At 60.8% G+C, this 68,409-nt stretch overlaps 3 protein-coding genes across 4 annotated transcripts; all 3 read right to left on the reverse strand.

Annotated features, from left to right (window-relative positions):
• Positions 1 to 22,258: 22,258 nt before the first annotated feature.
• SMIM41 (small integral membrane protein 41) lies at positions 22,259 to 22,534 on the reverse strand. Its single transcript, XM_062202486.1, has one exon. The coding sequence runs from the start codon at positions 22,532 to 22,534 to the stop codon at positions 22,259 to 22,261; it is 276 nt and encodes a 91-aa protein (XP_062058470.1).
• A 1,436-nt stretch (positions 22,535 to 23,970) lies between these two features.
• Positions 23,971 to 27,188, reverse strand: ATG101 (autophagy related 101). Its single transcript, XM_062202195.1, has 3 exons — positions 27,042 to 27,188; positions 25,302 to 25,589; positions 23,971 to 24,543 (listed from the first exon to the last, which is right to left on the reverse strand). The coding sequence occupies exons 2-3, from the start codon at positions 25,551 to 25,553 to the stop codon at positions 24,139 to 24,141; spliced, it is 657 nt and encodes a 218-aa protein (XP_062058179.1). The 5' UTR covers positions 25,554 to 25,589; positions 27,042 to 27,188; the 3' UTR covers positions 23,971 to 24,138.
• A 7,039-nt stretch (positions 27,189 to 34,227) lies between these two features.
• Positions 34,228 to 50,185, reverse strand: NR4A1 (nuclear receptor subfamily 4 group A member 1). Of its 2 annotated transcripts, XM_062202197.1 has the most exons (8): positions 50,103 to 50,185; positions 48,509 to 48,718; positions 38,580 to 39,457; positions 37,721 to 37,850; positions 37,345 to 37,496; positions 36,921 to 37,123; positions 36,642 to 36,820; positions 34,228 to 34,963 (listed from the first exon to the last, which is right to left on the reverse strand). In XM_062202197.1, the coding sequence occupies exons 3-8, from the start codon at positions 39,453 to 39,455 to the stop codon at positions 34,731 to 34,733; spliced, it is 1,773 nt and encodes a 590-aa protein (XP_062058181.1). In that variant the 5' UTR covers positions 39,456 to 39,457; positions 48,509 to 48,718; positions 50,103 to 50,185; the 3' UTR covers positions 34,228 to 34,730. The 2 variants fall into 2 exon arrangements, with proteins under 2 accessions (XP_062058181.1, XP_062058180.1); XM_062202196.1 differs by lacking the exons at positions 48,509 to 48,718; positions 50,103 to 50,185 and adding an exon at positions 42,452 to 42,578.
• Positions 50,186 to 68,409: the final 18,224 nt, after the last annotated feature.

Raw genomic sequence — 68,409 nt, forward strand, 5'->3', positions numbered from 1 at the left:
GCCCCCAACTGGCGAGGATGTGACAGGCAGGGGATGGGGGATGGGGAGCCAGGTCCAGCTCAGGCCCAAAAAAGGAAGTCCTCGGTGCCCCCAGGACCTCACTGGGCACCTAGAGCCGAATCAGAGGAGGTGAGCCTAAAGAAGAAGGGAGGAAGGGCAGGCCTGGGGACCACAGGAGGGAACAGCAGAGAGGCAGAGGCAGGCGCCAGGGTTCCGACCTTGGACTTGGCCATGGGCTGGGGCAGGAGGTGAAGGGGCACCTGCTATGGCTCCCAGACCTGGCACGGGGCACGTGGGGAGCCCGGGGTCTGTGAAGGTGGCTGAGGAGCTCACCCTGGCTGGGCCAGGTCCAAGGGGGCTCGCAGCCGCCCTAGCAGAGACCAGCAGGACAGGGCCACTCGTGTCTGAAGCTCTGGGACTCAAGACCTGAGGCGGGGAGCAGGGAGATTCCCTGTGGCCCCGGCTTCCTTGTCTCTGCAGACGGCCTTGGCAGGGGACAGTGCATCTGAGGTTCCCTGCCTCCCTGCCCCAGGCATCGTCCTCCCCGGCCTGGCTTCCTGATCACGCTTCCTGGGGACACAGATGACCCCTCCAACTCCTGTCCACCAAGCCCGGGAGGCCGCCAGCCTCTAACTGAGCATGGGTATCAATGACCACATCAGACTGGCCCTCCCAGGGCCCCTCCTACGTGCTGTGCCCAGAAAGGCCCCTCCCTGTCCCAGGGGTACCCAGGGGGTACAGCCTTGCTCTGCTCTGGGGACCCCATGGGGGTGCCTCTGTCCCCAGGGCCAATGTCTTCTGCAAAAACTCTGCTCAGAGAACCGCCAGCCTCTGCGGCAGGCTGAGGGTTCAGGAGGAGGAACGGGGGCGACCCCTCCCCTCTCTAAGCACAGACCCCAGCTCTGAGACCACGCAGTCAAGCTCCAGGGTCTCACAGCCGCCAGAAACAAGGCTGCCTCATCCGCTCCCGCCGTGGGCCCCACGGCAGCCCCTTCCAGCCAGTGGGGCTGACACTGAGCCGGTTCCATCCGCTGCCCCCTCAACACCCTCTCCCCCCACTACCAACACCTGGCACACAGAGCCCCACCCCCTTCCACCAGCCCAGACCCCAAAATGGTGCTGAATGTGTGCATTTTCTCACTGCCATATCCCACACTCTGCTGTGTGCTCCCTGCTGTACCCCACGCTGCACCCCCACAGGAGAGAGGAGGAGACTGAGGGTCAGAGAGGTGACTAACCCCTGGGGTAGAGGGCACGGCCCTTTGTAAGGTGGTACCTGCCTCGTGCCCGCCCCCACCTGCCTACTGGGGTCCACAACGGCTGGAGCTGAGCCGATCCAAAACCAGGAGCCAGGAGCTTCTTCCGGGTCTCCCACATGGGTGCAGGGGCCCAAGGACGTGGGCCATCTTCTACTGCTTTCCCAGGCCATAGCAGAGAGCTGGATCGGAGTGGAGCAGCCAGGTCTCTAACCAGCGCCCACATGGGATGCCGGCACTGCAGGAGGCGGCTTTACCCGCTCCACCACAGCGCGGCCCTGGGTCCACTCTCTCTTGCAGGTGTGCCCGCCTCCCCATGTCTGACAGGGCGGGGTGAAGGAACGGCGGGGGAAGCACCTGCCCTGAGCCGGTCTCTGGGATGCAAAAACAGGAAGCCCACCTGGGTCTCTGCTCCCAAAGGACGAGAGCAGTTGTCCTGGACGTGGAAATTGACAGGGGAAAAGATCAAATTGTATTGAGCACTTAATATGCACCAGACGGCCGGCGCCACGGCTCACTAGGCTAATCCTCCGCCTTGCGGCGCCGGCACACCGGGTTCTAGTCCCGGTCGGGGCACCGATCCTGTCCCGGTTGCCCCTCTTCCAGGCCAGCTCTCTGCTGTGGCCAGGGAGTGCAGTGGAGGATGGCCCAAGTCGTTGGGCCCTGCACCCCATGGGAGACCAGGAGAAGCACCTGGCTCCTGCCATCGGAACAGCGCGGTGTGCTGGCCGCAGCGCGCCTACCGCAGCGGTCATTGGCGGGTGAACCAACGGCAAAAGGAAGACCTTTCTCTCTGTCTCTCTCTCTCACTGTCCACTCTGCCTGTAAAAAAATAAAAAATAAATAAAAAAACAAAAAAATAAAAAAAAAAAATAAAAAAAATATGCACCAGACATGCTCTAGGCACCTTCTATGAAACAAATCACTTACCTAGCCCCAAACCCTCTGAGGGGGGCGCTGTTACTCTCCCCGCCCCCACCCCACTCCGTGTGCGACCCGCCCAGTCACCTGACGTTAAACAGCAGCTGAAATTAGCAGCCTGCTCTGGCCAGTTTAAGCTGGGCCAGAGTTTCCTTGCTCGGATGAAACCATCTCTCTCGGCGGTCCCCTCCTCCCCCAGGTCTTGAGAAGGGGATGGTGCAGTGGTGCCATCTAGGGGCAGAAATGTGTAGTAGGGGAGCAGGGGCATTGGGTAGGGGCCGGAGGGAACTCAGTGGGGCAAAGATCTTATCAGAACCCTCAGCACGCAGGGGCCGATCAATGGGGCAGTGACTCCAGCACACATCAGTGTTGGTGAGCTGCAACAGGTGGATCCTCACAGCCCCGCCCCGGGCCCCTGGAGCTCACCTTGCAAGAGCTACCATGAATGTTTGGCTCACTGGGAAAATACTTAGTCAGCATTTTACATGCTGAGCACTGGTCAGGGCACTGGGAACCCCAAAGTGGGGTGGATGTGGCCCCTGCCGAACCGGGTGGCTCTGTGTTGAAAGTGAGTTCCAACCACAAAACAGCCCTGGGGCCAGCAGAGAAGCCAGGAAGCTGTCAGGAGAAAGTGAGCACTTCCACCCCCGGGAAATCTGGAAGGCTGCTTGGAGGAAGAGGCATAGAGCTGGGCCTACACAGATAGCTAGGGTTAGGAGGAAGAAACTCGCTCCAGAGAAGAGAAGTGCCAGGAAGCTCCCCAAGAGGGAGAGGCCCCCCACCCCGGAAAAGTGTGGGGAACAGCCTGGAGGGGAGGAGTCTAGGAAAGGGAGGGGTGGAGCCAGGTTGCCCAGGGATGGCAGACGCAGGAGGAGTTTAGACCAACTCTGCAGAAGTAGGGAGCCATGGCAGGAGTTTGAGCTGCAGAGTGCCCCCCCCCCCCGTCGGGGTTGCAGCTGGGTGGTCAGAGCAGAGAACACTTGGGACAGTGAGACCCTCAAGCTGGCCAGTGAGCCACCAATATGGGCCAGGCTGGAAAGAGTGTGAGCTAAAGGCCAAAGAAGCCCCCCCATGAGTCTGTCTCGGGGGTCTGAGCAGCCTAGGGAGGCGGGGGCCGACCAGCCCCACCCCACGGTTGCCCCTCTCCCACCCAGCCCCGTCAGCCCCAGCCCCCAACCCCGGCCCCCTCTCTCCCAACACCTTTCTCCATCCCTCAATCTCAGGCCTGCTGCGTGCAGCCCAGCAAACATCCTCAGAGGAAGGCGGGCATTTCAGCATGCATTAGGCACCTGCTGTGTACACAGCCCTGCGGTGAGCTGAGCGGTGCTCCCACTTCCCCGGACCTTGGCTGTGACCTTAGCTAGCAAAAGGGTTCTTTGAGGATGTGATGAGCCTGGCGGTGAGCCGGGTGGGGCCTGAAGCGAAGCACAGGGCTCCCACGGGATGCGGCGTGAGGAGACAGAACACAGACACACAGTGAGGCTTCCCTTCAAAGAGGAGACGGGCAAGATGGGGAGGGGTGCAGAGACTGGAGCCAGGGGCCAGGGCAAAACAGCAGGTGCATGTGGAACAAGGGATTATCTTCCGGACAATCTCTCTCTCTCCCTCTCCCTCTCTCCCTCTCTCCCTCTCTCCCTCTCTCCCTCTCTCCCTCTCTCCCTCTCTCCCTCTCTCTCTCTGCCTTTCAAAAAAAAAGTTTTTATTTTGCAAGATTCAGTCATGTGGACCCCCACCCAGCAACCGAATCCAGTCCGGTCACTCCCCGAAGGCTCTCCCTCGGACACCGGGGTTGCACTGAGTTCCCAGCCTCTCGGCACTGTAACATCGGGTCTTGGGCTTTAGACATGTGTGCGCGTGCATGTGAGTGGTGGAGCGGATCCTGTTCCGCTACAGCCGTCAGGAAGGGGAGGTGGGCCCAGAACCCAGGGTGCGGCAGAGGAGGAGGAGCTGCCAGCAGGGGGCAGCAGTAGGCAGCAAGGGGCCAAAGATGGTGATGCCCGGCTAGAGCCCCTCTTCCCCGCTTTCCCTTAGCCAGTGTAGACAAGGCTGCCATCTTGCCCCTCCTCCCCAGAGCAGGGTCTCAGGAAAGGCACAGCACACGTGCTCCAGCTCGACTCGGCAACGTGCAACAGGACGCAGAATTTCAGAAAGCAGGAAGAAGAGAGAGGGGCCGACGGCCTCCAGCTAGAAGGCACGGCAGAGCGGAGAGAGCAGCGCAGTGAGTAGTGGGTATTCTCACGGCCATAGCCTGGCAGAGCCGGGGCTCCCCTAAGTGCCCGGCTCTCCAAATCTCCACCGGAATGCCTCTGCAGTCTCCGCGGAGCTGGCCTCCCCGGCAGGGAGCACACGTGTCCCACCAATCTTGCACCACTTGTGTGCCAAGCACCTGGGCACGTGCCCACAGCCTTGGCCAAGTGCATGGTCATCCGCTTCATCCACCGAGGTGTGACGGAGACCCCTGCGCCTGTGCCCTTTGCATGCTCACAACAGGCACGCGCGCTCCCCAGGGTGAAATGGGGGGCGCTGCTCCCATGTGGGGCTTACCCCGAGAGCATGAACCCCAATTATGCCCTTAAGGAACAAGGAAGTGACACTACAATGGATTTTAAGCCAGATCTTGGCTGGGAAATGCATTCCCTGGCCTCCACTGGCCCCTATGTGTTACCTACTGCTCTGTCACCCATCACCCCAAGTATTTATTCTGTGGCCTGCGCGGGGGTGAGATAGTTGGGAACAGCTCAGCAGGTGGTTCTCTCTTAGGTCTCCCAGCCAGGGCACCGTTCTCGAAAAGGCTCACAGCTCCAGCACGGGGCTGCTGGCAGGAGACCTACCCCACGTGTGCAGCTGGCCCCCGGCTGCTTGTGTGTCCTCACAGAGGGACAGCTGGCTCCCCCCCACCCCCACCGCTTCGGGTGATGCAAGGCAAGAAGTCACAATGCCTCTCGTGAGCTAGCGCCGGAGTCAGCCAAGGACAGCTCACTGGCCTGCTTCCACCCTGCTCGGGCCAAGTCCGGTCACACCCTTCCCCTTACGTACTGTCCACGGCTGCTTTCACACGCAACGGCACGGCTGGCTGATGGCACCGGAGGAGACCCTACGCCCTGCAAAAGCTAGATTTTTTTTGAGAGGTGGATAGACAGACAGACAGACAGAGATCCTTTCCACTGGTTCATTTCCCAAATGCTAGAAATGGCCAGGGCTGGGCTGAGCCTGAAGCTGGGAGCCAGGAACTCAATCCAGGGCTCCCATGTGGGTACCAGGGCCTGGCTGATTACCTGACCAGCACCACTTCCCCCAAGGTATGCGTCAGCAAAAAGCTGGAGTCAGAGGCCAGAGTAGAGAACAGACCCAGGCGTGCCAGCATGGGATGTGAGCGCCGTAGCCTCCCGGTTACGCAACCCCTGTCCCTAACCCAAGGCCGTTTACTGTGACCTGTGCCAACTTCTCATCCAGCCTTGGAGTGACCCCCTGCCCTTCCGCTGTCACCCACTAATGAGGAGCAGGTCACTAGTCCAGCCCCACACAAATACACACAGAGACAGACACAGGCGGAGACAGATACACACACACACAGAGACAGACACAGGCGGAGACAGATACACACACAGAGACACACACAGAAACATACACAGAGACATACACAGAGAAACACACACAGAGACATACACACAGACACACACACAGAGACATACACACACAGACACACAGAGACAGATACACACAGACACACAGACATATACACACAGAGAGACACACACACACAGAGACACAGAGACAGATACACACAGACACACAGACATATACACACACAGACACACACACAGAGATGGAGACACACACAGAGACATACACAGAGCCATAGATGCAAACACACACAGAGACACAGACACATACAGGCACACACACACAGAGACGCACACAAACACACACACAGACACACACCACACAGAGACATACACAGATACACAAACACACACACAGACACATAGATACACACAGAGACACAGATGCACACACAGACACAGAAACACACAGACACACACACATGTAACGGAGATAGCTGAGCGCCGTGTGCTGAGGGAGTGGCTTCAGGGGACCATGAGCAATGGCTCCAGCTGCCAGAAAACATGGGGGCCCTGTCACATGCAGGCGGCCGACAGCTGGGGTCCCGGTCCCCACTCCCCAGCTCTGCAAGCCAGGGGCCCCCAGGCCAGGGGAATCACGATTGAGTTCCATTTGCTGTTCTGGGCTTGGTTTTCTCAAATCTCTCCCCGCCTGTCCGATTCTTCACTGCAGTGTCTGCACACTCACGGGGTCCCCCACGACGGAGGCACGGCTGTCCAGGCCAGGGGGCGTGGCGGGGTCCTCTGTCCCAGAGACCCCGCCTCCACTGTTCCCAGGCCCAAGCGCGCGGTCACCTTCCTGGCTGCGTCGTCTCCGGGTCGCTGCTGTCTGTCTGGCCCTGGGGGACACGCCCTATCCGTGAACCGTGTTCCCTCCCAGCGTGGTGTGGCAGCGACAGGTGCTCACTCCTCCTCAAGAACACGGTTCTCCAGGCGGCCTTTTGTCTGTCGGCTCTGTCCCTCCTGGAGCCAGCCCCCCACCCACCTCACAGCACAGCCTCTCTCCTGGGAGCTGTCTCTCCTGTGTGCCTAGGGTCCCTCCCAGGAGCAAGGAGGCACCCATGCCCAGAGCCCATGCTGCTAGAGTCTGCTGGCCACATAGCTGCCACTGTCGCTGGTCCCCAGCGCCCTGACCATCCCCACCAGACGCACCCTGCACATGCTGTTCCCTCTGGCTAGAATGCTTCTCCACCAACTCTCCCGTCAGCTCTAAGGCCACACCTCACTCCTGCTCAGAGGCGTGCCCTATCCCCTGTGCCCATGGCCAGACCCAGCCTCTCCTTCAGCTCTTGAGGGTTGATACCGGCCAGGCCGGAGGCTCCGTGGGGGCAGGGAGGGATCATCGCTGCCCCCCAGTGCCTTGCAGAGCCTGGGGTGCATTAAAAATGGGCTCAAGGGGCCAGGGTTGGGCCGCAGCAGGTTAAGCCACCACCTGCAACACCAGCATCCTATATCAGAGTGCCGGTTCGAGTCCCAGCTGCTCCAATTCTGATCTGGCTCCCTGCCGATGCACTGGGGAAGCAGTGGAGGATGGCTCAAGTGCTTAGCTCCCTGCCACTCACGTGGGAGACCCAGGTGGAGTTCCTGGCTCCTGGCTTTGGAACTCTTTACAAAGTAGACAGCTTCTGTCTCGCCCTCTTTCTCTGTCAATCTGCCTTTCAAATAATTAGATCTTTTTTTTTTTTTTAATGCACTTGAAAAAGCTTTGTGAAAAGCATGAATGAACAAATGAACAGCTTCATAGATATGCCGGCCGGAAGTTGGGGGCCACAGCTGGAAGCAAGACAGCACAGCAGAAGCTGAGCCTGCCTGCTTTCAAACAACAGAGGTCGACTTTGCTCTCGCGAGCTTGAGGGGTCCCTTGGTTCTGCTTCTGGCCAGGGCGCAGCAGCGAATAGCATCACAGAAGGTGCACACGCAACATGAGGGCACCCGTGGCCAGACAGGAAGCCGGAGGGACTAGGCTCAGGCTGCTTTTTACAGCTGCTGGCTCTGCTCCCCAGGAACTAACTCCGGGTCCCAGGAGAGCTGGCTTTATCCATGACCACCACCCCCAGGAGGCTCCACCTCTTAAAGGGCCCACAGCCATATACAGTCAGACCCAAACCTCAGACCTCTGAGGAGAAAACTACATCCACACCCTAGCAAGGCCTTGTGCAGCTCGGGGAGGGGGGTTCTGCAGGTTTGTCTGCAGAGAGGCTGCAGGGGTGAGGCATCATGTGCGCACCTGGAACCTACAGCAGTGCCAGGGAGGTGTGGGAGGGACCCCTGAGGGCTGGGGGCTGAGTCCACCAGGACCCCTAGGGAGATGCCAGAGTGCCAAGACCCCTCCTCCCCAGGAGGAAGGCCAGACAAATCCTCTTAGGACAAATCTCTCTGCTAGAGATATGATATAAATACGATTTATTTTTAACTTTTTTGTTAAGACATATAAGGCCCACAGAGAAATATTTAAATTTAGAAATTATAACAAAGCAAATATCTGTATAAGCCCACCAAGGTGAAGAAAGAGGGCGTTGGCACCACCCCCAAAAATCATGCCCGCCCCGCCCCTCTGCCCCCACGTCATTATTTGACTTCCAATGCTGTCACTTAGTTTTGCCAGGGTTCGCACTTTATCTGAGTGGAGCCACGCCATAGTTCTTCTTCCATATCTCATTTCTGTCCCTCATTCACCTTGTTCAATGCCCTGTGGGTCTCAACTTTTCACTGCTGTGGAGTGCTCCGCTGTCTGCACCCCAGACGGAGTCACCGTAGCCCTTGGCTACTGGGTTGTGTCCCTTTGGGGCACCGTACGGAAGGGTGCGGGAATCCTGGTGACCCCGTGCCTCAGTGCTCACACAGGTGCATGCCTGGGGTCTAAAACCTGGGGATCTTCCTCTAATACTCTGCACCAGATGACTTCCCAGCCGGGCTGCACCAGTGCCAAAGAAACGCCGTTGCTCCACAGCTTTGTCCAGACCAACTATTTTTACATTGTTTCATTTCAGCCTTGCTGGTGGGAATGGAGAACCAGCCACCTGCTGGTGCTTTAACCCCGTGTTTCCTCGATAAGCAGGGCCGGTGGGCCACTTCTCATACTTGCCAGGCTACTATTTTTTGTAAAGTGCCTTCTCAGATCATTCCATTGTCCCATCGGCTGCCATTTTCTTACTGATTTATGGGCATTCTTTTTGCTTTGGCAGCCTTATTGAGCTGTGGTTGACATACAAATAAAACCAGAAAAATGCATATTTAATGTAAAGTTTAGTGAGTTTGAATCACAATCAAGAAAAAAACACAGGGTTGGTGCTGTGGCATAGCAGGTGAAGCCGCCGCCTGCAGTGCCAGCATCCCATATGGGTGCCGGCTCGAGTCCCAGCTGCTCCTCTTCTGATCCAGCTCTCTGCTGTGGCCTGGGAAAGCAGTAGAAGATGGCCCAAGTCCTTGGGCCCCGGCACCTGCATGGGAGACCCAGAAGAAGCTCTCGGCAGCCACCGTGGTGGGAAGTCCTGGCGTTTGCCAGTGCCTGCCCCCACACACTCAGGGTTTCAGAAGGAGCTCCCCTCTGCCCAGCTGCCTGCCCCTCGGAAGGACCAGGCTACCTTCCTTGAGACCTGCCCGCCCACCCCCTCCACCAGGGAGCCAGCGTGCATCCAGCTCCTGCTGCTGGGAACTCCAGAAGGTCCCTGGGGCTGCACCTCTGCCCACAGCGAGTCCACCACGCAAAGCCACTAAGCTCCCACTCCATCCCCAGGGAGCCCCCGAGTGTCCACTTCCAGGGAGACAGGTGCGGCAGGCAGCTCTCTGCCAGGGCTCACGACCCCCATGTTCTTCCAGCAAGGTCTGTCGGGTCCGCCCTGCACTGCGGGCCCCCCTGACGCTCTCTCCTATACCCCCTGTTTCCATCACCCGATCCTTGCTCTGTCCAATGAGCCCTGGGCATGCAGACACTGCCCGAGCACTAAGTGTATGGATTTCAACATCTAACCCTCCCAACCACCACTATGCTGATGCCCAGAGAGGCTGAGCCACTCACCCAGGGTCACGCAGCTGCAGGAGTGGGGGAACCAGCACCAGAGCCCCGGGCTCCCCATCTACCTGCACCCTAAACCGCTTGAGTCTACACTGGCTCAGATGTAGCAACTTTGTTTTCTTCATGAGGGGCTTTGCTTTCTGGCACACAAACACACGCCGACAGGCGCCAGCTCTGTGTCACCGCCCATGGGGAACGCTCTGGGACGTCCAGCTCTGTGGCAGTAGAGGGTCACCCCCAGCGACGGAGACAGCCGGGGAAAGGACTGGAGGCCCTCTCCCCTGCTGTGGGCCCAGGCACCTGCTCCCAGCTTCTGCAGCAGTAAAGATGGGAGACCCGGATGTGGGGGGTAGTCCTCGGTGTTCCCAGCACCCCTTGCAGCCGGGGAGTCCCGTGACTGAGTGCTGGCCAGTGGGATGTGAGTGGAAGCCAGGAGGTTGCAGGTGCTCCTCTGGCTCTGGCTGGACACAGAGGTGGCCGGGGACGGCCCGCTGACCTGCCAGCCTGTAGAGCCAGGTAGGAAAAAGCCAAGACCCTGACCTTGTGAAGTTGCTGTCCCCATGCCAGAAAGATCCTGTGAAACTCACGTGCGAAAGAAGGGTACCATTTTCTTCTTCTTTTTTTTAAGGTTTATTTTATTGGACCGGTGCTGTGGCATTGCAGTGTTGCAAGTAGTCACCACCTGCAGTGCCGGCATCCCCTATGGGCGTGGGCTCGAGTCCCGGCTGCTCCACCTCCCATCCAGCTCCCTGCCGATGCGCCTGGGCCCCTGCACTTGGCCATTTCCTGGCTCCTGACTTTGGCCTGACCCAGCCCTGGCCTTTGTGGTCATTTGGGATGTGAACCAGTGGATAGACGATCCCTCTCTGTAACACTGCCTTTCAAATAAATAAATAAATCTTTTTTTAATTTTTACCAAAAAATATTTTATTTATTTGAAAGGCAGAGAGAGGTCTTCCATCCGCTGGTTCACTCCCCAAATGGCCACAATGGCCAGGGCTGGGCCAGGTTAAAGCCAGGGGCCAGGAGCTTCTTCCAGGTCTCCCATGTGGATGCAGGGACCCAAGCACCTGGGCCATCTTCTGCAGCTTTCCCAGGCTCATTAGCAGGGAGCTGGATCAGAAGTGGAGCAGCCAGAACTTGAACTGGAACCCACATGGGATGCCGGCACTGCACCTAGCAGCTTATCCTGCTATATCACAACACCAGACCCCAAAGTAATTATTTTTTAAAATAATAATTGAGGCAGATGCTGTGGTACGGCAAGTTGGGCCCTTGCCTGTAGGCCTGCATCCCCCTTCGAAGGCTTGGTTTCAGCCCCAGCTGCTTCACTTCCAGTCCAGCTCCCTGCTAATGTGCCTGGGAAGGTAGAGGATGATGGCCCAAGTCCTTGGGTTCCCACAACCCACATGGGAGACCCAGATGGAGTTTCTGGCTCCTGGCTTCTGTCTGGCCTGGCCCCAGGTTTTGCAGGCATTTGGGTGATGAACCAGTGGGTGGAAGGTCTCTCTCTCTCTGCCTTTCAAATAAAACACCTTACAAAGAAGAAGCAGTGATAATAACTGCCCTTCCCACAGCCAACGCCTGCACTTCCAGGGAGAGCTGTGGTCTCAGAGCAGTCAAGGGGACTTCTAGTCTCAAACAGCAACCACCTCCACCCCTCTGTGCCCCCAAGTCTGTGGGCTCACCAGGAGCACCAGGCCACTGTGCCACAGCAAAGGCCCACCCCGGCCAGATGCCTTGGATGGGGGAAGCAAGGAGGATCCTGAGAGTCAGCTTAGCCAATGTCCCCTGGCCATAGACTGCGCCCTTCCCGGCGCTTCTGCCCCCACACACACTCCTGTAAATCAGGCATCCATTCCCACCCCCAATCTAGCATGATTCTCAAGATCTGTCCAGCAGCAGGGGCACCCACACCCGCCGTGCGGGGAGCAGACCACTGTGGGTTTTAGAATCTGGTGCTCATAGGCCGGTGCCGTGGCTTAACAGGCTAATCCTCTGCTTTGCGGCGCCGGCACACCGGGTTCCAGTCCCGGTTGTGGCGCCGGATTCTATCCCGGTTGCCCCTCTTCCAGGCCAGCTCTCTGCTGTGGCCCAGGAGTGCAGTGGAGGATGGCTCAATTGCTTGGGCCCTGCACCCGCATGGGAGACCAGGAGAAGCACCTGGCTCCTGGCTTCGGATCAGCGAGATGCGCCGGCCGCAGCAGCCATTGGAGGGTGAACCATCGGTAAAGGAAGACCTTTCTCTCTGTCTCACTATCCACTCTGCCTGTCAAAAAAAAAAAAAAAAAAAAAGGCAGAATCTGGTGCTCAGGAGATCCTGGGAGGGGCCGGCTGTGCTCTCCATGTGTGCAGTCCCCAAAGGGAGCAAATCCCACCTGGCTGGGACTCTTGGGCGTTCACAGGAGACTTCGGAATCCTGAAGCCCGGACCTCAGCGGAGGAGAGGCCGCACCCAGGACGCCCACGAGAGGGCGCTCCAGGCCCGCCGGTGCCTAACCAGGCGGCTCCGACTCAGAGCCCAGCACGCCCAGGGGTGGGACGAACGAGATGCAGGAAAAGGGCGTGCCCACGTTCGCAGCGCGCTGTCTCACTGCTGTATTTCTTCCTCGTCGCCCAGGATCTGCTGCCATTGGAGGTGAGAAGCGCCCTGGGCGGGGTGGCCTCGTGCCGACCCTGCCCCCAGTCCCTGAGCACTCCCACAACAGCGGCCATCTGGGGATAGCATCCATGTCCTTGTGAACTCAGGCGCTACAACCCGGGAAACGGGCGTCCCGAGCGGCTGTGCGCCCAACGCCCTCCCGCACAGGTGCACACACCTGGCCAAACAGCCCGCGTGCTTTGTCGCGGGAGCTGACACCAGCGCGGGTCCAGGCTGGGAATACACGATCATCCCCGTCCCCAACACAGCTACGCCGAAGGGATGGCCCCACGATCCCGCCTGGGCTCCAGAGAGAGGTTTGCTGCGGCTTCCTGGAGAGTCGTGGCCCCCACTCTCCTAGGAGAGGCCCCTGCCCGCCCGCCCCCGGCTCGCCCTCCTTCCCAGCCACCTCCGCTGAATCCTTTGGGCCGCAAGGGGGCGCCAGCCTCACGCGGCCGCGGCCCCTCCCTTGCCTGGAGGAGGAACCCACAGAACCCCAGGCTGCCGTCCGCCGGACCCTGACACCCGGCCTTCCCTGCCCTGCTGCTCTGTGGAGCTGACACACCGCGCTGCCCGAGGCATGCCCCCATCCCTGGGGTGACTGCGGGCCTTGGCCTGCAGGATGCAGACTGGAACACGTGTGGCCCTGGCTGAGCGTGCGTGCTTAGTCAGCGCGGGCTAGGTGCCAGGGTAACGGCCAGCCTGCAGGTGTGCGGGCCTGGGCCCTGAGCAGGGTTCAGGGGGAGCCGGCAGTGGTGCAGCCAGCAAGCGGGGCGGGGGTCCTGGCATCAGATGGGGAGACGACGGAGCTGTGGCCAGCAGGAAGGGAGGGTGCCTGCTGGCACAAGACCAGAGGGCCAGGGGCAGGGGTGGGAGAGGGGTGGACATAGGGTGTTGATCCAGAGGAAAAGACAACCAAACCGGAGCTTGGCTGGGGCCAGCATTGCGGCATGGTCGATTAACTTGCCGCGTGGTTCCCAATCTGAGCCCGAGGTTCGAGTCCCGGCTGCTCCACTTCCAATCCAGCTCCCTGCTGATGCACCTGAGAAAGCAACAGAAGATGGCCCAAGTGCTTGGGAGACCCGGATAGAGTTCCAGGCTCCTGGCTTCAATCTGGCCCAGCTCTCTCATGGGATGCCAGCACCACGGGCCACAGGTGACGGTCCACCTGCTACGCCACGGTTTTTAAGTATACTACCTTAAAAGATTCTGATTAGCCAGAGGACACAAAGGCACGGGTGGGGTGCCCCTTGGAGTGGACCTGAACTCAACCAGGAGAGAGCTTTGGGAGAAATTCTCAAGGTAGCTTTTTCCCAGAAGGATTGCTTATTTTCTGTTCATCAAATAGCTTCATAAAGAATCCATTCCTTCCCACGGTGAGTCCAGCGACAGAGCCACACGGTGACCGCTAGCTGTCACCAGAGGCCAGTGTGAGTGACAGGGCCGAGGACATGGGCTCAGAACATGCTGCAAGGAACCTGGGTGAGCTCAGTTCCCTGCAGGATGGAAGCATCACCAGTGTCCCGGCCAACTGCCCCCAGGAGCCAACAGCAGGTCAGGCCTTTGGGTTCCCTCGGCCTGACCCCTGGTGCCTGCTGCCCAGCCAACAGCCCAGGTCACTGACCCCAGTCCTTGAATCAGTTCGTTCCGAGCCACAAGGCAGCTGGGCTGTGCCAGACCCAAGCAGTCGAGAAAGCTCCAAGATGGCTCCTTTGTGACAGCCGGGCTCAGGGAAACCAGCCAAAACCTCGCACGTGACTGGAAGCGCGCGGCGTGGCAAACTTGGGGCGCAATAGTCATGGCAGAAGTGAAGTTCCGGGACCACATGTGCATCCTGTATAAGAAACTTGAACAGATTTAGCCATGGCTCCGTGTGTAGAACTTTGTTTCCCACCAGTTGTAGTTCCGAAATGTGTTTTTTAACATCACTCTTTGGAAGAGGGGGGAGAAAAAGTGAATTAAATTTAGTAATGTGACATTACAGTCTTTGGAAATGAAATCAATTTTATGCTGCCGTTCTGACAAAGCAAGCGAAATGAGCTCTCTGAGATGACATTCATCGCATTGTTTCCTGAAACGTTCTCGTCTCCCAGAGGGCAGAGACAGCCTTCCCAGAGCGTGTTGATTGCAATGGAAGCTCTGGAAGATGCTCCTTCCAAAACTGCAGGGGAGGGGGCAGTTAGCCGCGTGGTTAGGGTGCCCGCCTCCCATATCCAAGTGCCTAGATGTGAGTCCCAGCTCCACGCCAGTGTGCACCCTTGGAGGCAGCAGCGATAGGTCAAGTGCTTGGATCCCTGCCACCCCCCATGGGAGACCTGGATGGAGCCCCCAGCCCCCCAGCTCCAGCCTGGCCCAGTCCTGGCCTTTGTGGGCACTTTAAGGAGTAAACCAATAGATGAGCTCTCTTTGTCTGCCTGTCTCTTATCTCTTCTTCCTCTCAAGTAATTTAAAAAAAAAAAAAAAAAACTGCCATAAAGAATCCTGCTCAAGAGCCGGTATCTTAGTGCAGCAGATAAAGCCGCAACCTGTGATGCCAGCATCCCACAGGGGCACCAGTTCGAGTCCTGGCTGCTCCACTTCCAATCCAGCTCTCTGCTAATGTGACTGGGAAAGCAGCGGAGGATGACCCAAGTCCTTGGGCCCCTGCACGCACATAGGAGACCCAGATGGAGTTCCAGGCTCCTGGGTTCAGCCTGGCCCAGCCCTGGCTGCTGCAGCCATTTGGAGAATGAACCAGCAGGTGGAACATCCATCTCTCTCTCTCTCTCTCTCTCTCTCTCTCTCTCTCTCTTTCAAATAAATAACTCTTAAAAAAGAAAAAGAATCCTGGCTGGCGCCGTGGCTTAACAGGCTAATCCTCTGCCTTGCGGCGCCGGCACACCGGGTTCTAATCCCGGTTGGGGCGCCGGATTCTGTCCCCGTTGCCCCTCTTCCAGGCCAGCTCTCTGCTATGGCCCGGGAAGGCAGTGGAGGATGGCTCAAGTCCTTGGGCCCTGCACCCGCATGGGAGACCAGGAGAAGCACCTGGCTCCCAGCTTCGGATCAGCGCGGTACGCCAGCCGCAGTGGCCATTGGAGGGTGAACCAACGGCAAAAAGGAAGACCTTTCTCTCTGCTTAACCTGAGACTTATTCCCAGAGACCCGGGATGCTTTTTTTCCAGTAACACTCATGAGCGTCCCTGGGGCCAAAGGACCTAGGTCCCCACTTGAGCACCGCCTTACTCCCTGGGGGAGAGGGGTGCAGCCCACTGCTCCCTGCAGAGCGATTCTGAAATACCCATTTCTCCCAAATGACAAAGGATGAAACATCATTCCTCCTTTTACTCATCCCCCCTTCCATCCCTGGAACATTTGGTACGTGACAGTCGGGCCCAACAGGCGGCACATTGCTCCCTCCGCCCGCCACCTGTGCGTCTGAAGTGGCTGCTTGGGCTCCTGGTGTCTCCACACCCCGCCCCATCCTGGGCAGGGTCTCTGGGAGGTCCTCTCGGCCCAGCTCGCACCCTTGGGGACAACATGCTGAAGCCGGGAGGAGGGGCAGTGTCTGGAGAACCCACTGGAAACGCATTGGCACGGATTGATTTCCCCACAAAGTGTGCCAGCAACTATGCACCCCCCACCCCCAGCCCCAGCCCCGGCCCCTGCTGCGTGCATGCCAGCAGTTCGCCGGGCCCGTGGCTGCCAGGGCGCCCCCCCCAACAAGGTTCTAGCCCATTCCTACAAGTTCTCGTGGCTGAGGAAGCCGAGGGTGCCCAGTGCTGGGCGTTCCCTTCCTCTTCCCCACTCAGAGCTCCCAGGCACGAGGCTAGCCGGGGCCCTCCGTGCTCTGAGAGAGCCAGGCTGGCAAGGAGGAGGTGGCTTTTGCAAAGAATGGGCTCTGTGTCATGGAAACAGGAGGTTATGGGGATGGTCAATGTCACACAGGGACCCAGGGGGCCAGGGGCTCAGTAGGGAGTCGGAGCAGGAGTCCGAGCCCACAGCACCCAGCGGAAAGACACCCCCCCTACAGGGGACTCCACTACAGAGGGAGGGGACTCCACTATAGAGGGAGGTGGCTCCTCGGGGTGTCCCTGCCTCAGAGACGGCTCTGGCCATAGTGTGAAGCATGGGGGCTGAGACACCAGCAGACATGGTAGAGATGGTGGCCGGGAGACAAAATGCAGCCTGGACCAGGCAGAAAAGGGACACAGTGGGGACTGGCTGTGGAGCGGGGGTTGGGAGGGGAATTGAGGGAGGCAGCTGTGGGGTGGGGGTGGGGCGGTGGCAGAAGAAGCAAAGCCTGCTCAGGACAGAAGCCCAGCTCCCCTGACCCCTGCCCAGCCGGCCGCCCCCTCGCCAGGAAGCCCCAGCACGCAGGCCTCTCTTCCATCCCCCAAGACACGAGAGTTCATGGCCAAGATGGGACATTTTCACCCGCTGTGCCTCTGGCAGGAACATCGTGCCCCAGCACTTCCTTGGCCCCGAAGCACCTCACGGGTCAGCTCTCGACTCAGATGTCACCCCCCCCCGCCCGCCACCTGCCCCGCGCCCCACAGCTCCCCTGGATGCTGACCGACAGCTCCCGCGGGCATCACCCCCCCCCCGCAGGGTCCACAGGCTCCCACCCATCTTTGTAGGATGGAGGGAGCACTTGGGTGCCAGCCCCGCCTGCTGGCTGCAGGGCCAGGGCCATAGGTGCGGGAGAAGGGAGAGGGCAGGAGCCCAGGCTGAGCCCCCAGAACTGGGTCTGCAAAAACGGCAGACCACCTCAACACCAGGGGTGACAAGCAAGGGTGACAGAGCCCACCCCCATGGGCGCAGAGGTGGGGCAGGGGCTCCCGGAGTGAGAGCCAGGTGGTGGCCGGATCCGGGGTTGGAGGGGGGTCCCGATGCCAACGCTTGCCACCTGGGGTCTGAGTTTCCCCACTCTGCCGAAGGGGAGAGAAGCCGGTCTGAGCTGCTCTGGAGCCCGTGGTCTCAGGCCCCCTTGGTCCTGGCACCGAGCAGCTGGTCGCAGGGGAAGCGGCCAGGACAGCGGCGGCCGCCCCAGGGCTCCGTGGTTGGACCTTCAGGGGGGCGGAGGCCAGGCTGGGCGAGACGAGAAAGGAGGGAGGCTGCAGCCAGGAGGCGGCCGCCGGGGCAGAAGAGGCCTATTTTAAGGTGGAAGAAACCCGAGCGTGCCTTGGAGTCGCGGCCAGCAGAGAAGCAATTACAGAAGGCCGGGCCGCAGATGACACGGGGACAGGGAGGGCGCGGAGCGGGCAGCGCGGGCTCCTCTCTCCCCTAGGGAAAGAGGTGAGGGCATCAGAGCAGAGTTGGGGGGGGAGCGGGGCTTGAAGGGAGGCGGCCGGAGGAGGAGAGAGTTGGCCAGAGTTGAGTCATGGCCAGGCCGGGGCCATGCTCCGTCACCCACCCCCAGGACGTCCCTGGTGGACCTCAGCTTCCCCATAGCCGGGAGGGTCTCTGCGGGCACCCAGCGGCCCCGGGTGCAAGTTCAGACAGCTCTACAGTCATCTGGGGCTGTGCAGGGAGTGAGGTTGGGGTCAGACTCAACGGGAGAGATGGAGAGACCGGGAGAAGACAGAGGCCCTCGGAGCCAGGGAGTCTGGTGACGATGCTGAAAGCCCCTCTGGCCTCCCCCACATCACCCCTCTCCACCACCCAGGTCCCAGGCTGCAGGGCCCTTCCCAGCACCCCAGACCTGCTTGGGTCACAGATGCTCCCAGCCAGCGCCTCCGTTTCCCAAACCCTCCCTTCGCTGGCCTCCCCCTCTCCTCTCCTGCCCCGGGGATCACCAGCCTCATTCACCTCCTACTGCCTTCTCACCTCCACCCACTGCGTCCCTAGCCACACCCTGGTCCAGGGCTCTCCCTGCTGAGCCTGAGCCCTACACACCCCCGGGAGGTCGTGGCGCCCCAGCAGCCGCCCCCTGCCTGTGGCTTCCCCACCCGTGGCACCCTGCATCTGTGCACCCCAGAACTGAGCGGACTCCGGGGTGGGCAGAGACAGCCCCTGCTGTGAGCTCTGTGGCTTGGGGTGGCCCCCTACACCCAGCCCAAGTACAGCCTGGGACCAAGATCTAGAACATTCCACGCCCTCGGCATGGGGGCTGCTTCAAGGTTAACAGGTGCAATCACAGTGCATCCAGGCTTTGGCCCAACTGCCCATCTCCATGGAGCCGAGACATCAGCACCTCCTGGCTGGTGGGGGTGGTGGGGGTGAGACCATCCTCTTCCCCGTTCTGACAGCCTCCATGGTCCCGGGATGCAGGACACCGGGGCTGCGTGGCAGGCACGGTGCTGAGCTCCGACCCGGGTCAGGACGACGGAATCAGGCCATAGAGAGGTGACTCAGTGTGATTCTGGAGTCCCAGCTCTTGACCAGGCTGAGGAGGGAGGAGAAACTTAGGCCTGCCTCGTTGTCCAGGTCCTGAGCAACGTGGGGCCCGAGGCAGGGCCACCCCCAGGCTCGCCGGGAGACCCTCCTCCCCTTCTGCCCCGTTATCCCTCACAGCCTTGCCCGTGGCCTGTGTCGGTCCCCTCGCGGCTCCCCAGCCAGCACAGGTGACTTTGTTTCCACTGGCTGCCTCTTTGCAGCCAATCTTCTCCCCGTCGCAGATTAACCACCCCACCCCACCCCAATTCCTTGAGATCCGGGCCTGCAGTATCACTTCCTCCAGCCCCCTGGCTGCTCCCAGCATGAGCTCCAGCCCCCGCTCCCACCACCCCTGCTTGTAAAGCACCCACCCTGTGCGCTGCCCTGACTGCTCTCAGCCCCCCGCCTGCCCGCCACGGGCGCCCCCTCTTTGCTCCCGGGTCCTTCCTGTTTGAACTCCAGTGTCGTGGGGCTGTTACCTTGCACAGCAGTCACTTCACAGAGAGAGGAGGAGCACGTAAAGTATTCTGGGAAGAGATCGGTGGCCTGGCACCTCCTCCCTCCCTCCCTCTTCTCTTGCAGACGGGTTGTGTTTGGGGAAAATAACAATGTCACAGGAAAGAGACTGGGGGCCAGGAAGATTTGCAACCTGGAATCCAGTGCCCAGGATCACAAAATCCACTCTGCTCTCAGAGCCTGGGGTCAGGCTGGGCTCTCAGACCCCGCGGTAAACAGAATGAACTGGTGCTCTTGCACACGCTAGCCACAGGGGGGCAGCAGCGTGCTAGCATGCAAGTCACTCTGGGAAATTCTCTTACAGGACAGCCACCACTGTGGAGACCTCCGGGGAGAGGGGCGTGGTGGGCCCACCTATTTCAGTATCTACCAGAAACAGGTCATACTGCAGGGGAACAAGCCGCTGATTCCAAGGTAACGGGCTGGAAATAGACTGCTCTCCCACACATTTAATAACAAGCGGTAGGAAGCAATGGGGCACGGCCAGGTGCTGGGGGCACCCCAGGCCTCCCTGTGAGACACGGACCCGCAGCCCTCCACAGGACAGGCCACGGGCCCCTCAGACCACTGCCGCCCCGCACCGGAGCGGGGGCTGGGCCCGTGTCCCCAGAGGCCTGGCAGAGGGGGCACGGCCAGCACCCAGTCCCCGGGCTGGTGGGTTCATGCAGTCCAGGTGCATCTCAGGAGGTGCAGCAGAGCATGGGGGTCCCGGGTGCAGGTCTCTCCACATCCAGCTGGCCCCTAGCCTGTCATCCGCACCACACACCGGGTCAGGGTGTCAGCGTTTCGGCAGCAGGAGGCAGGCTGTGCGTGTGGTGCTCGAGAATCTGCAAAGACAGCCGTGCCCTCCACCCCCCACCCCGTGTCGCTGGTCAAAGGGCTACCCTGCGTGGAGGCCAGGGAGTGGACAGGATAAACCCTCAGCCCTTCCCAGCTCAGGGTGCGACCAGCCGATCCCAAGCTCCCAAGCACAGCCTAAGGGAGATTGCTTGCAGAGAGCCCAGGTGCCCAGCTTCCCCAGGTGGTACTGAGACTGGTACCCACCCACCCACACCCACATCCCGCCTCACCCCGGCTGAGCACCCACTTCCCAGTATTCCCACGGCCCTACCCAGGCCCACGGCCCCACAGCAAGCATCTCAGGACCTCCCCCAGGGGACGCGGAGGTCCCCTAGCGCTGAGGTGAAGGGACAGCAAGGACAGGAAGTGGGATTATCGCCCCAGGTGGGAGCAGACGCCACAGTGCTGCAGCCCAGCCCTGCTCTCCACTGGCCCCCGCTATTACCCTACCACCACCTGAACCTGAACCCAAAAGGCCAAGGCACTGGTCTCCCTGCTCAACCCCGACCCCTCCACTCCGACCACGTGGATCTTTTCTCCATAGAGGTTTATTCCAGCTGACCCTTGGAGCCCCTCCCCATGACTCAGGGCAAAGCTGAATCCAGCAGCCGAGGCAGCTGTGACTGTTCCCAGCAGCAAGAGGGGACAGGAGGGGGCCGTGACACAGAGGTCCTCTCTGCAGAGGCCACCCATGGCAGCAGTCTGAGAGCGCTGGGGCAGCAGGCAGGCTGTCCAGGTCGGGAAATGAGGGGGCTCCGGGGGCCAGCACCAGTTCTGCTGCTCCCCGAGCCTCAGAGCTGCTCTGCGAAGTCCTCGAAGCCCCCACTTGTAAGACGTGAAGGCTCCCGAGACCCTCTCTCCCTGTTGGGGAAGCGTGGCTGGGGGAAGAAGGCTGGGCAAGTGACAAGATGCATGGGGCCAGACGGCAGGGAGACCCCAGCCATGCCAGAGCCCCAGGACCCAGCCGGGAGCAGGCTGTGTCCCCTGAGCACAGACAGGGCCCCCGGGCCAGGCCCCACAGGGCACACACTCGTCGTCACCGAGGTGCCGAGGTGAGAAGTGGCCGATGAGCAAGGGCACGGTGGCGGCTGGGATTAGCGCCAGGTCCTGGGCTGCCCGGCGGGCTGGCAGGTTCTTGGCCGCTTCACAGCTGCTGAGCTGCACCTGTCCAGCCGCCCCTGCCCCGCCCCTCCCAGCCCCTCTCACAGGCACCCAGTGGGTTCCCTTCTCTGGGAGAGAAACTGGGGACCCCGCCCAAGCCCTGGGCAAGGAGGGCAGAACTCGAGCATGGGAAGGGCAAGAGAGGCCAGAATCACCCCCACCCACCCACAGGAGCCCCCGAGTTCCCAGTAACACTGCTGAGCAGAGCAGGCTTCCCGGCTCAGCCCCTGTGGCTCTGCCGGGAGGTGGCCTTGGCCCGGAGTTACCTTCTCCTTTGGACCACCCAGGCCCTTTCCTCCATATGGTTCCTGTCCTTGGCGAGACGCAGGCAGGAGACCCAGATGGAGCCCCCGCAGCTGGGAACCCTCAGCCCCACTTCCTGGGGCTACGTGCTCCTGAGGCCCCCCAGCTGCTGGGAGCCAGGCCATCCGCATAACCCACCCACCCACCCCCACCCCAACACGCACAACACACCAAGTCCTGGCCCCGAGGGGGCCTGGTGCACCTCCCCCCACCCATGGCCATCCAGCCACACTCCCGGCCAGAGCAGGCAGAAAGGAGCCTTACCCAGAGCCCGCCTGGGAAGAGGCAGAGGGGCAGGGGTCCCCTAAAACCTGGACGCGGCCGGGGGCAGGCTCACTGACCCTCTTCCGCCTCTGTTCCCAGGAAAAGAACAAGAGGGTGGGGAGGGGACACTCAGGAGGGGGGAGGGGCGCTCCTTGGTGGATCCCAGCATGGCCCCCTCCCTCCCGGGCTCAGCTGGGACCAAAGCCACCCAGGAGCTGACTCCCCAAGGGGCCTCTTCAATGAGTGCTCAATGGCGTGGCTGCCACTCGCCCTGTGCCCAGCCCTCTCACCTGTGTGGGGCACCCCGGAGCCTCTGGGCTGAGTCCAGGCTGCCCCGAGGCCGCCGCCCAGGGCAGGCCGGGCACCTAGGAGGAGTCGTCGCTGCCCCCGCTGTTGCCGCTGGGCTCGGAGTCGCAGGACGCCCGGCGCTCGTGGGCCAGCAGCGCCGCTAGGCCCTGCGCGCGGAGGAGCAGCCCGCCGGCCAGGAACAAGACCCCGCAGAGCACCAGCAGTGACAGCACGCCCAGCACCGCTGCCTGCACCGTGCGCCGGCCCCCAGGGAGCTCCAGCGACGCCCCTGACTGGTTGCAGCAGGTCAACCAGGCGGCCGGGGCCAAAGCGCCCACCTGCGAGCCGTTCATGCTCCGGCACTGGCGGCTGCCCAGACGTGTGTGAGGCTGCCAGATGTGCCGAGGGCCTGGCCGCAGCAGCGGGGAGGGGCCAGAGGGGCGGGTCCCCGAGGCCCCCACCCCTCGGGCAGACAGAGGGCTCCTCCAGCGTGGACTCCGGCCCCTTCTCCACAGGCCAGGCGTGTTTCTTCCCGTCCCCAAGGCCCACACCCCTACTCATGCAAACACAGCGAGCCGGCCCCAGGCGCCCCTGCCCCAAGGAATCTCCCCAGCCAGGAAGGCAAACAGGAGGCAGCACCTCCCTGCAGCCCCATCCTAGCTGCTAGCTGGGGCGCATCCCCTCTGAGCAGGACACAGGACAAGGGCGCCGCCCTTCTGGGACTTTCCTGGCCCAAAGCGCTCCACTCTACCCTGCCCCATCAGCCCCTGAGGGGCCTCCGGCAGCCTGGGGGAACAGTTCAGACCGGGGCCACCAGGCCTCCCACCCCAACCCTTGTATAAACCGGTCCCCTAACTCAGGGGAATCCCAGTGCCAGGAGGGAGGGCCAGGACTGTCCTGTCCACCAGGCAGCCTGCCGCCAGCTGCTTGTCCCCCAGCCAGGCCACTCCGGGAAAGCTGGGACAGACGCTCGCCCCTCGGGCCAGGTCTAAGGAATCCCGCAGCTGGCCTCTGCTCCCCTTCTGCTCACACGCACCTGGGCCAGCCGAGTCCTCGGAACGATCAGATCAGCCAAAGGCCGCGTGGAAGGTCACGCGCGGGCGGGGACTTGCTGGGGGCCGTCCCCAGCTCCTGGCCCCCCAACCCCCTGAGGCCTCACACAGGACCAGCAACACCCATGGAACCTCAGGCACAAACGCCCCATGGCCAAGAGCAGCTTCACAGGAGAAAACCACATCCACGCCTCCCAGCCTCCCAGCCTCCGAGCCTGCGCCACACCAGCTCCCCACCCCAAGCTCCCTTAGCGGCCCTCACACACAACTCCATCTGCTCAGAACTGCCCCAGGGAGCCAAAAGCCATCGTAACATCCGGACCCAGTCAGCACATGCACAGCACCCACTGGAGATTCTGCCTGTGCCCGTGGAACTCGCCAAGGGCAAGGCCCCGGTCAGCACGAGGCCAGCCTGCCTGGAGGAAGCCCAGGCCCCAGCTGGCCAACCGGAGACATCCACACGGAGCTGCCACCCCAGGCACTCGGGGACCTGCGCATGTGCTGTGGCCACAGGGCCTTCCCCGGCCAGGGAAGAGAAAAGCCACGCATCCGGACCCCACGGCTTCAGTCCGGGGCTGCAGGGTCGCGTCTGGCTGGGCGACCCCTGCCTGTGTGGCTCTCCAGCCACCGAGGGCACCCCCGGTGTGTAAGCCCGTCACACTCACGCCCTCGCAGGAACACTGGAAGGGCTGACGTCTGGGGCCAAACACCGCCGGGGAGGACGGCTCAACCCAAACTCGCACTCTCAACTTTATTCCCCGACCCAGTGGCGTGCTTCCACGCGGGGACGGCAGAGAGCCCCGCAGGGGGTGTGTAGGACGCGGCCTCTGGCAGCAGCCCCCTCGGCGGCGCCCCGAGTTTGCCGGTGCGGGTCCCAGCGGGAGCTCCCTGGGCTCCGGCCAGGGCTACAGAGCCAGGGTGTCCTTGATGAGCCTGCGCATGGTGGTGGTGACGGAAGTGCCCAGGGCGTCGGTGATCTGGAAGGAGATCTTGTACAGGTAGGGCTGCACGTCCCGCAGGCCCGTGTCGAACACGTTGTCCACCTCGGACTGCGTGGGCATCTTGGGCAGGTACTCGTGCCGGTTCATCACCTCCACCACGTTGGTCACCTTCTCGCACAGCCTCTCGCCCACCTTCTCCCGGCAGATCTGCCGCTCCTGCTCCGTGGCCAGGGCCACCACGTGCACCTTCACCGTCCACACCTCCCACGGGATGCACTCGTCCGAGAAGGGCCAGCGGGACTTCTTCTTCTGGTAGAACTCCAGGGACATCTGCCCCAGCCCGTCCCCACCGGAGCTGCGCAGGGCCTCCTGGGGGGAGAGGGGGCACACGATGAGCAGGAACACAGCCGGCCCCCCGGGGAAGTGCTCTCCCAGCCCCCGCCCGAGGGAACAGGATTTGTGTGAAGTGACGGAGCAAACTGAGCAGACCTATCTCCTAGCCCAGCAGGGATTGGTGCTACGGGGGGCCGGCTTCCTGTATCTGAGCGCCAGTCTGAGTGCCAGCTGCTCCATTTCCGATGCAGCTTCCTGCTAACGCGCGCCCTGGGAGGCAGCGGACGCAGGCTCATGTCGTTGGAGCCCGGCCACCCACACGGGACAGGGTTCCTGGCTCCCAGTTCTGGCCTGGCCCAGCCCGGGCCACTACAGGAGTCTAAGGAGTAAACCAGGTGGACAGGCTTGTAAAAATATCAAAATATCTACCCATGGAAACAGGGAAACACTGCACATCTGAATGGAGGTGGAGTTAACAAGCACACACCCACTCCCTCTTCCCGAGTGAGGCACGGTTAGCACTGTGGCCTGGCCGTTCCACACAGGCCCGCGCCCCCACAGCCACACTGCCACAGGGACCCCCTCCCCACCACGGAGCCACCCGGGGAGACAAAGGCAGAAGCCCGCAGAGACAGCCAAGAGCCGGGGCTTCCCCTGGACACAGCCGTTCCCTCCCTAAGCCCCTGGGGCCCCAAGAGCAGCTCCAAAGGCACCAGCTCTGCAGATCAAAAGAACCCAGCGCACGCGCACCCATGCACAGAACAAGGGGCACTCAGGGACCCCTGCGCCCCTACCTTGAACTCCCCGACAACCTTGCGCAGGGCGCGGTCCAGCTCATCAGAGGACACGCGCACGTAGGTGAAGTCGATGAAGTCGCAGTCGACGTCCTGGGTGCCCACGGTGCCAATGGAGTAGGTGCCCTCCTTCTTGTAGTGGAACTTGCCCGTGCTGCGGTGCAGCAGCACCGTGTGCAGCACAGCCAGCATGGCCTCCTCCACCTGCCGGCCCTCCACCGTCACCTCCAGCACCTCCGAGCGACAGTTCATCCTGCGGCGGCGGCGGCCCCACCAGGGTGGGCCAACCTGCCAGAGGCGCCCGGGTCAGCACAGCCCTGCTCTGCACCCAGCTGCGCGTTACCAGACCACGCTCAGCAGGGGTTTGCAATCCCACAGGCCGCCCAAGCTTGGCGCCCGCTCCCGGGACAGCAGCTAAGAGGCACTGGCCGTGCACAGGCAGGCACAGCCCTGCCCTGGGGAAGCTGGCCGGGTGGAAGGCAGGAGGCAAACGTCGTGGGGCCGGGAAAGACTGGAGGATGGTCTTGGGGACCCCGAATGGGCTCTGAGGAGAACGTAGTGACCAGCCAGGTGCCGTCACTGCGTGCAGACCAAGTCTGTGCGTTACCCCTGGCTACAGAGCACAGGACGACTTGGAGCTACTCTGGAGTCACACGCTGCTTTGAGAACTCAAAGGAAGTCTTGAAGACGGAGCTTTTAAAAAGCTGACTCTCGGCTGGCGCCGCGGCTCACTAGGCTAATCCTCCGCCTTGCGGCGCCGGCACACCGGGTTCTAGTCCCGGTCAGGGCACCAGATTCTGTCCCGGTTGCCCCTCTTCCAGGCCAGCTCTCTGCTGTGGCCAGAGGGTGCAGTGGAGGATGGCCCAAGTGCTTGGGCCCTGCACCCCATGGGAGACCAGGATAAGCACCTGGCTCCTGCCATCGGATCAGCGTGGTGCGCTGGCCGCGGCGGCCATTGGAGGGTGAACCAACGGCAAAGGAAGACCTTTCTCTCTGTCTCTCTCTCACTATCCACTCTGCCTGTCAAAAAAAAAAAAAAAAGAAAAAAAAAAAGCTGACTCTCTGAGCGAGGCATGCACACGCACCCCAGATCTCCCAGGTTTCCAGGGCCACCCAGACTCCGGGGAAGACCCTGCAACTGGGTGAGGGCCGGGGGTGAGGGGTGAGGGGCGTCGATCTCGGGCAAGTGTTCACCAGGTATTGGCCATTTGTTATCCTACGGCTAATATTAGCCAGGACACGACGTTACCCTACGGCTGGCGGGAGGGAGGGATCAGCGGCAAGGAGAGATCGGACTCCAGAACCAAACAGGAGTGCAGACGGAGAGGCCCAGGGCTGGACAGACAGTCCGCCTCCTCCCACAGGCGACCACCGCCTCCGCACAGCTCGCGTCGGCCCAGCCCCGCGGTGTCCCGCCGCCCTCCCTTCCACAGCTCCCCCTCTCGCCACCCCCATGCCCCAGTCCCCTTCTCACAGCAGCCATGTTTGGTCCGTAAAGCACCTGCTGTACCCCAGGACCCCCCTACCAGCGAGCAGGGCGCGGGACGACTCCTCCCCCAGCCGCTTCCCCCGGGGCCAACTCGGAGCCACGGGCACCCGGACGCCCACCGTGTGCTCAGCCTGGCCTCAGGCCCCTTCCCCGCTCCCACCTCCTCCCGCTAAACAGCCCTCCGGCCCCGCGGGGCGCATCCAACAACCCCGCCCGGGTCCGGCTCCTCTCATCGCCCCGCCCCCACGAACCTGCGCACTCCCGGCAGCAAGGGGACAGCGGACTCCCGGGCTGTCTCGGGGACGGCGCCCCGCGCCCAGCCTCACCGGACTCCGAAGTTCGCGGCGCGTTAGCTGCGGCACCAGACCACCGCGGCCACAGACGGCGCCGGCGCCGGAAGCCAGCTCCGGACCCCGGACCAGCCGCCGCGCCGGGACGGTTCCACCTGTGCCGCGGCCTCCGGCGGGGGGGAGGCGTCCGGTTCGACCGAGCCCACCTGGAACGCGGCGCTCAGATCTTCTGTACAATCACCTTGGCGCACAGCCGCAGTCCTTTTCTTCTGTGAAAACTGAATTCTACTTTTTTCTGGGTTCTCTCTCGGATTTTAAAAATTTAATGGTGAGGTGTTCCCCCCCCCCGATTGGACGAATCCATTCACCCTTTACCACAGAGAATGTTGTTGTGCTTCGGCTGGAACGACGTACTTCCGCCATAGAGATAGGCGGGAAGGAGCGGCCGGCTGGGCTCCGCGCTGCCTCCGCCGGCGGAGAGGAGTCGGGGCGGCGAGCCGGCCTTGGGGTCCCAGACCCCGGCCGTGCTGAGACCGGGAAGGGGTCTCGGGGAGGTTGCGTATGCGGCCGACCGGACGGCAGAGCTGGAGCGTGTATCACAGGCTCCCCCGGCCGGGAACCCACATGAAGATGCTGGAGCAAGGATCTTGTCGCTGAGCGCTCACTTCAGCCAGCAGCAACCCTTGGCAGCCTGCCGCGACGGTTCTTGTAAGTCTGGCAATTCCGCCATCGCTTGTCGGAGGCCCTTGGCATTCGAGTTCCCGCTGCATAGACAGGAAGCTGCTAAACAGGACGCCCACATCCCTTAGGGGAGTGCCTAGGTTCGAGTCCCAGCCCCGCCGCGGACCCCAGCTTCCGGCTGGGAGGTGGCAGGTGCTGTCTCAGGTGGTTGGGACACCTGGATGGAGCTCTCCATTCCCTGTGTGGCGCGCCTTTGGGGAGCGAACCCGTGGCTGGAAGCTCCCTCTCTCCGTCTCCCCGTCCTGTGCTTGTCAAATTCTAGCAAACGAAGAAGTCCACACCTTGCGACCTGTGAAGTGGTAGGGATATGGGTTCTGAGCCCTTGGAAACTTCCTGGGGACACCTTTGTTTCTATTTGTAGATTGCAAGTCCAGGGTAAAGCGGGCATTGTCGGTGTCTCTATTAATGCCCCCACTTCCTCCAGGAGGCACTGCTGAGCTACTTGCTTAGGGGTTAGACTTCATCTCCCAAAACGACAGATCACATTTGTTGAGTGGGATTAAAAAGAGCTTTAAAAAAATTATTTCTTGGGACCGGTACTGTGGCATAGCGGGTAAAGCCGCCGCCTTCAGTGCCGGCATCCCATATGGGCGCTGGCTTGAGTCCCGGCTGCTCCACTTCCGGTCCAGCTCTCTGCTGTGGCCTGGGAAAGCAGTAGAAGATGGCCTAAGTGCTTGTGCCCCTGCATCCACGTGGGAGACCCGGAAGGAGCTCCTGGCTCCTGGCTTCGGATGGGCGCAGCTCCAGCCTAGTTGCGGCCAATTGGGAAGTGAACCAGAGGATGGAAGACCTCTCTCTCTCTCTCTCTCTCTCTCTCTCTCTCTGCCTCTCTTTGTCTGTGTAACTCTGCCTTTCAAATAAATAAATACATATTTTTTAAAAAATTATTTCTTTATTTGAAAGGCAGAGTTACGCAGAGACTTTGCATCCACTGGTTGCCCCTCACACCCCCATCTCCCTCCCCCAGCCACTTCAGCCATAGCTGGGCCAGGGGCCGGGGGCCCAAGCACTGGAGCCATCTTCAGCTGCCTTCCCAGGCACATTAACAGGAAGCCAGGTCAGAAGCAGAACAGCAGAGACTCGAACCTGGGATGCCGGGGCAGCAAGTGGCAGCTTGGTGCAAATCAACCGTAGGAGGTAGTTAAGACACTGACAGTGCTGGAGCTTGCGTGCTTGCCCAGGGTCAGGCAGGAAGTGACGGCACCTGGGCCTTAAACCCAGGGCTGCTTCCCACCTCAGAGCCCTCTTTCTGGCCTCTCCAGCCCAGGTCCTCCCCGGGTAGTGCCATCTCCAGCGCTGGCAAGTGCTTGGTGTCTGCTGGCCGGGTGGGAAATGCCTGGCTATGTCGCATTTGCCAGTTTCCTGCCATGGCCAAACTACGTGATGTCACTGAATTCAGAGTCCGGAAGGAATGAATGATTACATCTTGAATCAGGGAGTACAGGTGGCTCCAGCACCCCCACTCCCACACACACCCAGTCCTTCCACACCCAGGTGCGCAAGCCCCTCCCCTGGCTGGCCTTCTCCCCCAAGTCTGTTTCCCCCACCCCATCTCGTTCCCCCAGCGGGCCCTGCTCATACTCAGAGCCCTCGCGCCTGTCCCAGGCCTGGGCAGCTCTCCCAGGAGAGCCTGGGAAAAGAGTAAGCTGCCTGCCCTGCAGCCCAGCAACCCTTCTGGGGGGGGGGGGTACCCAGAGCCCAGAGCCCACCAGGGACCGAGGGCAGTGATGACCGCCTCTACCCCCAACACGCCTGTCACTGCCCCTGTCGTGACAGCAAAACCGAGCCTCAGTGGGTCTGGGAGCTCAGAGACAGCCCACGAGCTCCATGCAGGCAGGAGCCCCAGCACGCGGTGTGAAAAGAAACAGCAGCAGCTTTGTGGGGGTCAGAGGAGGCCGGGCTGGCGGCGACCGCTGTCATCCCAAAAAGATGCCGGTGGCCTGGAACAGGAAGTGACACATTCAGAGTGACCAGGGGCCCCAGGCCCCGCTCCCAGCAGGCTGTGGGGAGTGAGACTCAGGTGGCCGTGGAGAGCATAGGACAGCAGCCCGAGGAGTCGGGCAGGGAAAGGCTGGCTCCAGGAAGGAGCTGAGCTTCCAGGGTGATTCCAGGAAGACTTTCTGGAGGAGGGGAGAGAGAAAGGCTGGGGGGGGGGGGGGCAGGACAAGCTCAACAAGGGTCAGAGCTGGAAGCCGGGTTCCCCAGCAGCAGACGCAAGGACAGCGTCTGGCCGACTTCTCGGCCGGAGCCCAGGGCCACGGCCAGCCCGGCGCACAGGCCCGCAGCAAGAGGCCCCTAGCGGGACCTTGAAGGCCAACCCAAGACCTTGGGAGGAGGCAGCTGGTTTCGGCCGGCCAGTGTGGCCTTGGATGGCCCCACCTCATCCTGGTGTGCGCCCAGGGGAGAGCCGAGCCCCGAAGCTGGCCCCGCAGGCCACCCCGGCTGCTGCAGAGCTGACCCCAGTGGCGTCACGGGGTGTGACTCAAGCCCCAGCGACAACAATAAGTGGCACTGACGTCAGGCTGGGGGCTCCTGACGGTGGCCAGCCTGGCCGGAGAGCCAGCACCCTCCCTGACCACTCCCAGCCGGGGGGTTAGGGCGCGGGGGCAAGGAAGACCAGCTGTCCCCTTCCGACTAATGCCCCCTGGGAACCCTGGGCAGGGGCTCCTCCGCCACCCACCCTTTCTGCAGTGTCACTCCCAGGCCCCGCCCTCCACAGCAGAGGAAATGGCTGGGCTGAGAGAGTGGCTGAAGGCGAGAGGCCGAGGCGTCTCCCAGCCTCATCAGGAGGAGCCGGAGGCCCCCCGACTGGACCCGCCCCGGGGCGGCAGGCCCGGCTCTCCTGATGACATGGGGGGGGGGGGGGGCTCTGTGCCACCACGGGGGTGGTTGGTGGGGGCCAGGCCTGTGTGTGTGTGCAGCCAAGTCGGGCTGGGGGTGGGGCTTTCTTAGTCCCTTGTCCCCGCCCCCAGGGTCTCCCTTCCTGCCCGGTCTGTGTGCCTGTTCCTTCAGGAGACACGGTTCTGTCCCTGTCTGGGGAGGGGATTCGGTGCCTGGGTTGCACAGGGCAAGGGCTGCTTACCCACCCCTGGCAAGTCGGGGGGTGCGTGTGGTGTCTCTGGCCCCCCTGGGGGGGCTGTTTTTCTGTCCCTGGTTCTTTGGCAGGCAGGGGACATCTCTGTCTGTATCCCCGCAGTAGCCCCACTACCTGGGAGCCCGGCTGGGGTCCAGGCTTCCCGCTGGGCCACCCGTGGCTGGGCTCCCTGTGATGTGACCGTCAGCACCCCCGCCGCCTGGCTGGCAGCTGGGCACTGCTCCCTGCTAACGCAGCATGTACCAGGACAGGCCCCCACCCCCTGCCACGCTCCCCTCCCCGGCCCAGCTGCCACCCCCAGGCCCCATGGCCACACGGGGCCTGATTTATTAGGGCTGGACAGTGCCAGTGCCTGGGTCAGACCTTGTGGAGACCTCAGGCGGCCACCCAGCCTGCCAGGTTCAGGGCCTAGCAGGAGGCGAGGGGAAGCCGGGGTGGAAGGGGTGGGCCGGCCAAGGGAGCGAGGCTGGCTCTGACTTGAGCTAGGCCCCCCGAGTGGGCCTCCTGCCCTCAGAAATGGAAGGAGACCTCAGGAAATAAAGGAGACTGCTCCCCTGTCTCGAAGTGGCTCTTTCTCGTCCCCACCGTGGGGAGCCAGAGGTTTCAGAGACCCCCAGGCCGGCCTAGGCCTTTCCCAAACAGCTCCCCCCAGCCAGGGCCATGGCGGGGATGCAGGCTGCGCGCCGGCTGCACTGGGCAGCTGCCGGCTGAGCCATGGGTCCACACGGCCAGGTCCTCACGGGGCTGGAAGCCTGATGGACCTCACAAGGGCTCTCTCCCTCCTCCAGCTTCATCCCCTGCAGTAGACAGAGTCCAGGGGTCTCCCTGCATTGCGGGCATGTGGTGGAGGGGCAGGGGACACCCAGATGTCGAAGCCAAAACACCCCCTGGGAGTCCCAGGCCCAGTTCTCACATGAGGGCAGCCCACACAGCCGCCTCGTGGTGGCTGCCTCTCCCAGTGGCCACCGCGCCGGCTGCCCTAGGCCATGCAGCCGAGTGCACTGGACAGGATGGACCCTGTATACTGCAGTGGGGTTGCCCGTGACCTTCAAAAGCCTCCCGTCTCCTCGAGGCTGATCCTCCCCACCGCCCTCCGTCGTGAAGATCTGGTGGCCAGAGCCCAGCTGTGGGGCAGCTTCCTCCGCCCCAGGCACAGCACCCCCCACCCAGCTAGACCTGGGAGCCAGCCGGTGGCACTTCAGGGCTGGGGAGGGGGCCAGCGTGGGCAGGGTGGGGGAGGGCGAGAGGCAGGCTTCCTGGGTCTCTCTGTAAGGACAAACAGCAGGCTTTGAGGCCTTGGAAAACCCCGCCCGGGATTCCAGGCCCCGAGCCGCCAGCGTCATTGCCTTTTGACTATTGTCCCCTGTCGGAAGCGGGCCCAGCCCCCGGCCAGCAGGGACAGAGCGGCCATTGTGCCGCCCCACCAGGCTCAGTGCCCCCTTGTTCGCCCTCGGGGCCCCAGCGAGACGTGGAGGCCAGTTCTCCCAGTTGCTGAGTGAGGAGAAAGGACCTGGGCGAGGCCGGGTGGGGCCGGCGGAGCTGGAGGCATCAGCTCCCCCCCTCCACAGGGTACCCCGAATGCCAGCGTCCCAGAAGGGGACAGCCAGCAGTGGGGCGGCTTCTCCTCACAAGGCCCAGCCAGGGGACCTTCGGCTTCACTAGCCAAACACGCCGGGCTCAGCCGCTTGCGAGCCCAGTGGCCTTGGCAAAGTCATTTGTCATTTCCTTTCCAGAGAACGGGGTGATCCTTTGTTTCTAAAAACAACAGCCGAGACTGGGTGCTTCCCACGGGCCAGGCACCGTTTGAAACGTTCAGAGTCGCTCAGGTAAGCCCGACAGCAGCAGCACTAGGAAGTGAGTGTGATCGTAACTGGCCCGCAGCCCACAGCGGACAGGAGCAAACCCGGGGCAGATGCAGGCTCCAGGAGCACGTGCTGGCTCCTCACCGCTCCACCGGGAGGTGGGGCGCTCCTGCTGGCCTCACTGAGCGGCAGCAAGGGCAAGAAATGACAAGCGCCACAGGAAAGGGACTTCACCCGCGGGGTCCCATCCTGCAGTCGCCACGAGCAATGTCCTCACCGCGGGCCTCGAACGTGCACTGGGATCCAGATTCTCCCTGGGGCCGGCGCTGTAAAGCAGTGGGCTAAGCCTCTGCCCACAGTGCCGGCATCCCATATGGGCGCCAGTTCGAGTCCCGGCTGTTCCACTTCCAATCCAGCTCTCTGCTGATGCACCTGGGAAAGCAGTAGAAGATGGCCCAAGTGCTTGGGCCCTTGCACCCACATAGGAGACCTGGAAGAAGCTCCTGGCTCCTGGCTCCTGATTGGTCTAGCTCTGGCCATTGCAGTCACTTGAGGAGTGAACCAGCAGATGGAAGACCTGTCTCTCCCTCTCTCTGTGTATAACTCTGCCTCTCAAGTCAATAAATAAACCTTTAAAAAAATCTTCTTGGCCATTCCCCAAGCAGTCCTTTGCCCCCCCTCAGAGGCCTGCCCGGTGCCCACACCTACCTGGGGGGAGCGGCAGGGCCACAGCGAGATGGAGATTTCCCAGCAAGCTCTGCTCCCATCCAGAGCAGGCAACCAAGGCTCAGAGAGGAATAGGGGCTCTCCAAGAGAAGCTTGGAGGGTCGGAGGCAGGCTGGGAAGCTGTTGGGAGTTGGTTCTGCTGACAAACACTGCCCCCCCACCCCACCACCGGCAGCCCTGGCACATGCTCGCAAGCCCCCCTGGCACTGCCAAGACAGTGGTCACTGAGCCAGGGCCGTGGCCTCCCCACCCCCGCCACACGAGGACCCTTCAGGAAGGCGGAGGTGAGGCTGTTTCTGCAGTGTGCGGGTGGAGCCATGGGGGAGCCCCCTGCTTCTGCTGCTAAGCACAGCACAGACAGCCCCACCCCCTGGGGCTGCCCGCCTCCAGCCAATGCCCAGGGCCCCGGGCAAGAGATGGTGAGGGACAGGCGCGAGGGCACCGCCTTCAGGACTCCAGCCAGGTCTCTGTGGAGGTGACAGTAACCAGCAGGCACCGAGCACAGGCAAGGGGCCGGAGCTCACATGTGGCCAGCCACCCTGGGCCTGGGGTTGGGCCCCTTGTAGATTCCAGTTTCTCAGAGGGGCAGCCCCTGGCCATAGGTACTTGTTAACAGCTCAGATTCATTGGCCCCCAGGTCGGCAGGGCCTTCCTCCATGTTGGGAGACCAGCTCAAGTGCTGTGCGAGGCAGCTGTATGAAGCAGCGGCCAAGGTAAGGGGGCGGTGTGTGGCTGGTGGTGGGGAGAGGGGCTAAGGGAGACAGACAACCCCAGTTTCAGCTACATGTCTATTTTTTATTCAATATATTAAATATATTAATCAGAAAAGTCACATACTACAAATCCAAGAAAAATACACAAATATAAATGTCAGAATGTGTCATTTGGCTTCTCCCTCGAGTGACAGGCTATGTACATGTGGAAGGAGGAGCAGAAGGGACCCCCAAGTGGTAGGAGGCTGGAAAGGTTGGCCCAGGCTGGGGGGCCCCCCGGCCCTTCCTCCCACCTCAACCTCTGCCCTCCTGTATATACAGCAATGTTCGGCTTATTTACAGCACGGCGGTGTGTGTTAAAAACGGTTTATCTTACAAAAAAAAAAAACCATGAAGGCCAGAGCAGGGCTCGGGTAAGACATCATAGTTGGGGTCACCCCCCCCCACTGTGAACACACGCCCCTTCCGAGCAGGTGAGGAGGTGAGTCAGTCTGTAGTTCAAAGGCCAGGCTTCGGGGCTGAAGGCACATGGGGTGGCGTGCACGCATGGGCGCACGCGTGTCCTGGGGCCAGGTCAGAAGGGCAGCGTGTCCATGAAGATCTTGTCCACGATGGGCGGAGGGGGCACCAGGTCCTCCAGCTTGAGGTAGAAGATTCGTTGCCGGCCCTGGGTACACAGGGATCGCAGTTCGGGCAGCTTGCCCAGCAGGCGGGACAGGCAGCTGTCCCCAACGTGTTCCTTTAAGCAGCCGGTGATGCGGTTCTGCAGCTCCTCCACCCGCTGTGGCTCCTGCAGCCCGTGCCGGTCTTAGAGGAAGGAACAGCATTAGCCGGGCGTCTGAGGACCAGACCCCCGCAGGCCCAGCCTCCAGCCCGGGGCACCCCCCAGAACACCTTCACGCTCTGTAGAGGCCAAAGGCAGGAAGCCAACGTAGGCTCAAGTTCCCAGCGAGAAACTGAGGCCCCGGGCAGTTTACATGGCTCACCCAAGGTCACACACAAAAAGTAAAACCCCTAACCCTGGTTTCCTGGCTGGGCCCAGGCCTTTTCAGCTCTGAGAAGCCCTAGAGCAGAGATGGGGAACTTTATTTCTGCCAAGTGCCATTTGGACATTTGTAACATCAGTCATGGGCCATAATGAGCCTGTGGCGTCGGCATCCCGCAGGGGCGCCAGTTTGAGTCCCGGCTGCTCCACTTCTGATCCAGCTCCCTGTTAATGCTCCTGGGAAAGCTGCGGAAGATGGCCCAAGTGCTTGGACCCCTGCCTCCTGCATGGGAGACCAGGATGGCGTTCTAGGCTCCTGGCTTCAGCCTGTCACAGCCCTGGCCATACTGGCCATGTGGGGGAGTGAACCAGCAGATGGAAGATCTCTCTCTCCTCTCTCTCTCTAACTGCCTTTCAAGTAAAATAAATAAACCTTGTTTAAAAAAAAAAGTTAGCCTGCTAGAGATGTATTGAATTTTTTTTTTTTTTTTTTGACAGGCAGAGTGGACAGTGAGAGAGAGAGAGATAGAGAGAAAGGTCTTCCTTTTTGCCATTGGTTCACCCTCCAATGGCCGCCGCGGTAGCGCGCTGCGGCCGGCGCACCGCGCTGATCCGATGGCAGGAGCCAGGTGCTTATCCTGGTCTCCCATGGGGTGCAGAGCCCAAACACTTGGGCCATCCTCCACTGCACTCCCTGGCCACAGCAGAGAGCTGGCCTGGAAGAGGGGCAACTGGGACAGGATCAGTGCCCCGACCGGGACTAGAACCCGGTGTGCCAGCGCCGCAAGGCGGAGGATTAGCCTGTTGAGCCACGGCGCCGGCCGAGATGTATTGAATTTTGAGCTCTGCCTGTAGTTTCCTTGCCAGGACCACACCAAATGATTCCAGGGGCCTTGCATATGGCCCGAGGACTGGACATTCCCTAACCCTGCCCAGGGCCAAGCAGGTGTGTTTTAGGGGAGCGCCTTCCAGGAGAGAGGCTGCAGAACTCTCCACACCCTGTTGAGCCCACGCTACCTCTGATTTTGTTTTACACGATTGGATCCCCCGTGACATGTATGGGGAAAAAGGGGGGGGGGGCAGCAGATACAGATGCATTCTGGCACTTCAGAAAGCACAGGGATCTGACAGCGTCTCCCCCACAGTCCACGCTGAGTGATGGCCGAGAGACCGGGACTAGAAGGAGCCACAAGGAGGGACTCTGGGGGTGCTGGTCCTGTCTGTGTCTTGACCAAGGTGCTGCTCCGACACTGTTCCTGAATGCAGCACTTTAAAAACACACCAAAGCCCTAGGCCAAACACATGCCACCTGCAGGCCATCACTCCGAGGCTGCCTGGGGCTTCCGAGTTGGGAGCAGCTGAGCCACCTCTCCAATTCCTATTGTCCCCACACTTTTCCAGGCAGGCACGAGCCTGGGGTGGGGGGTGGGGGATCCATGCAGACCCATCAGATCCCCGACACCTGCCTCCGTGGGTCCAGCTTGCCACCAACTTACTCACCGGCGATCAGCACGAGTGCGGACAGGCAGGCAAAGGCAGGGACGTCCACAACCAAGGAGTGCAGGGAGCGTGAGAAATCCAGGATGCTGTCGATCCAGTCACCGAAGCCGCGGGCACACTGTAGCCGGTGCAGCACCAGGCCAGAGCAGAAGATGAGCTTGCCCTCGTCCGGCTTAGACCTGGAGGATGGCAGGGACACAGTCGGCCATCAGGGCTTGGGGCATCCCAAGGGCTGGGCCAGCAGGGGAAGGGGCTGGGAGGCGGTGGGGGGCAGCTCACCGGTACGCCAGGCGGAAGACGAAGAGCTCCAGGAAGGCCGACTCCAGCAGCAGGTCCTGGTCGCTCGGCACCAGCTCGGCAAAGCCAGGGATCTTCTCGGCCCACTTCCGGACGACCTCCAGGGACACCGAGAGCAGCTCGTAGAACTGCTGCACGTCCCTGGCGTCTTCCTTCCCAAAGCAGGGCAGCGCCAGGTCCTGGAACTGAGAGGACCGGGCAAGGGGTCAGCATGCCCGGCAGGGGCCAGGGCTGGCCGTGACAGTGACCTGGGATCCGCCCCACGCTCATGCGCTGCCAGTTCGCACCTAGCGACCGGCCGGGGCTGGGGCCACCCAGCTTCCCCCCTGTCGGTCTGTCCACCCGGGTCGGGGGCGGGGGAGGCCCTCACCAGCATGCACAGAAGCACAGCCCAATGCTTGCTAACCTTGGAGAAGTCCAGTTTGGCCGTGCTGGGCCCCGAGTCCAGGTGCGCGCGGACAAGGGCGGTAAGGAGATTGGCAGGCGAGGCATCGGGTGGCTGCTTGGGTTTCGAAGGTAGCCGGCCCCGCCGCCCCTTCAAGCTGTCTGTCCGGACAACTGCAGAGAATCGGGCAAGGGTGAGGAAGCACCCCACCGCTTGGGTGTCCTCTCCGCAGGCCCCAAGACCCAAAGCGCCTACAGGAGCCTCCCCCTGTACCTACCACCACCCTCACCATCTAGGCAGGTGGAAGCTGCCTCCCACAGGGACTCAGGGGTCCAGCCACGCAGCCCTTCCGGGTCGGGCGTGCTCCGCCCTGCTGGGCCCCGCCCCCGACACCCACCTTCCTTCACCATGCCCACGGCCAGGCACTTCTGGAAGCGGCAGAACTGGCAGCGGTTCCGCCGCCTCTTGTCCACAGGGCAGTCCTTGGTTGCCAGGCAGATGTACTTGGCGTTTTTCTGCACTGTACGCTGGGTGGGGGAACGCGGAACAGGCTGTCAGGGTTTGGATGGGGGGGTGGGGGGAGCCCAGGGGAGGGCACCGCCGTCCAGATCCTGCTGCTATAGCAGACAAAAGGGCTCTCTGTTCACAGCTATTTTTCTAACATTTGGGTGGCAGGGGAGGGAGAGCCGGACGGGTGGGGGGAGAAAAAAAAATCTTAGAGACAGGAGCAGGGTGGCGGGGAGGGGAGGTGTCTGCCTCAAGAGGAAGACCCCAGGACAAGAGATTAGGAGCCCCCTGCAGTTCCCGCACCTGTAGTGCCTGTGTCGGCCTGTGCCTTCCCACGGCAGACAGCAGAGTGCCCAGGGGCTGGGGGTGGGGTTGGATAGCTGAGCAGGCACCCAGCACTGGGACAAACACACAGCCTGTTCCCCAGTCCACCCCCAGCCCTCAAGAACCAAACCCTCTGTCCAGATGCTTCCATCTCACGCCAGAGCCATGAGTGCCTGGGCCACCCCTTCCCACCAGGCCCTTACAGGAGAGCGCGGCCGGGCAGAAGACCACCAGAGGCTGGCCACTCGAATGTCCCCTCCTGGGCACTGCTGCCTGCACCCCCCCCACCTCCCTGCAGCTCTCTGTGGTCCCTGAGGCAGCCACATGCCCCGGGGCAAATGGCAGGTGGCTACCCTGCTCCCTACAGCACAGACCCTGCCAGGCTGAGATTTGCAGCCCCCACCCCTGCCCCCGCAGCCAAGTACCTTGAAGAAGCCCTTGCAACCCTCGCAGGTGCGAACGCCATAATGCTGGCACGAAGCATTGTCCCCACACACAGCGCAGCGGCCCTCGCTGCCACCTGGAGCCCCGCTCCGGGCCTTGGCTGAGGTCGCCGGCGTGTCCAGCATCCTCGAGCCGTCGAGGTGTGGGGAGGTGGGCACCAGGCCTGGGAAAGCCGCCGCTGGCATGGAGTAGCCCTCTCCCTCCCCGAGCTGGGGGGTGGCCTGCGATGGCGACGGGAACAGCTTCAGGGGACTCTGGCCCAGGCCGGGGCTGGGACCCGTCGGGGGGCTGAAGGAAAAGAAGGCCGGTGGGGGCCCGGCAGCCTTGGGCAGCTGCTCTGTCCATGCCCGCAGGCCGTCGTAAGTCTGGCTGGGGGAGAAGTGGCCAAAGGAGCTGTCCCAGGGAGAGAGCTGGGGTGGCTGGAAGCTGGGCGTGTTTGGCGACGGGGCTGAGCAGGGGCTGCCGTAGTGGTCGGAGCCGCTGGACAGAGCGTCGTCGAGGGGGCCGCTCAGGGGGCCAGGGTAGCAGCCGTACACTTGGAAGTCCTCGAACTTGAAGGAGGCAGAGGCGGGGGAGGTGGCCGAGGACGAGGACGTGGAGGAGGCCGAGGAGGAGGCCGAGGAGCACGGCTGAGCTGTTCCCGGCAGCTGGTAGAGGAAGGTGTCAAACTCCCCCGTGTAGCTGTCCATGAAGGTGCTGAAGCTGGGCAGGGCAGTGGGGGCTGCAGGGGCCGCCTCTGGGCTGGCCAGGTCCATGGTGGGCTTGCTGAGCTCGGGGCTCAGGGGGTCGCTTGCCAGGTGGTCACGTGGTCCTGGGCTGGGCACCGGTGTCCCATACTGGGCTTGGATACAGGGCATCTCTGGACAAGGAGGGGAGGGGAGGGACTTCCGTGAGCAAAGCCAGGCCCGGAAGGCTGAGCCCAGAGCAGCCAGGAGGCTGGCCTGGCCAGCGTCGCAGCCCAAGGAAGGGACACTGAGGCAGGAGGCTACAGTGCCCAGGATCCTGGACCCCCTGGCTGGGGCCCCATGTCCAACTCTAGCCACAAAGACCCCGGGCAGTGGCCCAGCGAAGAGTGGGCTCTGTGGGAAGGCCAGCCACACCCAGCCGGCCTGGGAACCCCGGGCGAGGCACGCGGCCAGAGTTTCTCTGCTGCAACAGGGGGAGCTGTGTTCCCAGCCCCCTGCCCCTCCCCAACCAGGGAAGAGCGTGGGTGCGGGCTGGGAGAAGGGTGGGTGGGAGGGGCAGCCTGGCAAAGCCCCAGCCCAGCACCCCCGGAGCAGATCTGTTGCTGCTCCTCACCAACCAGGCACTTCCTGGGGAACATTCACAGCCATACCCCAGCCTCTGCAGAAGCCCCTGCCTCCCGGGGCTGGGGGACAAGGACACCCTGGCAATGGCAGAGGAGCCGGATGGAAGGCAGGGCTGCGTAAGGAGGGAGCCCAGGCATTGATGCTGCTCTGGAGCCGTCCGCACCTCACCCCACATACGGAGCACAGGCAGCCGAGCCCACACGCACCCCAGTCCTGCCTGCCGTCTGGAGCTGGGCATGCGCTCTGAACTGCCTGGGATGCTCCTAGAGGCAGTGAGGAAGGGCGCCCAGGCTTCCTCGCCACGTCCCCAGGGGATCATGTAACCTGGCTCCCAGCCCTTTAAGGCCATATGTTCAAGGGAGGGGGCGCCAGCAGGAGCAGGCACAGCCCTCTGCAGGGCCAGAAGTAAGGGCAGTCCCTATGAGGGATTTCTCTGCTCTCCCTGGCTATTTGACTAAGAATTGCTAAGAGTCCAGTGGGAGACTTAAGGTGGGGGAGCCTGTGGGCGGATGGGTAGAGGGAAAATGCCTTCTGCCTGGGTTTGCCCACTAAAGTCTGTGCCCTGGCAGGCAGGCAAAGGGGGATCACGCACCCCCAACCCTGAGGAGCCTGAGCAGGAGAGATGGCATCTTTTTTTTTTTTTTTTTTTGAAAGGCAGAGTGGACAGAGAGAGAGAGACAGAGAGAAAGGTCTTCCTTTTTCCGTTGGTTCACCCTCCAATGGCCGCCGCAGCCGGCGCTGATCCGAAGGCAGGAGCCAGGTGCTTATCCTGGTCTCCCATGGGGTGCAGGGCCCAAGGACTTGGGCCATCCTCCACTGCACTCCCGGGCCATAGCAGAGAGCTGGCTTGGAAGAGGGGCAATCGGGACAGAATCTGGAGCCCCAACCGGGACTAGAACCCGGTGTGCCAGCACTGCAAGGCAGAGGATTAGCCTATTGAGCCACGGCACGAGACAGTATCATTCAGGGGGACCCTTAAACCCATAGAGCAGTCACAAAGCAATCCCAAGAGGCTCTAGGACCCTCTCCACCTCCACCACCGTGCCTGGGATGTGCCCACCTCTGCGCTCACCAGGCAGAGAGGCAAAGCTGGGTAGGAAATCAAGCCAGAACACAGAGTACCATAATCAACAGGACAGCGATGAGGGCAGAGGCTGTCCCCACCCCACTGGCCACCAGCCCAGGAAGGCTGCTGGTCCTAGCCTTTCTTCTACCTCCCAGCACCTGACCAGGTCAGCTCCACCCCAGCCTGACACTCAGACAACCAACCTAGGCTGCAGAGCCCCTCGAAGCTCAAGTTCTATCCACCCAGTGGCACCCATCCACAAAAATACAGCACCTGCCCGAGATAAGTGTGGCCACGTTTGCCTTCCCAGGACAGCCTGGGCAGGGATGGGTTGGGGGTGGAGGAGGAAAGGCGGCAGCCACGCAGAACTGGGCGTTTGTTCCAGCCTTATTCAAATCCTGTTTCTCCACTGGGACGTCCCACATCCGGATCAACCCCCACCAACCCACCCCCCATACACACACATACACACCTTCACGCAGGTACTGAACACAAGATATGGACTCACATCTAGCCTCCCGGTGGGGGGGGAGGGCAGTCCCACGGCAAGGAGGAAGAGGTGGGGTTGAAGGCGGGAGGGAGCGGGGAGAATCCGGCTTCAGGCAGGTTTTGGCAACAATATGGTTTGCACCTGTTACACGGAGCAAGCCTCAGGCTGTACCCTGCCTGTAAGATCCAACTGGGACTACTGGGAGAGGGGGTGCAGAGGGGGTCAGGAAGTAGACCCGGGAAGAAGGGAGGGTCCCCCAGGTAGCACCACACCAAAACTCCAAGGCTACTAACTTCCATGCAGGATCCCCCAGAGCAAGTATGTCCACTCTCTCTCTCACAAATACACACACACACACAGTCACTCCAAGCCACAGTTAAAACAATCTTGCATACACCCTGCCCCTGTCCCTAAGCAAACTCACTTATTCCAACACGAAGCAGGCACAAGCACCCTCCACTGCCCAGCCACCAAGCGAGTAGTTTCCCTGGGTAAGAGACCTAACACACCCCTGCAAACTAAGTACTAAGAAAGCAACTGAGCCCGCAGGAGCGCAGGGCTGACAGGCTGGAGTCCGCAGACCCCCTGCAGGGCCATCACCCACAGCACCGAATCTCAGGACACCTTAATCGCCTATAGCTAGATGCCCATCAGCGCCCAAGCCGAAAGCACCGTATGCCCACTTGGGTCTCCTCGGGGACAGAACTCAGGCCCGTCACCTCTGGACAAGTCCCCGCTCCGGGAGGCACTCCGACGCCTGTGGCTTCCACCTTGCATGCTCTACACACCCTCTCCTCGAGCCCAGTAGATTCCAGCCGGAGCTGCTGAGTCCTCATCCCGCTCCAACAGCTAGCCCTGGCGCCCCTGCTGCACTCCACGGCAGCGCCCCTGCGCGCCTTTCTGCCCGCGCGTACCCCCGTCTCATCCCCCAACCCCGTGCACCAGCCCAGAAAACAGATGCACTCTCCCCGCGGGGGGGGCACCTACCCGGCCGGCTCCAGCTCGCCCTGCCCGGGACCCTCGGCCCGAGTCGCAGACTCGGTCCCGCGTGTGCTCTCCCGGTCCCTTCTGCACGCTCCCCCAACTTTCGCAGCCTCTGCTACTCGGGCTCCCCGGGAGCGCCAGACCCTCCTCTTAAGCGCTCCGTGACGCACGGGGAGGGGCGGGGGCGCCACTGACGCACGCGGCCCGGCGAGCTTTGGCCATACAAGGGCGCGGGGGGCGGCGCGGTTCCGGCGGGAGGCGGCCAGGGGGAGGCGCGGGCCCGGGGAGCCCGAGGGGGCGGGGCGAAGGGGGGGCCTGGAATGTCTGCGCGCGTGACGCACGCGGGGTTCCATTGACGCAGGGAGCGCGGATTGTTTGATCTAAAAATAGGTTCCTCGCGCCCGGCGCTCCAGCTAAAAATAGAGCAGCTCCCAGACCCAATGGGCTCCCCCCTCCGGACCCAGAACCGGGCCGGGGGGCGCCCTCGTCCGAAATAGCCGGCCCCGGAGGGCCAGCGCGCGAAGAGAGGGCGCCCTGGAGCCGCGGCCACAGGGCTTTCCCCGGACCAGGATCTTCTCACCATCCGGCTGCCCCGGGCAGCCAACCGCGCCCGGTCCCTCCGGATACCCCTGCGCCCGGCCCCGCCTTTGCACCCTCCCAAGCCCTCCCCCGAGGCTTGGGGTGTCGCCCAGTGCCGCTGCTACTCGTCCAGGACGGGCAACTCCGCGGCACGCCCTGGCGAGACTGCGCCCCCACCTCGGCCCTAGGCGCTGCTTGTGCACTTGACTCGCCTTCCCCGGCAAGGTGTCAGGCCAAGAGCTTGCCCCAGGGGCGTGGGTGTGAGCCCGGGCTTACTCCCCCCCACCCCCGCCGCCGCCCCCAGTCTCCCCGCAAAGTATCTTTCTAAGGACAGGGGTTTTCCGGAAGTTGGCTCGGCCAGTGGGTTCTGCGCCACTTGCTGAACTTGGTACCCCTCCAGTTCCCTCCCCAGCCCCTTACAAGGAGGCTGCACCCTAGCTGAGCAATTATCGAACGTTTCAGAACCTGGTGGAGCCTGGGAAATATTTTCCAACTTGTGGCAGTTCGCCCCCATTTTATAAATAAACAGGCTTGGAGAAGTAATGGCGTTTGCTCAAGGTCACACAGTGAGGTGGTGGCACACAGAGGTAGAACTAGGGCCAGGACATCTTCTGTAAAAGCAACGGCTTCCTTTCACTTGCCCCTAACAACACCCTTTTCCCCTGTCCAAGACCAGGGAAGCCAGCCTTCCCAGCCCTCCTTCTGGTGGAGGGAGCAACTCTGACCGGTTACCTCCCACCAGGAGGGCAGCCACCTGTGGCCTTTCCCCCTGGTCCGGCTGTCACCCCTCCATCCCTGGCCTGGGGAACCCTCAGGGGCAAGATCGGGGGGAAGGAAGAAGGGCTAATACGTGGACAGAAAAACGCCCACCCATGTACCCCCTTGCCTGTAACCCTTTAAGTTTCTGCCTCCAGTGGGCCTGCACCTGCTGCCCCCACTCCCACCTCCTCTGGGCGCCTCAGACACAGAGCTGTGTCCTGGAGGCACTGCCTGCTCCTCATCTGCACTCCCTCTTCCCACACCCTTGTCTTCCACCCACACGCAGGTCCTGAATGCACCCCTGGCTTCATTCATCCCAAGCTGCTTGGCTGCCCTGAGCCCCCTGCCCCCACCCCATCTCTGCTCTTGAGGCCCTACATGCACCTGTTCCCATTTTCCTGGAATTTTCTTCTGGGAACGTCTCCTGTGTGTGCCCCCACTGTTCCCACAGCCAAACCACAGCCTCCCCCGGGGCAGCAGATCAACCCCATGCACCCAGTGACTGCCTCCTGAGCCCTGCTTGTTAAGAAAATCACCCTGAGCCCAACCGGCTCCCTCTTCCTGCACCCTCACCGCCCACCAGCACCCATCTCATATGGATCTGGTCAGCACCTGCCCACCCTCCCCATGCCGGCAGACAGCCTCGATGTGGACAGTGCCAGAATCTTCATCCAAAGACCTTCAAGGCCAGGGTGAAAATGACTGTGGGAAGGAGGGTGCCAGTAGGACCTGTCCAGAAACCCCATTCCTCTAACAGCCAAAGTTTCACTTTTCTTCCTCTTGGGCTTTTGAAATAAGATTTTTGCTTGGATTTTGTGGGATCCTCATGTGGCAAACAATTGCACATCTAGAAACAACAACAACAACAAAAAATTAGGCTTGAAGCCACCAATGTAATCCAAGTCCTCCTCTCATTTCAAAGATTGGGGTTCAAGGAATCCCAAAGGAGCTACCCCCTTGGCTCTGGAAGCACAAGGCAAGCCTGGGCTGGGTCACGGGCAGGTTTCCCCCCCTTGCCCTCCACCCCAGCAAGGCCTTCCTCAGAAAACCAAAACTCCTGTAGGATGCCAGCCAGCAAAACAGCGTGTCCTCCATGGCGTGGCTGGCTGTGCTGCAGCTCAGCCTTCGCTTGGCTTGTTGAGAGAGGCTTGGCATTTGCCTCTATTCCCTACCGCCTTGCATTTGTAATGAGCAGCATGGAGCAGGGGGGGGGGGGGGGACCCACCTGCCCCTACCCCACCCTTCGCCCCATGAGCCGCTGCAGAGAATTCAGTGAAGTCAGCATCTCCGTGGTACACTTCCCGACCCAGGCACCCGCAACCCAAGCCTGCAGGTTGTGGAGGCTACACTCCTGCCGCCTCCGGAGCCAGAGGGAGGGAGCAGAGGCTCCCGCCAGGCCACGCTATAAACCTACGAACTGGAAACCAGCAGGCAAAAGCAAAGTCGCTCTGGGGAACACAGCCAGAGCCTCCCGTGCAGGGGCCCACATGGAGCACCTCGCCTAAGACAGATGGAAGAAAGGCCAAAGGAAAGGGTTTGGCAATCCCAGGCCTGGTCAGGGGTGAGGGCAGGGCAGGAAGGGGGCCCCAGGCAAGGCGTTCTGGGGGCTCTGCAGGGGTACAGTCCAGTTAAGGTGGAACTCAGGGGACCATGCCAACTTGGGAGGCATAGAGCAAAAAAGCTAGTTGCAGGCTAGACAGAGACCCCCCCAACACCCCCTTGGACCCCCTAAGTCCAGCCTTCAAGAACAAGGTCAGAATGAACAGCTCATGGCGGGGAGGGCAGGTGGTAATGGAATCCTGAAGGCAAAGGCAGCAGAGGAGAAGAGAGAGGACGGCAGGCTGGAGACGAGACAGCCCCGCTCGGCCAGCCACCTGGCCATTAACCAGCCTTCCAGTCTGCTCCCATCACCCTGGTCCCCCATAGACCCCACATGCAGTCCTTGAGCTCAACCTTCCTGCCGCCCACCGTTGCACCTGCTGCTTCATAACCCCTATACACACACACACACACACACTGCTCCTCCTCTCTCTACTCCAGCTCCCTGCCACCCTGCTAAGCCTGTGACTTGATGATGGGGTGTGGCGTGGCAGGGGCAGGGAGAGCAGGGATGCGGAAGAGGGTCAGACCTGGGGGACAAGGGCACTTGATGTGGATGCTTCTGTTGAGCGTTCCCAACCCCACCCCCAGGCTCGGTATTAAAATGTGCATTTCCCAAATGTGGAAACAGAGGGTCCCCAGCCCTCAGGGTTGACTCGCAAACTCCATGGTGGAGGCCGGGGCTTCTGGCTACAGGTACACACACATAGCCTGTGAGCTGAAACCAGGGGGACTCTGGCGAGACTGGGAGCCTTCTGGTGCCCAACCGGATGAGGTGGACCCCCAAACAGCCATGCAACTGTGCTCAGGTTCTACGCCACGGATGCCTGCGCTGGGCTGTATCTGTGTGACACTTCCAAACTAGCCACGCAGGGCGGTGCTGTGGAGTAGTAGGTTAATCCTCTGCCCATATCCCATACAGGCGTTGGTTCGAGACCTAGCTGCTCCACTTCTGATCCAGCTCTCTGCTGTGGCATGGGAAAACAGTAGAAAATGGCCCAAGTCCTTGGGCCCCTGCACCCATGTGGGAGACCTGGAAGAAGCTCCTGGCTCCTGGCTTCGGATCAGCTCAGCTCAGCTCCGGCTGTTGCGGCCATTTGGGGAGTGAACCAGCAGATGGAAGAACTTTCTGTCTCTCTCGCTGTCTGTAACTCTACCTCTCAAATAAATAAATCTTAAAAAATAAAAAAATAAATAGGCTAGCCACACCTATGGCCGCAGAGGCAGTGGGAGGGTCTGAGGACAAACTCACTCACGTGTGTTTGAACTCATGGCGGCTGTTTCGCCTCACGTGTTCACTCTGTTAACAGACACTATGAGAACCAGAGTTGGGAGTGGTCACAGCTTCTGACCTGGCTATGTGGTCCATGTGTGGGTGATGGAGAGGCCCGGGGGCTTCTGTGCTTGGATGATGCCCCCCACCCCCTCCTTGAACCAGTGTGGACACCGTGAGGGTCAGGGCACTGCTACCCTCAACCTTGGCACAAAGCACTTCGTGTGTGCTCACAGCAGGTAGCCCAAGGCGGGCCCCAGATGAGCAGCCAAGCCAATAGGATGGGCCTGGAGTTTGGGGGCGCTCAGGGATGGAGGAGGGAGAATTACCCAGCCTGGGTCCCACACAGCTCCCCTCCACCCTGGTCTGGCCCCACCCCTGCCGACAAGAGGGCAGGAACTTGGCCTACTTTCAGCAAGACTATCCCCACCCACGGGGCCTCCAGCCCTTCCCATGGGCTGGGCAGAGGGAAGGAGTTCTGCCCCGGGAGCTTCCCCTCCCTGGCCCCAGGGCCTATCGCCAGCCCTGGCCTGGCCACTTCCTCTTCCTGCAGGGGCTGCGGGCGTCGGGCAGGGGGATTTGTGCTGTGGCCAGGGATGCACTGCCTGCCGCTCCAGGGGGGGTTCCCACGGGCAGCTCTGGGAACCGAGGTCAAAGGGTCAGGCCCAGGCCACTGGCTCTGACCTTCTGGCCCTTGCCCAGGCCCTGCCATGACCACACCTGCTAGAAAACTGAACTCCAAGGCTGTCGGCAGGATAGCCACTGCTCTTCTCTTCCCGCAGCCTCAGAAGGGAAAGCGACGCAAGAGCTACCAGGGCTCTCAGCGGGACTGGGGAGCCAGCACCCTCCTTCTCCAGGAAAGAGATCACCAGCAACCCCATCCTAGGGTTTGCCCAGAGATGCGGCTCCACCCGACACTGGGGAAAAAATTCCAGGCTGGGTATACAGCAAGTGCCCAATTAATACTTGGTAGCAGCTGGCTAATTGAGGAGATCGGGCTACGGCAGGCAGTCCAGGGACTTCTCTGTCCACACCTCCCTCTCAGAGGGCCAGAGGAAATTCACATGCAGCCCCCGGGAATAACATCCGACTTAAGGGGGAAGAGCCAGACAGAGCTGGCGAACAGACAAGATCACCCAGTCCCCGTGAGACAGGTGGGCCCAGTGCCTCACAAGCACCCTCCCTGGAGGCCCCTCTGCTCCAGATGCTAGCCAGCTCCTCGCGGGGTCTGCTACCACCTCGCCCGATTATCCTCACCACCCACCCATTCCCCTGCCCCGAACCCCAGCTCTCCACCCAGCCTGCACAGGCAAAATTTCAAATTCCAAAATAAAAACGCTCTGATAATTCGCCCCAGCCGGAAAGGCTGATGTACTTTCCCATTGTTAAAGTATTTTTAGTCGCTGGCTCTGGATTCGCTTAGAGACTCACGTTCAGAAAGGGGGGAAAAATTTTTTTTTTGGTTGAGAACTGGGGAGGAGGCCGCAGCAGTCAGAGCTCCTGCTTCTTCCTCGCGGGCCAAAGCCCCTGGCCCGGGGCCCAGGGAGTGTGTTTGTGGCAAGCTGGCTGGCGGACACGCCAGAGACCTCACGCTGGCCCGGCTTCTCCGCACCAAAAGCAGCCGGCACACCAGACAAAAGGGCAGGCAAGGGGCTGGGGGTGCAGTAGGAAGCCAGGCCCGGGGCCGCAGCAGTCACTCACCCTGCCCAGCGCCTGGGCCCCAGCCTGGCTTCCTCCTCTCCGCTCTCGAGGCCGAAAGCTGTGGTATGAGGGTCACGATGGAAGACAAAAAAAAAAATTCCTAACAGCCCAGCACCCCGTGCCTCAGCGTCCCCATTCCCAACACTCACCGGCTTCCTCCTCACGATCCGACGAAGACCACGGAGACCACGGACAGCCACACAGGTGCAGGATCCCAGGGCGGGGCTGGGGGTTCTTCCTGGCAACGGGACTGCCCAGGCGGCTGAGGCCGTGGACCAGCCGAGCAGGCTCTGGATGTACAATGGTCTCCACGCCAGCGTGTCCTCCTCTGCTTATATAGCAGAAACCAGAGCCGGCCCCTAGGGATGAGGAGGGAGCCGCCTTGGGGCACTCTTGGCCGGGGGCCTGACTCTGGCCCAGGTCAGCGGGAGCCCAAAATAGTCAGCTGATGGGAGCCCCGGCGTGAGTGTGACCCTGGGCCCGTGCCCGGGGCCTGGCAGACAGGTGCCCACGTCACAAGACCAACGGCTGCAGGACTCATGGGGCCCCGGCTGGCAGCCCTTTGGGGTGGCCTTGGCAGTGCACCTGGCAGGGGAGTTCCACCCAATCGCCACCACAATCCAGACAACGGGTGAACCTAAGGAAGTGTGCCTACCACGGCTGCTGTGCACCCAGAGCAGAGGCGGTGGTGCAGACCAAGGGGAGGGAGGCACCTGTGAATCCCTTTCCCTGTCCCCAGCAGTCCAGGGACTTCCCCTTCAACTTTCCCATCCCAGCCACGGCTCCGGAACGCTGCACCCTGGGCACCAACTCTGCAGGAGACACGGTGTGTGTGCAGAGGGCTCGGGGAGACACGGAGCTGGCTCCTGCTGCATCCGGGATCTCGGGGCGCAGAGCCAGCCCCGTGTCCTGGGGGAGGAGGAAGGGATCACGGGAGCCTATCCAGGTACTGGGCTGACTCCAGATGCAGTCACGGTACCAGCACTGTGGTGCCCGGAGCCCCAGTGTCTCCGGGAGGGGCTGGCGGAGAAGCTACTTCCTCAGTCAAGCAATGCTGGGCCTTCTCCGGGGGCACCCTCCTCCCCCAAGACAGCGGGCTGTGTCCTCCGCCATCAGAGCAGACCCCGGGGAGACCCAGAGCAGGCTGGGCCCTACACACCCTCACAAGCCAGATGGCCAGGCATCCCTCCAGCCACAGTTAGAATCAGGACTTTCTTGGCAAGGAGGTTGGGTGAGTAGTGGGTGGTCTCCCTCTGCCTCCCTCACCATAGCCCTATAGGCCTGCCATGGAGAGGAGCTGTGACTATCACACACCTCCCTGTACTTTCTCAGAGCAGTGACTGCACCTTGGAAACACGCCAGCTCCCCCACCGGCCCTATCTGCCTGCCCCCTGCCCCATTATCCTCCCATGCCAGCCCCGGGATGCCCAGAGACAGGCAGGCACATGGTGCCTTGGGAGCAGCTGCCACACCCCTGGCTCCATCAGCCCCTGTCACCAGACCCAGAGCCTCCCAGTCCAGCCCCTGAGAAATCAGGCTTCCCTGTTCCCACCCTTACATCACTCCCAGTTCCAAAGAAACCAGATCTCCTGGCCCCGAGCAGTACCTCGCAGCCACCTCTGCAGGGCTTTCCCCCCATCAGCCCCCAAACCACATCTGCCTTGGGTACTCCCATCTCTGCCCCTCCACCCCACCTGCTGGGGGCCCCCAGGGGTGAGCAAAACACAGCAACACAACACTCACGCTTCTGGATGGATCGGGCCCTGGGGAGCACTGGCAGGAGGAGCCAAAGACCCAGGGAAGAGCAGGGGCTGGCCTCTGTCCATGGCGGGGTCTGCAGAAGACAGCCAGAGTGAGTGCTAGAGAGAGCAGCCAGCAGGGCTACCCTGGGGACAGCCAGAGAACACAGCCACGTGGGCAAGGCCAAGATCCAGGCTGAGAGGGAGACAAGCTGGCCCAAGGACCTCCTTGAGCTGGGTGTCAGAGACTGCGGGGAGCCCTTGGCCCTGACCCAGGCAGAGAGCTGGATCGGAAGTAGAGCAGCCGCGACTTGAACCAGCACCCATATGGGATGCTGGCACTGCAGGCAGTGGCTTTAGCCACTGTGGCTATGCCACAGTGCTGGCCTGCCTCCCTCTCTCTCTCTCTCCCTCTGTCTCTCTCTCTCCTCTGTCTCATAAATAAATACATGGATTTAAAAAATAAAAAGCATCAATGCTGGATCCCAGACTGTCTGGGTTTGAATTCTAACTCCACTGCTTATCACCTTGGGCAATTACATAATCTCTTCCTGCCCCCTCGTCTCCCATCTATAAAAGTGATCATCTGAGGGCTGGTGCTGAGGTGTAGTGGGTAAAGCCACCACCTGCAATGCCAGCATCCCATATGGACGCCGGTTCGAGTCCCAGCTGCTCCACTTCCGATCCAGCCCCCTGCTAATATGCCTGGGAAAGCAGCAAAGGATAGCCCAAGTCCCTAGGCTCCTGCCACCTGTGTGGGAGACCTAGAGGAAGCTCCTGACTCCTGGCTTCAGCCTGCCCCAGCCCCAGCTGTTGGGGCCATTTGGTGAGTGAACCAGCAGATGGAAGAATTATCTCTCCCTGTCTCTCCTCTCTCTGTTAACTCTGACTTTCAAATTAATAAATAATAAGGGCTGCTCCTTAAAAAAAGAAAAAGTCATCATCTGGACCTGACATCTCTAACTTTGACAGTCATAGGTCCTGGGGCATAAAGTGAGTTAATACACATAAAAGGCTTGGAACACTGCTGCAAATACATGTGCTACCAGGGGGGGGCTTCACAACATTCATAGAAAACAGAATTAAAATTATTCTGGGGGCTGGCGCTGTGGTGTAGCAGGTAAAGCCGCCACCTGCAGTGCTGGCACCCCATATGGGCACTGGTTCAAGTCCTGGCTGCTCTTCTTTGGATCCAGCTCTCTGCTGTGGCATGGGAAAGCAGTAGAAGATGGCCCAAGCCCTTGGGCCCCTGCACCCATGTGGGAGACCTGGAAGAAGCTCCTGGCTCCTGGCTTCAGATCGGCGCAGCTCCAGCCATTGCGGCCAATAGGAGAGTGAACCAGCAGATGGAAGACCTCCCTCTCTCTCTCTGCCTCTCCTTCTCTCTCTGTGTAACTCTGACTTTCAAATAAATAAATAAACCTTTAAAAAAACAAACAAATAAACAAAAAAAACTGAACGAGCCTTAAAAGCTAACCCCAGACCCTGGCCCCTATTCCAAGCCACTATGGGGACCGCTTGTCCTTGCACCGTGGAAGCCAACCAGATGCTCACTCCACCCCCAGCCTCCTCAGCTCCCCCTGATAGTACTGGAACGGAAGTCCCCTGCAGCCAGGGCCCCTGAATCAGCCCCGCCCCGCCCCACCCCGCCCCTTTTCCCACACGCTTCCAGCACTTTCCCAGAGTGCTGGGACTCTAACAGGCTGAGATGGGGGCAGGGAGAAGGGTTCCAAGATGGGAGGTGGGGGCAGGGCCCCAGAGGATGGGCGAGGGGCTTCCTGGCCCTCCTTTCCTCCCGTAACTCTGCTGGCCCACAGCACCCAGGCTCTCCCTGCACTGAGCTCCCAGCACCCTTTGTGCTATGGGTCCAACAGGGAACAGGAAGTGAAGATCGCAGCACAGAAGGAGGTGGCTACAAACCTGGGAGCCCAAATCCATGCAGAATGCAAACTGAGGCTGCGGCCGGCCCTGACCCACGGACTACCCCGCTTTGTGCCCTCCCAGAGTCCAGAAATAGGTCTCAAGGTCCCTCCAACCTTCTCTTTCCCACACACGGGTCCGTAGCTTGGGAGGAAGGACAGGGAGGGCCAAATTCACCTGCAACAGTCAGGCTCCCCGAAGGCCTCTGACTTTTCCACCTACACCCAAGAACAGGGGCCAGCACCTAGCACCCAGCCAGGGCCCAGGTGACCCACAGCACTGCAGAACAGGTGTCCTGCCCCCAGCCAAGCTCTCCTCCCTACCGGTCACAGCAAGCATTGGCTGAGAGCCAACTGTGAAACATGCAGAGGGCCGTGAAGAACGAGAGAGGCACCAGAGAGCAAATCGAGACCCCAGACCCTAGGGAGGTCAGGACAGGGGAAGGAACCAAGGCCAATGTCAGCACTGTGCACAGGGCAGAGCAAGCGCTGACTGAACCTGGAGGAGAAAGTGATCCTGCAAAGTGGGGTGGGGGGAGCATCAGGCCAGACCTCGGTGCCCAGCTCTGGCCCCTCCTCTCAGTGCCCCAGCCTCAAGGGCCTTTGTCCCACGTGTGTGCAGCTGGCCCCTCCTCAATGAGGTTTCCATGGCCATTTAACCTGCTGCAAGAACCTCCGCCTCTCCCCACCACCTCCCTCTGTTTCCATCCTCTCCTCAGGACCAGGGCTCATTTGCAACTTACTTGGCACCTGCTGATCCCAGCAGAAATAGAGGAGGCGCCCAAAAGTTTGTGGAAAATGCACATTATGCAAAGACTACACAAGGGTTTCAAACTGTTTTGCACCCAAATAAACTTTGCCTTTACATTATTTTGTTTTGGTTTTTAAGATTTATTTATGGCCAGTGCCGCGGCTCAATAGGCTAATCCTCCGCCTTGTGGCACTGGCACACCAGGTTCTAGTCCCCGTCGGGGCACCGGAGTCTGTCCCCGTTGCCCCTCTTCCAGGCCAGCTCTCTGCTGTGGCCAGGGAGTGCAGTGGAGGATGGCCCAAGTACTTGGGCCCTGCACCCCATGGGAGACCAGGATAAGCACCTGGCTCCTGCCATCGGATCAGCGTGGTGCGCCGGCCGCAGCGCGCTGGCCGCGGCAGCCATTGGAGGGTTAACCAACGGCAAAGGGAAGACCTTTCTCTCTGTCTCTCTCTCTCTCTCTCACTGTCCACTCTGCCTGTCAAAAATAAAATAAAATAAAAATTTATCTATTTATTTGGAAGTCAGAGTTAGAGAGAGAGGGATAGACAAGAGAGAAGGGTCTTCCATCTGCTGGTTCACTCCCCAGATGGCACAATGGCCAGAGCTGGGCTGATCCGAATCCAGGAGCCCGCAGCTTCTTCCAGGTATCTCACATGAGTGCAGGGGCAGGGGCCCAAGCATTTGAGCCATCCCCTGCTGCTCTCCCAGGTGCATTAGTGGGAGCTGGATAGGAAGTGGAACAAGTGGGATTCAAACTGGCACCCATATGGGATGGCTGCACTGCAGACTGGGGCTTTAACCCGCTGCACCACAGCGCCGGCCCCTTCTAGACTCCAGTTTCTCCACTAGGTGCTCAATCAGTGTTTGTAGGTGGTGGCGGGGGTGGGGATGGACCCACCATTGCCTGCACTGGGGCTGGGCTGAGTCTGGGTCAGCCAGGTCACCCATCCCTTCCATCATGCCACAGATCCAACAGTCACAGGGTTCTTCCTATATTAAAGTCACAATCCCGGGGCCCCAGCCTTGTCCCCTGCCCAGGCCCAGCCTGGTCCTTTTCCTCATCTATTTCGATCTTTTCTTAACAAAAGTCCCCTTTGCAACAGGGGGACTGGCTGCGGATAGCCCCACTGCAGCCCTGGGAGCCGCTGTGCTCCAGTTCTGAATGGGACAATGCTCCCTCCCACCCAGAAACAGGCGTACTACTCTTAAGAACAGTAACAAAGCAGCTATTATTTGTTGAACATATACTAGATACTTAATAACCAAGCACTTATATGCTATTCCTCCCATCTCAGCCTCACCAATCTAGGAAGAAGCCATGGTTATTACATAATTTTATCCACACAAAAAAGGAAGAAATATGTTAAGCAACTGCCTGGCAGGTGTTTAAGTCGCACTGCCTCCATCCCACATGGGAGTACCTGGTTCCTATCCCAGCTACTCTGCTTCTGATCCAGCTTCCAGCTGATGTGAATCCTGGGAAGCAGCAGCAACGGCTCAGGTGCTCAGAGTCTCTGCCACCCCTGTGAGAGACCTGGATGGAGTTCCAGGCTCCTGGCTTCGGACTAGCCGGGCCCTGGCTATTGCCGGCATTTAGGGATGCACCACTCAGTGGAAGATCCGTGTGTGTGTGTGTGTGCATGTGCATGTGCGTGTGTATGTCTGAGTCTGTCTGTCTCTCTCTCTCTCTCGGTCTGCCTTTCAAATCAATAAACAATATTGTATTCAGAGAAAGAATGTTAAACATGCCCACAGCTAGAAATGGGCAGAGCTGGTTCTAGAACTCAGACAGCCCAACTAGGGAGCCCAGGCACTTTCTCCCTCCCTCCTTAGGCCGGGTGTAGGGAGTGGAGGCCTCCCAGAGAGTGTTCCACCAGGGCCAGGTTGCTGGGCTTTGGAGATGGGACAGGGCTTGAACTCTTATCAGCCACATGCACTCTCTCCGCTGCCTTGGCCCATCCGGCCGGGCTGTCACCATCACCTCGAATCTGGATTCTGCTGTCCTGTACACTCATTCTTAGTGCTGGGCCACCAGCTGAGTGGCTTCATCCAAGTCACTGAGCCAAATGTTCACTCAGGGTAGGGTCTGGAGCCACACCAGAGAGCCCCAGCGGAGCCCGGCTGCAGCTCCCTTATCCATCAGTGCGCTTCGGGGAGCCTCTGTGTGCGTCCCTAGCTCTGTCCAGCCTGAGTTTTCCCAGCATGCCCCCAAACCCAAATTAGCAATTCACCGTAACCACCTCTGGGGCCTTTTCACCCAGTCACCCATCGAAAGCGGGGGCTTCAAAGGGGTATGTGCCGAGCGAGACCAGGACCTGCGCGCCTTCTTGTAGTCACCACTCTCCACGAAGCCAGAGGCCACCGTCAGGAGCCAGGGTGCCGGGCAGAAAACAGGCCCGGGACACGCGGGACCGAGTCCGAACCCTGGCCAAGCGCCGGACTCCAAGAGCCCCTCCGGGTTCGGATTCTGCCTCGATCCCACCCTGGGCTGCGCCGCGCAACGCCGGGGTCTCCCTCCCGGCTCTTCTGGCAGCGCGCTCCTGAGCTCCTGGAACCCGTTTCCCGCAGCCGGCGGGGAAATGGAAGGAATTCCTCTGGCTTGGCCCCCTCCAGAGCCCCTCGCGGGCCAAACCCCACCCTCGGCGGGGCGCTGGCCGGCGCGCTTGGGGCTGCCCCGGAGCCAGCAGATTCCGCCTGGAACCCAGCTCCCTCCACGCCCCAGTTTCCAAGCTGGGCTCCTGGCGGTGGCCCGGAGCCCGCGCGCGGCGTCCGCTGCAGCCCCGGCCTCCCCGCCTCCCGCGCGCCTCGCTCACCTGCCCAAGCGGGCGCCGCTCGCCTCTGCAGCCCCAGGCGCCGGGATCGGCTCCGCACCGCAGGGGCGCCCATGCCGGGGTGGGGGTAGGGGGGTTAGCGGGGGGGGGGGGGCTCAGACCACGCTGGTGCCGCCACCAGCTGCAGTCGCCTCGCGCTCCCGCCCCCGGGCAGCCCCCCGCCCGCCCCGCAGTTCCGGCCGCGGCCGCGCCCCCCGCCCCCGCCCCGCGGCCGCCCGCGCGCCCTCCCAGCCTCGGCGGGCGGGGACGGTGACGCGGGCCCATTGACGTCTCCGGAATCCCGGCGGCGGCGGCCGACGCAGCCTCATCAATGGCGCTAAAAATAGCGGCGCCCGGAATAGTCAAAGCGCCCCGCCCCGCGGCGCCCCCGCCACGCGCGGTTACATAACCCGCCGCGCGGCCGCAGGCGGCCGTTTTCCAGGTGAGGGCCCCCAGGCCTTGCTCACGCCTACGCACACGGCAGGCCCCCGGGGCTTCCCCTAAGAGGCGGAAAAAATTAGGCTCAGAGAGGCTCGGCGGCGGCCTGGAGCCACACCGCAGCTCCGCTGCTCGCCGCGACAGAGCGGCCGCCGGGGCGCTTGCGGGTAGCCCGGCGCGCCCCGCGCGCCTGCCCAGGCGGCCGGGCACAGCCAGCTCCGCACGCACGGAGAAACGGGAAATTTCCGCCCGACAGAAGCACGCCCACAGGCGGTGCGTCCTATGGCTAGTCACTCTACCTCTCTGAGGTTCCACTTCCTCCTCGGGGTGGTGATGGCCTCCACCTTGACTTTTTATTTGTTCGCTTGAAAGGCAGAGAGAGACAAAGACACACGGAGCCCTCCTAGATTCTGGTTCACTTCCCCAATGCCTGCAACAGCCCGGGACCCAGAACTCGATCTGAGTGACTTCCACGCGGGTGGCAGGGGCCCCGGTTCTTAAGCCGTCCACCTGCTGCTGCTCAGGGTGCAGCCTACAGGACGCCACAGTGGGAAGTGGAACTGGGCCTGGAACCCAGGCGCTCTGATTCTGGTTATCAGGATGCGGAGTAGCTGTGGAGGTGCCTTGTATACAGTAGGCGCTCAGTCCGCCTCCTTGCCCTCATCCAGGAGCCCGACAACCCCCATCACAAGAATAGATAAAGCAGGAAATACCCAGTGGCTAGGAAGGGCTGGACACCCACCCTTCTCCACCCCTGATCCGTGAGCTCAAGCTTCCTTGGGGTGGGGGCAATGCAAGGTGGCCGCAGTCTCTGATGGGCTCATAGCTCTCCCACACTCAGCCCAAATTCCAGGGGCCACCTTCCGCTCCCTACACCCTCCCCTAAATTCCTGTTGCAACTCAAATTCCCCCCCCCTTTTTTGTTTTGTTTTGTTTTGTTTTGTTTGACAGGCAGAGTGGATAGTGTGAGAGAGAGAGACAGAGAGAAAGGTCTTCCTTTTGCCGTTGGTTCACCCTCCAATGGCTGCTGTGGCCGGTGAATCTCGCTGATCCGAAGCCAGGAGCCAGGTGCTTCTCCTGGTCTCCCATGTGGGTGCAGGGCCCAAGGACTTGGGCCATCCTCCACTGCCTTCCTGGGCCATAGCAGAGAGCTGGCCTGGAAGAGGGGCAACCGGGACAGAATCCGGCGCCCCAACCGGGACTAGAACCCGGTGTGCCGGTGCCGCAAGGCGGGGGATTAGCCTGTTAAGCCACGGCGCCGGCTCAAATCCCCCTTTCCTTGTGAAAATCACCTTCTCAGAGCCTGGACATTGCTGTCCCCCATTCAAGTATCAGGCCAGATTACAACTAGAGAATCTGAGGCTTTAAATATATATGGCAAGGAGTGGGCATTTGGCCTGGCACTTCTGATGCCTGCATCCCGTATTGCACAGTGCACAGGTTCAATCCCTGCTATTCTGACCCCAGCTTCCTGCTAATGCAGACCCTGGGAGGCAGCAGTGATGGCCGAGTGATGGATCCCCAGCACCCACGCGGGAGACCTGGATGGCGTTTCTGGCTCCCTGGTTTGCCCTGGCCCAGCCTCCCTGGCCATTGCAGGCATCTGGGGGACTGAACCAGCAAATGTGAGCCCTTTCTTTCTGTCCAGCTGTGCATATCTGATCCATTTTCTCTTTCTCTCTTAAATAAATACATAATTTTTTAAATGGCACAAGTGTCTGGGGGGGTGCGGGGCAGAAGAGAACCATGGGCCAGCTTTTCCCTCACTCACCCAGGCTCCCCACCTTCCTACTCCAGCAGCTTCTGGTGCACGGGCCCTTAAAGAAGTAGCTGCCTGTGCCGGCACTGTGGCATCGCGGATAAAGCCGCTGTCTACAGCAAAGGCATCCCATAAGAGTGCCGGTTCAAGTCCCAGCTGCTGCACTTCCAGTCCAGCTCCCTGCTAATGCACCTGGGAAAGCAGCAGAGGATGGCCCAAGTGCTTGGGCCCCTGCACCCCCGTGGGAGACCTGGAGGAACTTCTGGGCTCTGTTGCAGCCACTTGGGGAGTGCACCAGTGGATGGAAGTGCGCTCTCTCTCTCTCTCATCTCCTTGTGTCTCTCTCTGTAACTCTGCCTTTCAAATAAATCTTTAAAAAAAAAAAAAAAGTAGCTGGTTCATTCTTTTTTCTTTCTCTTTCCAAAAGTCTAACTTTTGAAACATATTTGTCTGTGTAGATACACATTTATTTAGACAGGAGGAGGTGTGTGGGGTGGGGAATAAGGGCCCTGTTAAGCATTTTCCATGCAAGCTTCCAGCCCAGAGGTCTCGCTTTTCCATAAGTACTCAAGCCGACTCATCTGTGTTTTACTACGCTCTCCTGTTTACGACCAAATAGAACACTCACTAAAATGTGGAACGCTGTCACACGCACGCACGCCTTTGGCCCCTGGAGCAGTGGCAGATGGTAGAAGCAGCACTGGCTCAAGGCCTAGACTTGACACGGTTCTCAGGACAGAGTGGCCAGCCAGCTGCCCGGTTCACAGAAGGCACTGAGCGTGTTCTTCTTGGTCTCCCCTACGCATCTGACTGCCCCATCCAAAAAAAAAAGTTTTCCAACCTTTTTTTTTTTTTTAAGGAGTCTCTGAAAGTTACGTATTTCTTATTGGAAGACAGAGACAGACAGACAGACAGACAGAGCTCCCTTCCACTTGTTCACTCCCCAAATGCCAGGAACTCACCATGTGTCTCTCCCGCAGGGATCAGAACCCCAAGCACTTGCGGTATCATCACTGCTTACCAGGGTTCACGTTAGCAGAGCTGGGCTCTGATCCAAGCAGCAGGGACTTGATTCAAGGGACTCCAGAGTGAGACCCAGGGATCTTCACTGGCAATCTTAACCCCGAAGCCACCCGCCTGCCCCAAGAGGGCCCCACTCTTACCGGCTGTGTCACTTCTGGGAAATTATTCTCCCACTCTGGGCTTCAGTCTCCTCATTTGAAACACGTCACAGGGTTGACATGAAGAACGCATCCTTTTTTATGTTCCATTCCTAGTAAAACTCTCATTTATTTATTGGAAAATCAGAGAGCAAGAGAGTGAGAAAGAGGTCTTCCATCCACTAATTCATTCCCCAGGTATCTACAGTAGCTGGGGCTGGGCCAGGCCAAAGCCAGGAGCCTGGGTCACTCCTGTGGGTGTCAAGGCCTCAGCTACTTGAGCCATCACCCACTACCTCCCAGGTTGCACATTAGCAGGAAACTGGGATTAAAAGTGGAGCCATAGCCGGCGCCGTGGCTCACTAGGCTAATCCTCTGCCTTGCGGCGCCGGCACACCGGGTTCTAGTCCCGGTCGGGGCACCGATCCTGTCCCGGTTGCCCCTCTTCCAGGCCAGCTCTCTGCTATGGCCCGGGAAGGCAGTGGAGGGTGGCCCAAGTCCTTGGGCCCTGCACCCACATGGGAGACCAGGAGAAGCACCTGGCTCCTGGCTTCGGATCAGCGAGATACGCCGGCTGCAGCAGCCATTGGAGGGTGAACCAACGGAAAAAGGAAGACCTTTCTCTCTGTCTCTCTCTCTCTACTGTCCACTCTGCCTGTCAAAAAAAAAAAAAAAAGTGGAGCCAGGCCTGGAACCCAAATGCTCTAATTGTGGATGCGAGTGTCCCAAGCCATGTCTTAACCACCACCTCAAATGCCCAGTCCAGAGAGTGCCTCTTCCTAGGAGAGAGACATAAAGCATGCCAGCAAGCTGTCTGGCCCATGGCATCACATCTGCCAGTTCCATACAGGAGGCCTTGGGGAGAGCAGGGGCCGGGCGCCTTGTCCTGAAGCTGTGCCTGCAACGTGCTAATCTAGCTATGCCCAGCTGCTGTTTATTTGGTAGCTTGGGGGTTTCACAGATGGGGTGATATCACCTCTTTTTTTAAGATTTATCTTTTTATTTATTTGAAAGGCAGAGTTACAGAGAGAGAAGGAGAGACAGAGAGGAACAGATACAATCTTCCATCCCCTGGTTCACTCCCCAAATAGCTGCAACAGCCAGGGCTGGACCAGACCAAAGCCAGGAGCCAGGGACTTCTGAATCTGTCATGTGGGTGCAGGGACTCGAACACTTGGGCTGTCTTCCACTGCTTTCCCCAGGTCCATTAGCAGAGAGTCGGATTGGAAGTGAAGCAGCTGGGACTTGAACCGGCGCCCATATGGGATGCAGGTGTCGCAGATGGAGGCTTAGCCTGCTACACCACAACGCTGGCCCCCAACATCACCTGTTGATGTCATTATGGATATTCAGGAAATGTCATTCCCACTGTCTTGTTGGCCACGGTCACTCAGGCAGCCAGTGATGGAACCAGAACCACACAGCTGGTTTGCTGGTTCTGGAACAGGCTCTTTGACTCGCCGTATGGTCCTTCCCGCCCCCAGCATTCTCCTTGCACACAAGTCCCAGGAATGGATGCGCAGCCCCGTTAACAGCCGAGAAAGCTGAGGAAGCAGCAGGTCTGTTACATGTGTGGCTCAGGGGCTGGAGTAGGGGGGAACAGGCACCTGGCCAGCGTCATCCCACATTCTGGGGGCTTACTAACAGGACCACGTCCCAAAGCAGGAAGCCCGAAGGCAGGCACAGGCATGAGTATAAAAACATTGATGGAGTCAGCGCTGTAGCGTAGTGGGTAAAGCCGCCACCTGCAGTGCCGGCATCCCATATGGGCGCCGGTTCGAGTCCCGGCTGCTCCTCTTCTGATCAGCTCTCTGCTATGGCCTGGGAAAGCAGCAGAAGATGGTCCAAGTGCTTGGGCCCCTGCACTTGCTTGGGAGACCTGGAAGAAGCTCCTGGCTCCTGGCTCCTGGCTCCTGGCTCCTGGCTTTGGATTGGCGCAGCTCCAGCCGTTGTGACTAATTGGGGAGTGAACCAGAGGATGGAAGACCTCTTTCTTTCTCTCTCCTCTCTCTGTGTAACTCTGACTTTCAGATAAATAAATAAATCTTTAAAAAAAGAAAAAGAAGAAAAAACATTGAGAAGCAGACTCCGACAGGTCTCTGCTGGCTCTGGGGTGTCATCTAGGTTAACCCCAGAAGGCTTCCTGGAGGAAGAGAATGTGGGGCACAGTGTAAAAGGGGACAGGACCAGGCAGGGTAGAGAGAGGGCACCCCACAGAGAGGGGCTACCCCCACACTGTGCACAGGTGTGGGAGAGGGGCAGGGCTGGGATTCCGAGGGAGGGACCCACCCAGCCAAGGTGAGCCCCAGGACCCAGGACCTGCCTCACAACCTCAGAAAACGTTGATTCAGTTCCACGCAGGGAGTCACCCTGCCCTCACCGCCCTGGCCCTGGCCCTGGCCCTGGTAGCACTGGGGCAGAGCAGGCTGTAGGATATCATGGAATCCCTAGCCCGCTGGAGCCCACTCTTGACCCAAAATAAGGAGGGTGCTGTGGAGGGGATTCCCTTCCCTGGTTCCCTTCCTCATTTGGAGGAACGAGAACCAGTAGGCTGGGATCCCCCCACCTTTCCACAGGCTTCTAGGGCAGGAAAAAAAAAAAAGACAGCGAAGCCTGGGGCTGTCCCAGGAATGGGGGTCACGCAGGGACACCCCGCGGTGAGGTCGCCAGCTCCAAATGACGCCAGGATGACTCCTGCTTTTTCAGGTGCCTCGCATTTGCTCTCCTCGAGTGCCAAGGCAGGTGTCAGGGCCAGCGGGAGAAAGTGGCCAAGGTCACCTGACTGGAAGTGGTGGACATGAAATTAATGTAAGATTTCCCCTAAGAGCAAACCAGAGCTCGATATGAAAAACATATATACATATAAAATCCTCGGCATTTTTTGTTTCAATTACGAAATCAACCACGCTGGTTGGATTGACGAAGTGAGACGGCCATAGTCCCACGCCCAAGAGGGGCAGGGGCTTGGTCACTCTGTCTGCTTCCCGACCTCTCCCTCCTCTTGGTCTCAGATCGGAGCTGCTCGGCCTGTCTGGGCTCCGGAAGGCACAGGGCCGGGTCCCCTTGCAGCGCCGCCGCCTCGCCCGGCCCCACGCCGCGCGCCCCCGCGCCGGGCCCCGCCGCGCCGGCCGGGTGCGGCCCGGGGAAGCCGCTACGTCACCCGGCGCTCCGGAGGGAGGCCGCGCCGGGTCCAGCCAGGATTCCATGACATCACCCGGCGGCGCGGGGCTGAGACTCTGCAAACGCCGCTGCCGCCCATTGGCTCCCATGCCGCCCTTGCAGCCAATAGATCGCGAGTATGTAAATCAGCGGTTGAGCCGACGCTTCCTCCGGGTCGGGTGTATTCGAACAGACGTCACTGCGAGAACGGGGGCGCGCCCGGGTCAGGGAGCAGAGGATCCCCGTGGCGTGCAGGGGGCTGGGCTGGGAATTGACAACGCCGGGCTGTGTCAGCCAGCCCGGAGGGGAACCGAGGGCAATTAAGGGTACGCGCTCTGCAGCTGCGTTTCCAGGGAGGTCCTGCAGCTTGGACAAGTGGGGCAAAAATAAATAAATAAAAAATGGCGGGGGGAGAGTCGACTTGGAGAAAGAAAGAGCTGGAACTTATTCCAGAAAGCACCTCGGCCAGTCCTCTCTGTGCAGAACACAGACACAGCCTCTGTCCCACACTTGTAGTCCATCTTGCAATCCCTCCCTTGTTAAGTGGCTCCCGCCACTGCCGTAGCCAAGGCTCTCCAGAGAAACAACCATGGCAAACACACAGATGAGTAGAAAGAAAGAGAGGTGGTGTGAGGACCGGGCTCACCAGGTCGCAGAAGCCGAGCAGTCCACAGCCTGCTAGCCCTGGGCCCAGGGAAGCTGCCAGCCAGAAGTCTCCGATGGACAGCCTTGGCCCCCAGAACAGCGTGGATTTGCCTTTCCTCTGCCTTGTTGTTCTTTTCCCCTTTGAATTAAAAAAAAAAAAATGTGTATTGATTCTCATCTGTTTGAAAGGAAGAGCAACAGGGAAAGAAAGACAGACGGGGCCGGGGGTTGGGGAGAGAGATCTTCCATCTGCTGGCTCATCCCCTAAATGCACACAACAGCCAGGGCTGGACCACGTCGGAACCAGAAGCCAGGAACTCTGCCTGGTTCTCCCACCTGGGCAGCAGGGGCCCAACCACTTGAGTATCATCTGTTGCCTCCCAGGAGTCATAAGCAGGAGCAGCCAGAGGTTGAACCAGCACTCCAAGAGAGGATGCAGGTCTCCTCCCACGACAGCCACCCCACTTTTAATGCATTTAAATTTTATTTATTTATTTATTTTTGCTTTATTTGAAAGGCAGTGAGAAAGACAGAGACAGAAAGAGGTCCTTCATCCACTGGTTCACTCCCCAAATGCCAAAAACAACTAGGGCTGGGTCAGGCCAAAGCCAGGAGTCTGGGACTCATTCCAGGTCTCCCACATGGAGGGCAGGGACCTAGGTATCCCAGCTATCACCTCTTGCCTCTTAGGATGCACACCAGCAGGAAGCTGGGTCTGAAACAAAGGAATCAGGGTTTCAATCAGACACCCCAGTGTGGGATGTGGGCACCCCATGTGGCATCCTAAACATTGCATCAAACCCCAAGTGCTCTTATAATTTATATTTATTGGGAAGACAGGAGAGTGAGAGAGAGCGAGAGAGAGAGAGAGTGAGAGAGAGCAAGAGACAAGAGAGGGGATTCACTGGTTTGCTCCCCCAAAAAGCTTGCAACAGCAAGAAACTACAATTCAATCCATGTCTTTACAAATAAAAATTAAGCATCACAGATGTAAAAAGATAATGAATGCATTATCAGTGAGATATTTCACAGTCAGAAAGCCCAGAGCCAGCTGAGTCTCCCACTGAGTGGCAGGGGCCCAAGTATTTGGGGCCGTATCAGCTGCCTTCCCCCGGGGCACGTTAGCAGGGAGCTGTATGGGAAGTGGAGCCTGCTGGGGACTTGAACCAGCGCTCTGATATGGGGTGCCAGCATCGCAGGTGGTGCCCTAACCTGCCACACCACAGAGCCTGGCCCGTTATAAGAGCAGCATAAAAGGGAGGGGACTAAGGGAGGTGAGGCCAGAGCCAGGACAGGGCCGAATCCTGCGGGGCCTGGAGCCCAGCACTGTGCTGCCTGCTTCCTCTCTTCAGGTGAGTGCTATTTTAGTATTGAGGAACCAGGACGTTAGGGAGCAGGTCCAGGGGCCCCGGCCCGGAAGCAGCAGTGTGTATCTCTGCATGCAAAGCAGGGTGGCCTCAGAGGCTGGCCCCCGCCGCGTTGTCGCACACTCCGTGCTCTGCTGGGCCCCAGCGCTGGAGGACAGGAAAGAGACAGAGAGGATGGAGAAAGAAAGGGTCCTCCTTGCCCCTGCAAGCCTGGGCTGGGACGAGGGAGAGGTGTGCGAGCGGTGTTTCTGGGGGTGTGCGCCGGGCGGCAGGCGGCCGGGCCAGCCTGGGATTAGCTGGATCTTGTGTGCAGTTGCCGTTGCCAGGAGACGCGGCTGCTCCTGCTGTCACCAGCAAGCCAGCTCTGGTTACTGGTGAAAACCCCCCGGGGGAAGAGACAGGGAGGCAGGCAGGAGGCAGGCGCAGGGGAGGCCACGCCCCGCCCCCCAGCAGGTGTGGCCCATGCATGCTGTGCCCATCTCTGGTGTGGCTTTGGGGGCCATCTCCCCTATGGCTTGGACCCACCCACAGCTCAGGAGAGAGGTGCAAAGGCAGAGGCCACACCTGGGCATGGGCTGGGCACGTCGGGGTGGGGGAGGGGCACTGCTGCAGGAGTTCAGAGGGAGTCTGGGCCGAGTGTCTGAGCACCAAGGAGAGCAGAGAAGTGTGCATGTGTGTGAGTGTGTGTATTTACAAGGGTCAGGAGCTTCTTCTGGGTCTCACACATGGGTATGGGGACCCAAGGATGTGGGCCATCTTCCTCTGCTGCTCTCCCAGGTACATTAGTAGGGAGCTGGATCAGAAGTGGAGCAGCTGGGACTTGAACTGGCGCCCATATGAGATGCCAACACTACAGGCTATGGCTTAACCTGCTGCGCCACAGCACCAGCCAATTAGGCAATGTAACACCTAGTAATTTATAAAGCATTGCTATTTTCTTGGGGAACGTTTTTACTGTTATTTGAGGGGCATGTATCAGACCTAGCAGTTCAGCCAGCTCCCACAGCAGAGTGCTGGGTTCCAGGGCCAGCTCCCGACTCCAGGGCAGACCCAGGGAGACGGCGCTAGTGGTGCCAGGGGTTGAATTCCCGCCACCCATGTGGGAGACCTGGATGATGTCCCATCTCCTGGCTGCAGCCCTGCCCAGCCCCGGCCATTACAGACTTTTGGGGGAAATGACCAAATAGGCCTTCTGCTTCTTTCACATAAGTAACAAGTAAGTAATTTTAAAAAATTAAATAAAGGAGACAAACAGAGCTCCTATCTGCTGATTCATGCCCAGAATGGCCAGGGCTGGGCCAAAGCCGGGAGCTGGGAACTAAATCCAGGTCTCCCACGTGAACTGCAGTTATCACTGCCTCCTCCCAGGCTCTGCATTGGCAGGAAGCTGGAGCCAGGCCTTGAACCAACCAGACACTAGGATGGGCCCGTGGGCGTCTTAACTGGCATCCTAATAGCTGGGTTCAACGCTGGCCTGATCTGTTCAGCAGCAGGTGTCAACAGGTGCACGATCCGGGTGGCCCCATAAGTCTGAGCACATGAACGCAGCCCCCGGGGGCGCACCGTCCCACTCCCCACGTGGTCTGTGAGAGTCTAGCCCAGGCCACTCAGGACCTCGGGGTTGGTGTGCCTGGTGCTGTCCTCTGCGGTGGCATCAGGGTGTGCGGGCGCCCCCTTGTGTCCACGGCCATAAGTGCAGGGACAGAGCGGACTGGAATGGAAGGCATGGGAATAGGGCTGGCGTGCACCCCCCTCCCACCTGCAATTCCTCGGGCTCAGGACTCCGAGGTGCTAGGGGAGCCCCCAGCTCCCCAGGCGCCCGCTGCAGAGACCCAGCGGTGGGCGCGGCGTGGCTGTGCGCGGGGCGGTCCCTCGGCATTCACACCATAAATGTCCAGACACAGAGGCACTTTGGGACGGTCTTCTGCAAGCCAGGCAGGACTGCCCTCCCGGGAAGGGCTGGGTAACCCGAGCTGCTGATGGGCCCTCAGGTCACCTCGGGAGCACAAGGCTGTCAGCTGACGTCCCAGAACCATTCATCATGCCCCCAGCCCGGCCCGGCCAGCCCTGGTATGGAGCAGCTTATATAAAAGCTGGCATCCAGGAGCTGAGTGGTGGGTACTTGGAGCAAGGGCAGGCATGCCCCAGTCTCCTCCGTGGAGGGCCAGCCCCTCAGAGTGCATGCTGCCCCGTGGACGTGGGTGGACGGAGCCCAAGGTTCTGGGTGGAATCACCACCCACAGGCATGGGGGTGACAGCCACCAGCACACCCCCACCATGGCCTGGCTTCTCCCTCCTGTGAGCCGAAGCCGTGGAGCAAACTCCTTCAGCTGCCCCTGGCCTCTGTTCTCTGTCCCCGTGCACCACTAGAAGAGGAGGCATTGTGTCTGCTGTTGCACCTGTGCCCACCCCTGCGGCCACCTCTGTGGGCACTGGGAGGCTCAGCCTGGTGGTGACACTGGGCTAAGATGAACCTGCTCTTGCGTGGCTTCAGGTGGTCTTTTAGGTGTGCTGGGCCTGATGATAACTCCTAGCTGTCTTCACCCCAGCCGGGCGTGTGGCCTGGGGCCAGTTCCTTAGGCCCTCGTGCCTCAGTTTCTCCATGTGAGGGACAGGGACAGAGATGCCACCTACAGCCCTGAGCTACCGTGAGGAGCAGCTGCGTGCCTGGCCGAGGCGCTCAGGCAGTTCCTGGCGCGAGAGCAACGCCGGTATAAGTGTTGGCTATAATTAGACAATGTCTGGAGGCGCTGTCCTCAGCTCTGGCTCCTAATAAGCTCCTGGTGAAAAGTGGTTGCTATTTTTAACCTCTGTCTCCTTCGCCGTCTTAATCCCCTTCATAAACCCACCTCCGGGGCAGCCTCGAGACTCCCTCTAAGTCGCCTCTAATTGGCCCTCTGGTTGCCAGTCTGCTGCCACGACCGGTTACAGACGCACAGCAGTCACATCGGCCAGGTGTCTACCTCCGCAGAACGTCTCGTGAGCCCAGGACAGGCTGTGATGGCTCCATCAGCTGCTGAGCGCCGTGTCCCAGCCACCAGTCTGGGCATTCTGGCCTGCGGCACACAGCGCGCCGGCCCATGCAGCCAGGGCATGCCAGCTCCGCCTGCCAGGGCAGATTAGCGCGGGGGGCCCTCCCGCTTCCGGTCACAGCGGTGGGAGCGCCGAGGCCTGCGGGCTTCGCTGAGACACCTGCACTCCGGAGTGCTGGGCGGTGGCGCCATCTACCGGGCACAGGTGGCACTGCCGCCCCTTGGAAGGGAGCAAGGCTGTAGGACGGACGTGCACGCCTGAGCGTAAGCAGGGCGGACCGTGCGCCAGGTTGCAGGAACCAAAGGGGTGAATAAAGAACCTCGGAGAGCCTCCACTTTCCTTGCACGTGCCTTCTAGTGGGGGGTGACGTCGTGCAATGAGAGCTGATTACGCAGGGGCCCGTGGCGGGGTGCGTTTTTGCAAGAGCGGGCACCTGGGTGAGGCCAGGGAAAGGCAAAGCGCCTTTACCCCAGGCAAGCGCATCGGTACAGGGCTGAGCGGGAAGATGCTGAGGTGAGGAATTCTGCGGGCGCTGGTCACGTGCAAGGCTGGGCAGGGGGCAAGGTCCGACCCCCTGTTTGTCATCACAGCAGCAGCGGCAGCAGAAGAACCCCCTGCCAGCTCCCAGAGTCCCAGGGCTGGCGGGCGGGCCCGGGCTAACCTAGGGGAGAGGCCCTGACTCCCCGCAGACGGCGGGGCGGGCACCAACATCCCTACATTTCCAGGGGGGAAAATCGGACGCGCCAGTCCCGAGCCTTCCCGCCAGGGGGCGACGCCGCCCCGCAGCTCCGCGAGCCGGCGCGGCCGGAGCGTGGCCGCCGCGGGCACCCAGGGGCCACGGGTGCCGCCAGGGCGCGCGCCGGGGGAAGGCCCCAGCGTGGGCGGCGGCAGGGGCTGCACCTGGTCTCCGGGAATTCCTAAGGCGACGCGATCAGCTGCCCCAAGAAGCGGTTGCTCACTCGGGCACTGCCACCTGCTTCCCGCCCGGTCTCCGCCCCCACCGCGGCTCGTGGCGGCTGCCCCCCCCCCCCGCCCCGGGGCGAATCTGCCTTGGCGTCCCAGCCCTAAGCCCCTCTCAGGGCGGGCGAGCGTGGGGACTGAAGTGCTGCGCGTCTCCTTCACCCCGCTTCAGCCTAATCCACAACCCGGTCTAGTGGGCAGCCGGCTCCAACCCCCGCCGCCACCCTTCTCCCAGCCTGGTCCAACTCCCGGTGTAGACTTGAACCCCCAGGAGCCACGGTCTGCGGGGAAGCCCTCCGCTGCCCTC

This window comes from Lepus europaeus, chromosome 10, assembly GCF_033115175.1.
Source record: "Lepus europaeus isolate LE1 chromosome 10, mLepTim1.pri, whole genome shotgun sequence".
In the NCBI taxonomy this organism is placed as follows: domain Eukaryota; kingdom Metazoa; phylum Chordata; class Mammalia; order Lagomorpha; family Leporidae; genus Lepus; species Lepus europaeus.

Coding starts and splice junctions, on each gene's coding strand:
- SMIM41 (XM_062202486.1), bottom strand. CDS start 22,534: ATGAACGGCTCGCAGGTGGGCGCTTTGGCCCCGGCCGCCTGGTTGACC.
- ATG101 (XM_062202195.1), bottom strand. CDS start 25,553: ATGAACTGTCGCTCGGAGGTGCTGGAGGTGACGGTGGAGGGCCGGCAG. Junction 24,544..25,301: donor AGGTTGTCGGGGAGTTCAAG/GTAGGGGCGCAG, acceptor CTCTCCCCCCAG/GAGGCCCTGCGCAGCTCCGG.
- NR4A1 (XM_062202197.1), bottom strand. CDS start 39,455: ATGCCCTGTATCCAAGCCCAGTATGGGACACCGGTGCCCAGCCCAGGA. Junction 37,497..37,720: donor CGTGGGCATGGTGAAGGAAG/GTGGGTGTCGGG, acceptor GATTCTCTGCAG/TTGTCCGGACAGACAGCTTG. Junction 34,964..36,641: donor CGCACTCGTGCTGATCGCCG/GTGAGTAAGTTG, acceptor CCTTCCTCTAAG/ACCGGCACGGGCTGCAGGAG.